This window comes from Sorghum bicolor, chromosome 4 (genome assembly GCF_000003195.3).
Source record: "Sorghum bicolor cultivar BTx623 chromosome 4, Sorghum_bicolor_NCBIv3, whole genome shotgun sequence".
Classification (NCBI taxonomy): Eukaryota; Viridiplantae; Streptophyta; class Magnoliopsida; order Poales; family Poaceae; genus Sorghum; species Sorghum bicolor.
In genome coordinates this window covers 2,662,104-2,730,520 of record NC_012873.2, presented here as the reverse complement: position 1 = coordinate 2,730,520, position 68,417 = coordinate 2,662,104, and the positions used below count along the sequence as shown (strand labels likewise).

Here is a 68,417-nt window from a genome sequence, read left to right as displayed (position 1 = left end):
GTCACACGCGGTCCCTCGCTTCAAAGCCTCTGACTTGCCCTTCACTCTTGCAACCGGTCCATCAAGCCAAGCCTCATCTTGATCTTCTCCACCTTGGTCACATGACTCCATGTCATGTCTCATATGCAATGAGCTCCTCCATCATCACATCATCACCTGTGGACTAATCTCCTGTGTATCTCACATAAACACTATTAGTCCACCTAAATTGTCACTCAATTACCAAAACCAAACAAGGACCTTTCATCCACCGACCTAAAGGATCAAGAATAATCGTTCAATCAATGTCAGTTTGATCCGACGGCCCAGGTTCACTTGAGGGGACTATATAACCAGACCCCCTAGCCCCTGGAGGAGGCACCCCTTGATCATTATTCATTATTCATAGACAGAGCAAAAGCTAGGGTTTAGAGATGAGAGCTCTCCTCTCTTCTCTAAACTAGAGTAGATCTAGATAGTAGCGAGATGGAGAGCGAAGGAGGATTAGAGGAGAGGCCGGCCTGTCGGTTCTTCCTCCGGTTGTACTTCGTCATGATCAAGCTCTAATCAAGCTTGCTCATGGGATGACTCTGGTAATCTACTTCTAATTCATTATGCAATTACTAATCATGTATGTTCTGGTTCACAACTCTTTTGAGTACTTCTAATCTATAGGACGCTATAGGTTAGAGTTGTAGTATAGGTGTAAGCGTGGTGCTTAGACCTAGATTACTTGTGGATATCCCCTGTCTAGCTGGATCGTGTGGTAGGCCGCGTAGGTGACAGTTACGTTGGTCCTCTGTAGTCCACCTCTCGTTAGCAGGACGGGTAGGGTTTATCGGCCTATGGATAAGCATCCTTTGTGGTGTAATCTTATCACGTGGTTCGTCCCAGACATAGACATACCCCTTTGAAGTAGAGAAACCATAGTTATCCTCTCTATTCTGCTACCATCGCCCATATACTAGAATTGCTCTACTCTCTATTCCCATATTATCACTCACTGTTATCTTACCTTTAATATTGTTCTTATTCAATTCTACCATCTTTCCTATTTACACTTATCTATTTATCTTCGTTAAGTTAGAGCGTAGTTGGTTCTCCCGTTTTCCTGTGGATACGATAAAACCTTTAACCGGGTAAAAGCTTCAACGGTATCCGTGCGCTTGCGGATTATCTGTGTGTGTATAAATACCATAGTACACTCTAGTGCCATGCTGGGGATGACAACCTAGTATTCAAGTGGTGTTAGCAAGTGTCAACAAGCATTTTTTGACGCCGTTGCCGGGGAAACGGTTGCTGAGTTGACTACGAACTAGCTTAATCATTTTCAAAAAAAAAATATTTTCCTTTTATCCTTTGCCTCATCTTTGCTAATCTTTCTTCTTATCTAATCCTTGATCTCTTGTCTATCATGAATTCAAACATGTCTATCTATGAATTTCATAGACCTACGGGCACACATCTCGAACCACCAAAATCTTCGAAGCCTATCATAGCATCTAGTTTTGAGATAGACCACGAATACATAGAATTTGTTCAAAAACAACCTTTCTCAGGAGAAGGTGAGGAAAACCCATACACACACCTAAGAGAGTTTTATCGAGTCTGTGACCTCCTTCGCATAGAAGGAATGTCCGATGAGACCCTTAAATGGAAGCTCTTTCCGTTCTCTTTAACGGGAAAAGCTAGACATTGGTACAAACTCAAAATAGGGAGTGTTCATGGAGATTGGAAGGAGTTATATAGTAGTTTTCTTTCTAAATATTTTCCAATCTCCAAAGTGGCGGAACTTCGGCGTGAGATTATTTCTTTTAGACAACTGGAAGAAGAATCTCTTGGCAAATCATGGGACCGCTTTATTAACCTTACTCTCACTGGCCCAAAGCTTTCTATTCCAGAAGAAGTTCTTCTAATTCACTTTTTTGAGGGCCTTAGTGGGGAAAATAAGCAAACCTTGAATACAGCCTCTAGAGGATCCTTCTATCACCTACCTGCTAGTGAAGCTTGGAATTTGATTGATCTATTAAGTGGAAAGTCTCCTAGCTTTTATATCCCTGAGAAAGAGACAGAACCAGTTCCTAGACAAGAAGAAGAAGTTTCGATAGCCAGATCACAACCACTTCAATTCCAAACTTTAGCTATCGATCCTAAACCATCAATACCCCAAAATTCTCCAAGGGAGGAAGGAATTCCGACCTTAAATCTTTCAGATGCTGATGGTTTAGACTTCTGGTTCCATAAGAGATCTTCAAGCAGGGATAATTCAAATCCTCGCAATAATGGTTCTCTTAGAGAATGTCCTGGTTCCTGTTATGAAGAAGTCGAGGATGACATATCAAGTGAAGGAGAGCTAAGCCATATTGAAAATTCTAACACCTCCCTTTTCCTGATCACAAGTTCTAAATGGCTAGAATGTGTAGAATGGATGGATAAGGAAGAAGCCTTAATGAATTCTGACTTTGGTTCAATTTCAAATGGTGAGTTCTTGACTCCCTTTGAAGATGGGATTCATCCAACTATAGAAGAGGACATAAGTGAGACCAATTCAAGAGAAACTCTGAACATTCAGATTGGAGACGAAGATAACATTAATGAGCATGGAATTTATTTCATAGCCACTTTGTTTACTCCATGCTCACATGCAACATCTTCCCAATCTATTGGTCTCTCCAACATCACCATATTTGAGATCTCCAACCCCCTCTTCCTTTCTATTAATAAAAACTTTAAAAGGACGGTTGTCGATACATATGTCTATAATAAATATTGCAGATCTCGTTGAGTTGATCTTAATATAGGTCAGCGTTGGAAGGGAAACCACTTCGCCGACATAAATTGATGGTTTCCCAAGGACAAGCTTGGTGTCCTAAAATAAGCACTGATCAGATCATAACATGAGCTTTTAATTATTTGCAACATTACCTTGTGTATTGAGCATATGAGGATAATTGTAAAAATATTCCTTCGGGTATTCTTGTCACTAACCTTTCCAGGATTGAAACAAGAAGATCAGATGAATGACAAGCAAGTACAAGGTATGTCCAACCAATCATCATGCAACACTGAATTAAATTCATCCAAACTTGAATTCTGCAAAATTCAAGCTTGGGGGAGTACTTTACATAAAAACATCCTTTGCCATGTTGCTATGTTGGTTGTCCCTACCTTTAAGACATGCTCAATTTGTTAAATACTAATCACACTACTTCATCTCCACTTGAGTAGATCTCTATAAATGCTGTCATGTTACCTTTGTCTATTTACTAGTAAGTGTTAGTTTGGAAGTACTGCACATACTTCTATTGGCTTTTAAATTAAGCATGGTGCTTAGGTTAAACAGCCTTCCTTAATGTGATTAGACATGGAGTCTAGTTCGGTTATTGAACTAAAAACTGCTTGTGTAGACATTGGTATATTTTTGTCGGACTAACCCCTGTAGAAAAACTTTCAATATCGATTTGGGAAGTCCTGAGATAAACTCACATCAGAGACGAAGAGAGTGACACATGAAGTTTAACAATTTGCACAAGAAGGACATAGCTCATTCATCATAGAGAGATGATCCATGGAGGGTGCCACAAACACGATGCACAACCGCTAAGAAAGGAAAGCTTCCACAAGGTGATACTGTACCATCACTCTTCAAGCAAGGTAACATCTTAAGATACTTGACTATCACTTTTATAAGCTTCTCCTTGGTTCTGGCGTTCATATAAATAAAAGAGACAAACATGTATGATTTACAACTCTAGATTAACCAACCCAACTGATTCAACATGTTTAGTCCTTTAATCCTTATTCTTAGTACTACATCCATGATCCCACACTCCTAATCATATGAGCTAAAATGTTACACATTCAATCATTGAGAGATATAAAGAAAAAGACATATACATAGATAGATTATCTTTCCATAAGGTTGAGCGATCTGATCTGACAAATGTTATAAGTGCTACACTCATGAACTTTTCATCCATCAACTTTGTCTTGCTCACTATGCTTAGGGTTAGAGAAGAACAAATACACTTTAGGTTCTGTTGGTGTTTTCCACCAACAGGACCCATGCACTTGATCTCTGCCTTGTCTCTATGAGCAGGTACACTTCGAGCAAAACACGGAGGAGTTTTATAACTCTCAGACTCTACCAAGTGAAGGACCTGGATCTACAAGCACAAACACACTGAGCAGGGCACTGCCAACGCCGCACTTCGAACTGCTGGGCAAACGAAGAGGTGCAGACGTCAAGGTCCGCACCTGAATCAAATGACGCACCTGAAGAATGAACACGGTGAGAAGTCTTGTTAAGAAGACTTAAAACATTGAACCCTCGCCGAAAGGTAAGATCGGTAGTTATCCATATTTATCCTTTCTGCATTCCCTTTTCCCTTTAATTATTTACTTTCCTTAAATAGATTATTAGTTAATCATGCTATCTTGAAAAAAATGTTAAAAAATACTAAGCCTCATGTGAGTATACGAGTGGCATAAAACCCATAAGTACCTTCACTGTGGTGGCATAAAAATAAAATAAATATTTCTTTTCTGCTTTATAAAATAAAAATATAAAAATAGGGAGTAATATTTATTGAGGAAGCTCAACATGATGAAGGCTAGATATTTATGCTAACACTTAATTAGTTCCACAAGCTTTGTTGTCTATTTGAGCTCCACAGAATTTAAGAATTAAGAAGACTAGCAGACGGAGAACATTCTAATCGCTGTCAGAATGCTGCTGACTTTCAAATACACCTCTGCCACCTGCTAGCTACATCAAGAGAAAATTACGTCAAAATTCAACTTGGGGGAGAGCACCCCCATTTATCCCGATAAGTATTTCTATCTATCTATCTTTATACTTATACTGTATTAAAATATAGATATACATAACTATGAAAAACCAAATAAAGATTTTGTGTTTATATATATATATATATATATATCTTTTGCTTAGTGTGTTTAATAAATAAATAAAGTGGCTATGCTAATCCGAATCTTAATAATAAAACTCTAGGATGGATATGATGAATAGTTGCTCTGCCTAATTTGCAAATTTGAAGTTCTCTCTCAAGTTTAGACATAACTGTTATAATTTAAAGCTTGCTCTAGATCTAAACTTGTGGGATGAAAACTTGATCTGAAATCTAAGTTGTTAACGGATATGATATGGGAAGGTTGAGCTGCTGTTTATCTGTTCCTAGAGATGCTAGAATTCTGAAGAATTTTATCTTTGAAAAATCTTTAAAATATCGCATGATGAGTTCCTGTATGATGAGAGTTTAAATTCCTACCACAGCCATATATACATGCTTGCTAGACTTTGAGCCACACATTTACTATTTACTGCTTATGAGCATTGAGTGTGGTCAAGCTGTGTAGACCCTTAGGAGCTTGTCATGTGGTTAAATCAAGATTCACTTGCACGTTCACTCATATATGCTACTTCTACTCCGGAAGTACCATCCACATATATCCATCCATGTCCATCTCCAGAACCACCCAAAAATATTCTACTCCTAATCCGGGAGAGAATAGCCAAAAATATTTCTGTTTTCCCTTGTGAAATAAATGCTCAAGTTATCTTGCTACTACCACTTGCTATATTATCTCAAGAGATGAGTGCTCTGAAAAAAAAGAGAAAAGAGAAGAAAAAAATAAACGAGGAAATAAAAAGGGGCAAGTGCCCGGAACCTCGAAAGAAAGAAAAAGTGAGACGAGAGGTAAAAATGGACAAGTGTCCGACAGTAGAATTAGGGGTACAAGATACCTACCTGAGAGGAAAGAAAAAGAAGAGCATCTCATTTTCCTCATAAAGTTTCAAAAAGCAAGGAAGGTATGTATCCCCTCAAAAGAGCAAAAGTAGAATTAGACTTTCACCATTGTTATCACCATCATCACCATACACAATTCATTCGCCACACATGCACATCTTGATTTGGCTTATTGATTTGTTTCTTTGGATCCATGGTTTGACTATACAATAAATGTCTTGTAAGTATGTATACTTTATCTCCCACCTATGAGCTCCAGATATTAAAGCCTTAGTAGAGTAGGGTGAGAGAGAAGGCAATGTCACTATGCCTTATACCACAAATACCACATATCCTGTGAGAAGACATATACCATCACTGCCTTGGTAAGGATCCAGAAATACCACAAAAGAGAGATATGAGAGAGTCATACAAGGAATCTCTGAGTTTTATTTGAAAATCTGCAAAAAACTCCAGAGTTATAGCTGATCAAGAATAAGAGACATGGCACTTGGCTAGACTGTTCTATCTTTTAACTACTCAAGACAGAAGTGACGGTTACAAGTCCCATGGTGAAAGGTAAAGTAAGTTTTAGTTCTTGACAGTTTACTCTAACTCAGAGATGAGATCTTATTTAAAAGCATGTGTACCGTCAAATTTTTAAGATATTGCAACAACTTCTGATCCATTGTTGAGTCTATCCTTGCTCAGGGACGAGCAAGAGGTAAGCTTGGGGGAGTTTGTTGACGGTCCTTAAGTATCAAATTTAATTATCAAATAAACAAAGAAAAGGATCTAAATGAAATCAACATCTAGACTTAGGGTTTTATCTGACAGAATTCCACGAGTTTTGGTGTTTGTCTATTTCTGCAGGGGGTTATCAGGAAATACGGAGGAAAGGCCCACACGTCGGGATTACATAGAGATATCAACGTGCCGCGCAATTATTTTACATCTAGAAGACTCCAGAAGCCACGGGAAGGAAGCGGAGGCCGAACGGAGCCAGGACCTGGGCGCCCGCCCAAGTCCTTAGAGCGCCCACCCTGCTACAGTGGCCAATCACGTTCAACCTCATGGATTATGCTCCACCGACCTAAAGGATCAAGAATAACCGTTCAATCAATGTCGATTTGATCCGACGGCCCAAGTTCACTTGAGGGGACTATATAACCAGACCCCCTGGCCCCTGGAGGAGGCACCCCTTGATCATTATTCATTATTCATAGACAGAGCAAAAGCTAGGGTTTAGAGATGAGAGCTCTCCTCTCTTCTCTAAACTAGAGTAGATCTAGATAGTAGCGAGATGGAGAGCGAAGGAGGATTAGAGGAGAGGCCGGCCTGTCGGTTCTTCCTCCGGTTGTACTTCGTCATGATCAAGCTCTAATCAAGCTTGCTCATGGGATGACTCTGGTAATCTACTTCTAATTCATTATGCAATTACTAATCATGTATGTTCTGGTTCACAACTCTTTTGAGTACTTCTAATCTATAGGACGCTATAGGTTAGAGTTGTAGTATAGGTGTAAGCGTGGTGCTTAGACCTAGATTACTTGTGGATATCCCCTGTCTAGCTGGATCGTGTGGTAGGCCGCGTAGGTGACAGTTACGTTGGTCCTCTGTAGTCCACCTCTCGTTAGCAGGACGGGCAGGGTTTATCGGCCTATGGATAAGCATCCTTTGTGGTGTAATCTTATCACGTGGTTCGTTCCAGACATAGACATACCCCTTTGAAGTAGAGAAACCATAGTTATCCTCTCTATTCTGCTACCATCGCCCATATACTAGAATTGCTCTACTCTCTATTCACATATTATCACTCACTGTTATCTTACCTTTAATATTGTTCTTATTCAATTCTACCATCTTTTCTATTTACACTTATCTATTTATCTTCGTTAAGTTAGAGCGTAGTTGGTTCTCCCGTTTCCCTGTGGATACGATAAAACCTTTAACCGGGTAAAAGCTTCAACGGTATCCGTGCGCTTGCGGATTATCTGTGTGCGTATAAATACCATAGTACACTCTAGTGCCATGCTGGGGATGACAACCTAGTATTCAAGTGGTGTTAACAAGTGTAGCTGCCGAAGTTGCTGAGAAGCCTCCATTCTCCATCGTTTGTACCACCTCCATACAATCTGATTGCACGATTAATCGATTACACCCAATATATTGTGCCAGCATCAAACCTTCTTTTAGAGCATATGCCTCTGCCATCGGTGCATCTATTAGATGAGGCACAAAACTGTGAGCAGCTGCTAGTGCCCCACCCGAGCAGTCTCTAATGATAGCACCTACACTGCCACAACCATTCTCTTCATTGAAGGCAGCATCGACGTTAACCATCACCTTTCCAGCCATGTCCCTTTATAAATCAGAGTTAGGACCATCTCAATCCATCTTTTCTCCTGACTAAACGCCTTGTTTAGTTACATCCGAAATCCAAAATTTTTTCAAAATTTCCCGTCACGTCAAATCTTGCGACACATGCATGGAGCATTAAACATAGATAAAATAATAACTAATTGCATAATTTACCTGTAATTTGCAACCAAATACAAACGAAAATACTACGATGTTCAAAAACTTTTCATTTAGGGTACTAAACAAGACCCTAACCTATCGAAAATAAGTCAATTTGGCTTCTACACCAGCAGTTGGCTGGCTGAATCACAGCGCTGATTGAAAAGTTCATTGAAAGGAGTCATGAAGCTTTACTATCTGTCTCGTAAGAATATCATCCTCACTTCCCATAAAGAAATATTAATATTTCTAATGCATAATTAGTTAGTTAAAAAATACTAAACTTTTAATAATAAAAAATATTTGGAGATACAAATACCAATATTTTTTACAAACCTAGTCACACTTAAGTATAAAAAAACCGATTATAAAATATCATGGAATTAGGTAGACAAACATCAACACTCCATTTTTTACATAATATGATAAAAGCATTCTGTTCACGAACATGCGACACGAAGTTAATACACAAAGCAGTATAATACACAAGGACACTAATAAGAGTCGTGCGACATTACTCATAAATTAGCAGCGGCACAACACACCTGAGAACAGTTATATGTCATGCGACATTACTCATAAATTAGCTACTGGTAGCACTAATAGACAAACAGTTATAATAATAATAATTCATTGTCTAGGTGCTTCACTCTCCAGGTCATGTCATCAAAATCATATATTACATAATACTTTATGCTTATGCTTTGGGTGCTTTAATGGCAAGGAATCCACCCTGTAATACAACAACCTAGCTGATTACATTACATCATCCATGATAGTAATCGCTATCAGCAACATGACCAGCCTCATATAATGCACCGTTCTTGGGGTGTTTCAATCCACGCCCACAAGCATAGCAATGCTTAGCATCGATAAAAAAACCGTTCTTATGATTATCATATTTACTCCCACAAAGTCCACCTGAAAAAAGAAAGAGAAACATTATAAATAACTTGAATTTACAGGGAAGGAAATGACATTTTGGACTTGTGGTTTTAAGAACAAACCAACTGATTTCTCCCCCTCCAGAGAAAGCACACAGGTTGCTATATAGGTATTGTGGTGGAATCGTAACTCAGCAAAGAAAAGCTCCTCTTTTGAATTTTCCTGATTTGCTTTTGCTGTAAAATTCACATGACCGTAGCCGCCATTCATATCTATCATTCCACCGCTTGTGATAGCATCAATTAACTCATATTTAACCTAAAAAAAAGATATAAAAAAATAAAACAGATATAAAATTGTTGTGTAATCAGTGACAGCAATTCAACAAAAAGAGAGAATATTGACAATAACTTGATATGTAATGGAGGGAAGTAACTCATATGTCGTAATTACTACCTCTGGTCACAAACTTGACATTTTAACCAATATTTGACCATCTTTTAAAACTTTAATTAGTATTAGTTTTCAAAATATTTAGTAAAAAACAAATGTAGAGATTTATCTAGAGAAGCACTTTCATAATTTCTTACATTTATCAGGTATTTTAAATTATATATGGAAGAGTAAAAAATCAAAAGAAAAAATATTTTTTGACTGACAAATGCATAGATGAGCAACTTTTGTTGATGATCAACTAAAGCTGAATTGTTTGTAAGATATATTTTCCATGTTCTAAAATCGACTCAAGTATAACAAAACAAAATTTACAGGTTTTACATAGTAATAATAATAGTTAGATACATTGTCTGAAAATAATCAATTAGTTTAATATGATCCCACTGAGTCCACCAATGCTTGACAAAAATGGGTCATTGGTTTGGTGAAAAACAGTTTGGACAAATATTGGAAAGAAATTTAACTAATGCCTATTGTTAGGCACCACAACAAATGTCACGCCATGTCAAAATTTGTGCAAAAGAGGACAACTTAGTTTGTTCCTTTGCATAACTTGAATTTTCTACTACTAAAAATGATCATCGTTTAGATTGCTACCAAATTCTACTGCAGTCAGGATGAGAACATACTACCACAATCACTTATACAAACACGCTAAGGACTCATTTGGTGCTTACTGAATATATGGTTTCTGGAAGCATGATTCAAATTCTTTTTGCAGATTAGATTGCATAAATGGCTAATTGCAATTACTAGCATTATAATGCAGTCTCTCCATCTTTTGTTCCATAACACTATCTCCTTTACTGATCAATCTCTTAGGGGCTGTTTGGATACTGGCCACAGCTGGCCACGCCCAAACTGTGGCAAGGTGTGGCGAGCCGCAGTTGCGGCAAGGTTTTTGGCCGCCACACTGCATGGCGGGATTTACTCTGGGATTGTGTGGCTGTCTTCGTCTCGGTCCGAACCAAACAACGGCTTACAATCTGTGGCATGGTGGATTGTGGCCGCAAACCAAACGGCCCCTTAATATATCTCCATCCTATCACCCGACCAACTCCCTCCCTTGGTCCCTCTTGGTAAGGACGTAAGGTAACCATTAGCACTTATTGGCAAAGAACTCAAATAGTATATTACTTTTCTTTTTTACATCTGTGCCTGCTATTTTTATATAGAGGCAGCTCGCCACCACCTGCCACTTTCACATCCCCATGGGCCACATTGGTTCCTACTAACCTACCCCACCCAAAGGTACGACAAAAGTAGCTTTCATTCCAAGCTTCAAAAAGCTAAACATCCATGTTCTACAGTTAGGAGAGTATATAATACAAAAAAAAAGAGCCCTTCCAATAGCTATTTTTTGACCGTTCAAGTTTTTCTCTTCTACTTGTATTATCTTTCTCTAACTGCTTGACCACAGCACCCACACAATAAAAGTGTTAAGACCTAATTTAACATCCATATACGATCTTAGCAGTTAAGCGCTACAAATATAAGACACTTGATTGTAAACCAACTGCAGGCTTCTAAATGTTTGTGTACATGAAAACAGAACAATGAAAACTTTACCTTGTTATCCTCGCTGTTGTTGTAATGTTTTAAGGCACTCATGGCATATCTATTAGACTGTAGCTGATTGTCTGCCTCCTTACATATAGTGTCCTCTGGTAACATAGATTTGTATACATCTCCAACTGCACTGACGAAGTTGTCCACCAAAGATTTGAAGTATAGATCCTCCTGGTCATCTGAGAAATGCCATTCCTCAGTATCAGAACCAAATGTTGGCAACCTGTATTCAATGAAATGGTGTGCACGGTAAGAGAACAAGTTGCTTACTGTGGTAAGGTCATACATAGCCATCTTATCTTTTTGAACAAATCAGTTGACAAGGTATGAAGCCATGACACGGTTAATTTATTTTGCCTTCAACTCCATGATCAATCTTCAGCTAGTTGATACAACCACACACAACAACAACAACAACAAAAACTGTAACACCAAAGAAGAGGTAAGCAAAGTATTCCTAGAGTATAGTAAAAGGCAGGAAAAGCTCTGCCAGCTTAAGATTGAACCCTTTGTAATATTTTTTTTTCAAATACACACAAGAGCTGCATATCACTGTATTAAGAGGAAGATACAAGAGTTTATTACACCGCGCATTGAACACTAAGTACTAACAGACTGGGTTCTATTGAAAATAGACACAACATAACCAAGAGCTAATGGTACCAAGACCCCACCGACCTACGAGTAACCCTCTGCAATATGAGTGACCTAAGAGCAAGGTCAATAATAGAGCCAAGTGCTTGGCTATAAGTCAAGTTATAAGAGCCAAGTCATATAATAGTTGTCTCCTATTTGTCTATAAAAAAGTTGTTTAGTATTATGTGGTACAATGTCTTACTTTCTCTTTCCTACTCCTCCTCACATACACTATTGTTTGGACCCACACATGTATATGCTTCCGTATCTAGCTTAATGCTAGAATAAGAGCCAAGCTCTCTTCTCCCCTCCACATCAGCAAAAAAAAGCTGACTAGCTTGGCTATAAGCCCATTACTGTACTTCTAATTAGTTATGTTGGTGCATGTTATGACATTTGGCTAGTCAGCCTTAGCTGATTTTGTTGGATAGAAGGGAACTAAGGCGTGGTGCTAAGACTAGGTAGGCAATAGAACCTTTGATCTTGGTGTGATGGAATACAACAACTGAGGTCAGAAGGGATATTCAACTTACACTGCAGGCCCTATGTCAATCGATGGTGGTGGTGTACTACCACAACGATCCATCTCATCCTCTGAAGAACCACCCGGAGATGTGGGAATGTCCAATTTATCATCTTCATCCTCTAGTGCGGTGAGACGAGGAGGACTGGTTGAATTGAAGAGATGAAAACGTTGAAATCAATTAATTAATAATAGGAAAAACAAAAAACAAAAAACAAAAAACACAGTTTAGTGGAAAGCAAGTTTGGAGAAATGCTGTTGCCTGCTCGTACCTGTCCAGTTCTAAATCGGATTCCGATCCTGATTCCTGCTGGGGTTGGGGTTTGGGCACGGTACGAAGGCCAAAGCGAACGACGGTGGCATAGGACGGCCCCCCTGTGGAAAATTGGAACAAGCTGTATAGTAGAGCAACTCAGATTAGGGATACACTAGGAGGGTTATATAACTAATTTACTGAACAGAGGGTTCTGCATAGTATAGCAACTCAGATTAGGGTTCCTCACAGTAGTATGAGGATTATAACTTACTCAACAGGGGTCGCCGTGGTAGAAATCGAAGCAGCCGTCGGGTCAACAGGGGTCGACGCGGTAGGCATCGAAGCAGCCGTCGGGCCTGGGAGGAGGTGGCGGGAGCGGACTGAGTGGGGCGACGGGGTAGGCATCGAAGCATCCGTCGGGCCTGAGAGGTGGCGGCGGGAGCGGATTTGGGTACGGAGGGACCGCAATCTGCCCATGCTCCGTTCGTCGACGTCGACGTCGACGTTGACGTCGCCAGAAGGCCGCGACGGCGACCGAGAAGACATAGCTCCCTCTCCAGAGGAGGAACCGATTCGAGGCAGCGGCCGCGTGTAACTGGCGGCGATCTGATCAGGCGGAAGAGGGACGCGACTAACGATGGCAGCAAGACTGTGTCGGATATCTGCGGGTTTGGGTTGGGTTCGGTTTTGAGATGATTTTTCATCCATGTTTTTCGGGTTCGGAGTCCGAAATTTATCGGATTTAGTTTTTTATCCGTGGATATTCAATAAATATCTAAAATAAATTATTAAAATTAAATTTATATTTTATAATATAATAATAATAATAACTTATTTACTTAAATTATTAAATTTATTCTAATATAACTCATGAAAATATATAATGTATATGTTTATAGAAAGTCCCTTGTTGCTATTATTATGTTGCTATAGAAAGCGGGTTTGGGTATTCATTCGGGTTTTGGATATCCGCGGGTTTGGTTTTGGAGATGAATTATCATCTGGATCGGTGTTTGGTGCGGTTTTTGGGTTTTAATTTTGGATTTGGAGTTCGGGTGCACAGAGACTTCACTCGATCCGAATTTGTCCCGTTGCCATCCTTAGACGTGGCACACTTGATTTATCTGATCTAGGCCCTGTTTGGTTACCTTGCTAAATTTTACCCAACTAAAACTTTAGTCACTTTAGTAGATAAACTTCCAAACACACCGACTAAAAGAGAGCTAAAATAGTTTTAGCAAGAGGAACCAACACAGGGTCTAATCTAATATCTCTATATAGTTCATACACACTTATCAATTAATAATTTATATTTGTTATAAAGATAAACACCCATTAACTATTTTTCTTGGCATGCGAAGTGTCCATGTTGACATCCTTCTAGTTCTTCTAAAGCTCAACCTTCATGCTGCCATGTCATCTCTGTTTGTAAACGGCTTAGCCCATTCGCTTGGCAGACAAGTCATGACGGAAAGTAATGTTTGCTGATTTATTATATAGAAAAATACTTTTTTTTATAACAAACAATTATATTGCTTAACAGCAAACCGCTGTGAGTATAGATACATCATTCAAGCCTCTTTGCTGTAGAGCTTGGAGAACAGAGCATTGCTAGAGACTGTTACAAGAAGGGTTTGAACAATGTGTCTCTAAATACATAAGTTGACTAGCAAGGGCCTGACGAGCTAAGATGTCAGCTGTCGTGTTGAGCGATCTGTTAATCTTGAAGATTGGATAATGCCTTGATCTTGAATAATTGTGGAAAACCTATGTGAAGGGCTTGATTCTCCAGTCCGGAGGATTGCTTGGATCCTCCAAATTGAGGAAATGAACAAGTTGTTCACAGTCCGAAAGTCCGAAAGGAATGTGCAGTTGGCAATATTCATGGACTGAACCACCAGAGTAACAAGAGCCAAGCTTGCTGCCTCTGCCATCAACACTGAATAGCAAGCAGAGATCCTTGCGTTGATGAAGATGGATTGAGTTGGAGAGGATTGCATGTTTAGAATAAAAACACCTAGACCAGCCGTATGTGGTCCTGAATGTATGTGGTCAGGACAATGGACGCATCCAAGTAGCATCTTGTTCCTTGCAATATTGCCAGAGAGGTGATGGTAAACCTGTCCATCGATCGAACCTGCTTCAAGGAAATAGTTTTATACCTGCTATTGTTTGACGTAGATGTGTTGACTGCTGAGGTGGGCTGTTATCATTGGTGGTGGTAGCCAAGGTGTTGGCTTGATGATCTGCTGCGATACCTGCAATGGAGGTATGGAGGATGGAGCCCTTGTTGGTCTGTGACAGGATGCGACGGTTAGCTGATCTGCTCCCCTACGTGTGTCTGAGTGTCCAGTGCCATGTTGTGGATGCAGCTGACCATGGTTTCCATAGCCTGGTGTACTTACATCATTACATGGGTGTCCAAGCCTTACTATGGAAGCGCCTGTCGTTTGTTTGCTTTCTAGATGAACCACATAGAGATGAGTAGTTTTTATAATAATCATCAGGCAGGGCATTTGTTATGATATTTTGTAGGATCAATTGAAGTCCATCGTTATCTTGTGGAAGCAAGTCAGTTCTGGGGGGGGTGGAAGAGAACCAAACCGCCCTAGGGAGATGACAGCGGAAAAAAAAGGTGTGTCATCTTCTATTTAGCCATAGGTTGCACAATAGGGGTCAATGTGGGTTGCGTACCTGGATGCTCTTTCGGCGGTGGCCAAAGCTCGCCTAATCATCCTCCAAGTCAACGTTTTGATAATGGGAGGAAGAGTTTTCATCTTCTAAACCCTCTACAGGATATGATTGATTTGTCTGAGGCAAAATGCTTCTAGAACCCTGAGATGGAAGTTGAACCTGCTGCTAGGTTGACAGGTACCTGTAGATGCTTTTAGTGGTACATACGCCATTCTTGGTTGGGATCCATCTGAGGACATCGGGTGTGGTTTCAGGCACTATAGGGATTGCCTTGATCTGTTGCACAGCTTGGTCATCAAAAGTATCAGTTATCAATTGGACATCCCAAACTTGCGTGTCAGGCATCCATAAATCAGAAATTAAAGAAGAGGGATAGTAGTCACTGGTAAGAGCAGGTGGTCATGTATGGAGTCCCAGTTGGGGCACCAAGGAGTGGGAATTCTTCGGTCCGAACATTCGGACCCGAGCACTCGTCCGACGTTTTCCGCGCTCGGCAACGTGATGTTTCCCGCCCTCCGCCCGACGCGACGTTTCCGACGCGAGGCTTCGGCCTTCTAGGTTCTAGGTATGTAACGTAAACGTTAGTTTCTCTTCCCTTTTCTTTTTTTTGTTTTTATTTTATTTTTATGTTTCATTTATTTTTTCTTTTTATTTCCTTTTCGTGCTTAATTTATCATTTATTTTTTTGTTTTATGTGTTTTTATTATTCTTTTCATTTTTTAAATTGTTTATCTTAATTTTTTCTTTTTCTTTTTATTTTCTTTCCTTTCCTTTTCTTATTATTTTTCTTTCCTTGCTTCAATTTATTTTTTTTGTTTCATGTGATTTTTTTTATGTTTTAAACTTTTCATATTTTTTTTGCTTACTTCATTTAATTTTGTTTTTATGTTGATTATTTTCTCTCTCTTTTTTCTTTTCTCTTTTTACTTAATGTTTTCTATAGTTTTTTCTTTTCATTTATTTTATATTTTCATGCTTCACTATTTTTTTGTTTTATGTTTTTTATTACTCTTTTAACTTTTTATATTTTATGTTTCTTTTATTTTTTTATTTTCTTATTATTTTGACGCTCGCATGTTGTGCATGTAATGTTCTTTGTTTCTTTACTAATAATTATATTTTCTTTCGTCTATGTCTTTTATTTATTATTTTTATGATGTTGTTTTTTTGGTGTTTTATGTAGTTGACATGTGATTTTTATGTTTTTTATGTTCACATGTTATACATGTGATTTTTTTATATTCAAGTGGTATACATATAATATAATGTATTTTGCAATATTTAAATAATATATATGTCATGTTCTCATAGCATAAACGAGATGTTCTATGGTGTTCTTTTATGTTCACATAGTAAACATATAATACTCCGGTATGTATTTAGTAATGTTCACGTAGTATATATGTGATGTTCTATATTGTATTTAGTAATGTTCTACGATATATCTAGTAATGTTCACTTAAAATACATTTTATTTTCTATGATGTATTTAGTAATGTTCACATAATATATGTGATGTTCTATATTGTATTTAGTAATCTTCTATGATATACTTAGTGATGTTCACTTACTAGTTACTACACATATGTTGTTATGTGATGTATTTTATTGGGGTTCACATAATATATATGTGATGTTCTATAACGCATTAAATGATGTTCTATGGTATTTCTAACGATGTTCATTTAGTATACATGTGGTGTTCTACAGTGTATTTTTAGGATGTTTAAAAGCATCTATGTGATATTCTTTTAATTTTTTTTCTATAACATGTTTTATTTTTGTCTTATGTTTTTGCTCTATATTTTATTATTTTTATTTATGTTATTATATATTTATTTTTATGTATATTATAATACCAATTTTATGAACAAACACTCTTCTTACAAAGATAGAACATTATTTTTTAAAACATAGAACATCATCTCTGATAAATAAAAGAAAATGTTCTATCTTTATAAAATAAATGTTTGTTAAAAAAGTTATCTAAATATATTCATGTGAGATCTTGTTTCGAAGGATTTATTGCAAAGAACTTGATGGTCAAACCGAAATTTCATTTTAATATTTGGTTTAGTAGTTATGACTTTTTTTTATTTCGTTAAAAATCACATGTATGAGCTGAAAGCTGAATTGAATGTGGTGGGCCAACTAGACATGACAACTTTAGCCTATATACACGTTACCTCTGTCTACCCGTAGACTACCTCTGCCACCTGCCAATAAAATAGGCGGGAAGCTGTCGGACGATGACTCTGGTCCGAATGGGCGGACTGTAGCAGCCCCCCAAGGAGTGGACCATATCGAAGAGTTACATGCATGGATTTGGTAAGTGACATTGTTGATGAGTTCCTGTTTGACTGATTCTTGTTCCTGCATTGTTAGGTGTCCAAAAAGGAGAGTTTGGATAGTATTTGGCTTTGAGGATAGCCGTAAGAAAAGGGTTTTTAGAGTTAATAATATCATATATAGAAAAATATTGTTGAACGGTTAGCAGATATGCTCAAGCAAATAGACAACTGGCTGCCATCTCTGCAGCTCCCTCTCAACACTTAGGCCTGGATATCGAGCCAGCTCGGCTCGTTACAGCTCGGCTCGTTATAGCTCGACTCGTTAGTACTCTGGCTCGACTCGGCTCGTTACACTAACGAGCTAGAAGATCAGCTCGGCTCGACTCGCTAAATAGCTCGAGTAGCTCGTTTTGGCTCGCGAGCCAAAATGTAAAAACACATTACAGATAATTGCAAGTGAACAGCAAGCCAACAAGCACAAAATACATATAAATTTAACAAAAGAGAATTTAATCATTCCGTCGATTGATCCACAATACGTCAAAGTTTAAAGGCGACCCATCACAGATTCACAGTTTAGCCATCATCCAAGCATTCACGAAAGAAGCAAAATAAATAAGCTACGGCTTGACAAATGACAAGTAGACTGATCACTAATCAGGTTTGTCCCAGTTCTCTTCCCACTTTATATCTTGTTACCTGTATGTAAAATCCACATCAAGTGAGAACAAATATACAAATATGATCTCTACAATTCACCACACTGTTGTACATTCTAAAATAAACTTACTAGTTGCTTTCTACCACACTGTTGGGAAGCTCCACACTTTCAATGTCACCATCATCAGCATCTTCTCCCTGTAAAAATATTAACAGAATTAAGCATTATGCATTTATATTACACAAATTTTGGAAAAGTAGACTAAACATCACATACCAGAATAATAGGAGGACTTTTAGAACCTCGTATCCAACTAGATGCACAAACTAGTGCTTGAACTGTAGCTGGCTTTAAAGAACTCCTGTAGTCATCAAGAACTCTACCTCCACAACTGAAAGTGGACTCAGATGATACGCTGCTAGCTGGGACAGCTAAGAACTTCTTTGCCAAACTAGACACAATGGGAAATCTAAGAGCATTCACCTTCCAATAGTGAAGTAAGTTGAAATTCTTATCTTGTAATGGATGGTTTGCTTCATCTAGGTAGATAAGTAACTCAGATTTTGAAGTTTCTGAAGCACTAGACTCTAGAAATGACTCAAATTCACTTGAGACAAGACAAGCCACTGAGCTGGTTGTTTCCTTTGATGATGAGGCTGATTGAGTGGTTGATGAGCTGCTACTGCCACCCATTTTCCGATGTTGCTCTAACTCATGCTTCTTGTACAACTCTTCTAACTTTTTTTTTATATCAGCAACCTCTTGTTCACACCTTGAGGAGCCATAAAGCTTTCTAAAATAGAACTCAATATATCTCATTTTGAACCTAGGGTCAAGGATTGTAGCAATAACCATTACATTGTTCTTCTCTTCCCAATATTTATTAAATTTGTCTAACATTGCAGCACCCATGTTCTTCAAATATGGGTCCTCCTCATTTTTTGCCTTCAACAATGCAAGCTTGACTTTCAAAATGTAAGGGTAGAAGACATTAGCAGTAGGATAAACTGAACCTGAAAATGCAGTAGTTGCTCCAGCCATCTCTCCTAGAATTGGCCTAATCTTCTCATACATGTCCCATTCAGAATCTGTAGGTTTCCATGCATAGTTCTGGTCCACTTGAGCATAATAACCAAATGCAGACCTATACTCAATGCAAGTGTTAAGCATTTTATATGTTGAGTTCCACCTTGTTTTGACATCAAGAGACAAACATTTCCCAACTTTAATAGCATAATCATTGCACACCTCTACAAATTTGTACAGGCGACTTGGAGACCTCTTGAAATATTTCACAGTATTCCTTAGATCACTTATGAGACCTTCTATTGGTTCTAGACCATCATTAACAACCAAATTAACTATGTGAGCAGCACAACGAACATGAAAATATTTGGGATCAAACTGACCATTCTTTCTAGCAAGCAGCTTGGCTGACAAATTTGTAGTAGCAACATCATTATTTGAAGCATTATCATGGGTGATTGACATAACCTTATCTTCTATTTTCCATTCCACCAAGCACTCAAAAACAGCATGAGCTATCACCAAACCAGTGTGGGGAGGTTCTAACTCAACAAAGTTAAGAACACGACATTGCAAAACCCAATCACTATCTATGTAATGTGCCACCAAACACATGTACTGAATATTTTGATTTGATGTCCACAAATCAGTAGTCAAACTAATTGATTCAGCCTGCCTAAGACTTTTCTTTAGCAACTCTTTCTCAGATTCATAAACTTTCACGCATTCATTTTTTATAGTCTTCCTACCAATAGATTCATAGTTGCTATTCATCCACTTCATCAAGATATTAAACCATTTATGCTCAACCATCCTAAAAGAATACTCATGGACAATTATCATCTTTGCAATCAATTTTCTGGTGTGCTCATGGTCATACTCAGTAGGATTAATAACAAGACAACCATCATCTGCAACATAGTTGAGTGTACCTTGAGCAAGTATTCGTTTAGCTTTAGCAAGCTTGTTCTGAAACTGTGTGCAGTGCAGCGGCTAAGGTGACGATTCAGCTGTGAAGTTGCTCCACCTTGTTGGTATGCATAACTCTTATGGCAAAATCTGCACTTAGCCTTTGTCACCATAACACCAAACTCCTTATCAGATTGAACTTTTATCTCTTTGAAATACTTCCAACAACCAGCCCTCTTTCCTCTCTTTACCTTGACCTTAGAAGGGGATAAATGCACACCAGACCTCTTTCCTTTCCGCCCTCTAGTTGCTTTCGAAGGACTTGAAGGCACACTTACATCATCTCCAACCTCCTTCGTAACTGGATCGTCATCTACATCATCATCTGTTGGCACACTAACTGATATTTCAGCATTCATATCAAAGTCCTCGTTATGGTCTTCAACCTCCGTCAAAGGCTCCAAATGCTACACAGTCACATAAAATAGGTAGTCAAAAATCAACTAAGCGGCACAATTTACAGACCACTAACTCATATGCTCACTGACATAAATATAAATAAATATATTTACATGACCACTAACTCATATATTTACATGAATAAATATAAATAAATTAACACCTTGCGTATTCCTTTACATATTCACATAAATCACACAAATTGTAAGCTACATCCTACAGAGCAAAGCATCAACAAAATAAATACAATTTACAGACCACTAACTCATATATAGAAAAATATTGTTGAACGGTTAGCAGATATGCTCAAGCAAATAGACAACTGGCTGCCATCTCTGCAGCTCCCTCTCACAACACTGAACCACATTATTAATTGCTATATTGATTTCTCAACAATTACTGCACCTAAACTGGAAACGCATACTGGACCATCACCTCTTACTCCATGTTTATAATAGCTGTGAGTATGCCTTCCTCTTCTCATGCCGACAACAAATACCACCTGAAAGTTTCAGATTTGGGCATTCCTTCCATTAATCATTGATTTCGACCACCTCCCTCCGCCCACTAAGAAAGATTTGGGTATTGTTTCTTGAGTTTTTTTTCCTACGTGCCATTAAGAAAGATGGGTTCTTGTTCTTTCATGCCACTAAAAAATTAAAGCGGATCTCTATACTATTTTTTTTAAAAGGTCCGGTTACCCGGCCATATATTGATAAGAGGGGATAAGAGTTTTACAGCATAGGCGCGAGAGGCGCAGCCCACAGCAGCAAACTGCTACCGGGGAAAAAATACAATTAGCTATATTCTCCCAAAGTTGTGGCCAACAAAGAGGGATCTAAGAGCTTTTCCACCAGCATTAGCCCATAAGAAGGCTTCTTCGTTGATTTGGCCAAAGACCTGTTCCGCCGTGCAAGTCTTGTTGTTGAAGACAGCAGCATTTCGCCGATTCCAGATGCACCATAGCGTGAGGATGGCCAGTGTGTGGCCCTTTTTGCTCCCGCGATCAATCATCACTAGGAACCAATCTTCGACGTCTCTTGTTTCGCCCCACTGAACCGGTTGTAGATTGTTGCAGTTACTCCAGGTAGCTACCCGGTCCCATACTGTCCGGGAGAAGGGGCAGTCGATGAATAGGTGTGTGATAGTCTCCAAGTTCCGAACGTATAAGCCACAGAAATAATTGTTTTCCAAGCCGCGCACCTGCAGTCTTGCCGCTGTCCATAGGCGATCCTGTAATAGTAGCCAGAGAAAAAATTTGCATTTTGGAGGTGCCCATGCCTTCCATATCAGCCTAGGAAAATTGGAGAGTATGCAACCGCTGAATTGGATGTTATATGCAGATTTTGCAGTATACTTCCCGGAAGGGTCGAGCTTCCAACAAATTTGATCTTCCTCAGGGGTGTCCAGGTTAAGTTCCAAGGATTGCAACACATTCCAGAGCCCAAAGAATTCAGCAAGAAGGTCATTGTTCAGACTGTAGGCGATGTCTTTGATCCATTTGCCATTCTGTAGAGCATCATGCACTGTTCTGTTCTTCCTTCTGCTATGACCGTACAGCAGCGGGAAACGGAGCAGCAGGGGTCGACCATGTGCCCAGCGAGAGTGCCAGAACAAAGCTTTTTGTCCATTCCGTAGAGAGACTGTGGTTGCTGCCGCAAAAAGGGCAGCGTCGACATCGTTGATCGGAAGTGTCGTTCCCAGCCATGCTTTATGGGGCTCTGCCCAAGCATACCATAACCACCGGAGACGAAGTGCCCGGCTGAATTTCTCCAGGTCTAGGATGCCTAACCCTCCAAATTCAATAGGCTTCATGGCTAGACTCCAGGCCACCTTACATTTGCTGCCTGTTAATTCACTGTCACCAGCTGAAAGCCCTAGTTTGGTTTTGGATAATTGATGAAACCCTAGTACTAACCTCTATGCTAAGTGTGTGTAGACTTAATGAGGCTGGTACATGCCAAGTGATGGAGCAAGTGATGATCATGGTGATGATGGTGATGACCACAAGATGATCAAGTGCTCAACTTGGAAAAGAAGAAAGAGAAAAACAAACCCTATGGAGATCAAGGCAAAGGTATTGCTTAGGGTTTTGGTTTTAGTGATCAAGACACCATAGAGGGTGTGATCACATTTAGGATAGATAGCCGTACTATAAAGAGGGGAATTCTTTGGCTAAGCGGTTATCAAGTGCCACTAGGTGTCATTGTTCATGTGTATGCATTTAGAACCTAGTGAGCTAACTTAACTCCTTCGAAGAAAAATGATTGTGAAAATGCTAACACACGTGCACTTGTTGGTTTACACATTGTGGTGTTGGCACACTTTGAGATGGGAGTTGAAGTTTGAAGGGTTGAGGGAGGATGGGTTCCTCTCTCCCTCCCGCCGAGCTTGCGAGGCGGGATTCGGCGCTTTTCGAGAAAATGAACTGCATATTTTCTATTGCGCCGGAGGGAAATTTGGTGAAGTCGCGGGAGTGTTTCTCGCTGAGAAAACACTCACCGGACGCTGGCTTAGAGGCACCGGACGCTGTGTCTGAGCATCCGGTGTGCAGACAGTGCCTGGCCCAGCTAGGGTAAGGCACCGGACGATAGGCACCGGACGCTGGCTTGAGCGTCCGGTGGTGCGCGTCCGGTGTGAGGGGTTTTTGCAACCCTCTCTGCGCACGAGTCCGGTGAGCACCGGACCGTCCGGTGCCTAGCGTCCGGTGAGGTCGCGAGTTTGACAAACTCTCTGCGCACGAGTCCGGTGAGCACCGGACCGTCCGGTGACCCCGAGTTTTTGCCCAGTGAAAGAGCCAACGGCTCTATTTGTTTGAGGGGCTATAAATACGTGTTTGGCCGGCTTGGGGCTCAGACTCTTGGCATTCTAACATACTTGACATCCTTGTGAGCCTAAGCAAACACCTCGCACTCATCTCCTTCATAGATTAAACATCTTTGTGAGATTGGGAGTGATTCCAAGTGCATTTGCTTGAGTGATTGCATCTAGTGGCACTTGGGGATCGATTTGGCTGCGGTTTTCTTGTTACTCTTGGTGGTTGCCGCCGCCTAGACGGCTTGGAGCAGCGGAGGAGGATTGGCACGAGTTGGTGATTGTTCGTGGCTATCTCCCGGTGATTGTGAGAGGTTTGTGCCTACCTCGGCGGAGAGCCAAAGGCAACATTAGTGGATTGCTCGTGTCATTGAGCTACCTCACTTGTGGGTAGGTTCTTGTGGTGTCCTAGTGAGGACGAGGTTCGTGCTACACCTCTTAGCCACCGAACCACCAAGTGTTGGTCGACACAACGGGGACGTAGCGTGCCGGCAAGCACGTGAACCTCGGGAGAAAAATCGGTGTCTCAATTGTGTTTGATTGGCATTCTCCCGGTGCTTGATTGTTTATATTGGTGATTGGTTCATCCCCTACACGGCGGTATAAATATCTCATCTTATCTTTACTTACCGCAAACTAGTGTAATTAGTTTAGTTGCTTACTTTGACTTGTGTAGCTTAGTTCTCTAGTGTATCTTGTAAAGTCTTAGTTCTTGTGTGCATAGAGATCTTAGCAACTAGAATTGTTGGGTAGGTGGCTTGCAAACACCCCTTTAGAGCTAGAGCAAAAAGCTTCGCTTTGTTATTTACTAACCTTTTGCTCTAGTGAGTTTGTAGAATTTTTTAAATAGGCTATTCACCCCCCCTCTAGCCATATTAGGACCTTTCACCAGCCCACAGAAATCGGCGACGTGCTTTATCTATATCTTTTGGGAATTCTTTTGGAACCTTGAGTGCTGAAAGAAGATAGATTGGAATTGCACTCAGGACTGAACGCACCAGCTCACGCCGTCCAGCTATATTAAGGAGACGACCTTGCCATCCTGTCAGCTTCGTTTTTGCTCTGTCCAAGACATTCTGTAGGTGCACCAATTTGAGGCGGCCTAATGTAATTGGCAGTCCTAAGTACCTTATTGGGAAGGATACTTTTTGACCTGCAAATGGCTCAAGAATGTGGTCCACATCAATTCCCAGACATCTGATGGGCGCGACCATACATTTCGCGAGATTTAGCTTAAGGCCACTCGCATTTCCAAACTGCTCCAGGATGCTGAGAAGTGCACGTACTTCTTCTTGTACCGGATTGAGGAAAATGACAGCATCATCAGCATACAGTGACAATCTCAGCTTAGCGTACCTACCACGCAACGGACTTAGAATCCCATCCTCTGTGGCAATGTCAAGAATCCGCTGCAAAGCATCGATGGCGAGGATGAATAGATACGGGGATAGCGGATCACCCTGACGAAGTCCCCGCGCATGGTTTATTCTTTCCCCTGGAACTCCATTCAGCAAAACTGAGGAGTGTGCACTACTGAAAAGGAGGCTTAACCAATTCCTCCACCTGCAACTGAAACCTCTTTGCTCGAGTAGTTCAAGGACATACGCCCAGGAGACTGTGTCAAAGGCCTTAGAGATATCCAGTTTGAAAAGAAGGGCCGGCGTCTTCGTCCTATGGTATGCTCTGGCTAAATTCCGCACATACAGGAAGTTTTCTTGGATACAACGGCCTTGGATGAATGCACTTTGTGAGCTGGAAATAAGCTGGTCAATGTGTGCTGACAATCGTATAGATAATGTCTTCGTGATCAGCTTTGCAAAGGAGTTTATTAAACTAATTGGTCTTAAAATCTGTTGCATGTTCAGCGATGTCCTTCTTCGGGATGAGGACAATAAACGCCCCATTGAGGCGCTCCAAAGGCCCAGTACGGAGGTGGTAGAAGCAGTCTATCGCAACCATAAGGTCATTCTTGATGATGTGCCAGCAAGCCTTGTAAAAGGCTCCAGTGAGATCTCTATACTATGACACTTATCTTTTTTGTCCAGCGCATCATTCCGTTCATTTACCGTTTGACAGACCTAACATGTAGGCCCGATCCGAAAAAATATCTAAAATACCCTCTGTCCCTGCTCGGTCTTCTTTCAGGCTTCCAATATGGGCCTCGTGTCGCGGTCAGGCAGCGGCAGTAGATCCGGATGAGGATGGCCTTTAAATGGATACATACGGTTCTTTTCTAGTGCAATTTATAATGAATTAAATAGATATTTGATTTTTTTATTTGTATTATTTAGTTCATTTAATTACGGTAGATACGAGCACTGTCCCCGTCCTTAGTAGATCCGCCGCAAAGCACCCGAGCCCCCGAGGAGTTTGATTTGATGGAAGCGAAGAACCAAACCGGCGGTGGCGAGGAGTGCAGGTGCAGGCCGAGGGCGGCGCAGGCGGGGATGCGGCGCAAGAAGATGATGAAGCAGCTGACGGCGAAGCGGGACGACGACACGGCGATGCACGTAGCGGCGTGCGCCGGGCAGCTCGCGTCGATGCGGGAGATGATGTCCGGCAAGGTCGCCGAGGAGCTCGGGGCGCTGCTGTCGTGGCCGCCGGGTACGGGTACGTGCGTGGCCCTGGCGGCGGAGAGATGATCAGGTGCCAGGATGTCGCCACCGCCAGCATCCAGGCCAACAACAGCGGCTGCATGCAACGCGCTCCACATCGCAGCCAAGAAAGGGGATGTAGGTATTGATCGATTGGTTTTTCATTAATTTCTCTCATTCTCATGCATGCATGATCGCCATCGATGATGCGTGTCCCATCCATGCATCATGCACACAGACGTCATGAGGGAGCTGCTGCAGGCGTTGTTGATGACACACGGTTGACTCGTCGAACACGACGGCGACACAGGGGCACTTGGACGTGGTGAGGCTCCCCTGCTGCATGCATGTGGACTGGAGCCTGGCGCTGATCGCGGGCAGCAACACAGCAAGACGGCGCTGCAGGTACGGCCGGCCGGGGCCCAGCATCGCGGTGCGCACGGACCAGACCGCGCTGCACATGCATGGCCGCCAAGGGCACCAGGTTGGACCTCGTCGATGCGCTCCTCGCCGCCGAGCCGGCGCTAGCTGCTTAACCACCAGAAGGACAACACCGCACATCGCGGCGCACAAGGTGCATGCGGCACGCGAGATCATTAGGCGCGCGGCTGGTCACGATGCCGGCCCGACACGGCCGGACGGACCTCAAGGCGATCAACCGGTCCGGCCGGCCGGCGCGCGAGACCCTGCTGGTACGTGCTGGACACTGCGTAGAAGATGGGCAACGCCGACGCGGCTGAGCTGCTGGCGGAGCACGGCGTACGTGCAGTCGGCGCGCGCCATTAGCCCGGGCACCAGCGGCGGCAACAAGCAGCGCGCAGGTGAGCGAAGCGAGCGACATCAAGCACGAGCTGAGAGGTGCGCTCGCAGTCGCATGCATGCAGGAGCAAACGCGGTAGACGCGCGTGCACATCGCGAACGCGAAGCATATCAACAAGCTGCACGAGGTGTTTTCTGCAGGTTCCTACGTTTTGTATGCATACAGTATTCTTTCCTCAGGAATGGTAGGGAACGTTCCTTTGTTCCAAACGCCATGCATCCTTTCCTTTCCTCCGGAATAGACTTCCCGTGACTTTCCTTCAATCCGAACAGCTTTCTTTAGTTGTGGTATCAGGGAAAACGTTGCAGTCACCCTCCGATCCGAACTAAACTATAACTCATTTTGTTTTTTTCTAGATTCATAACTTTGCTATATATCTAAATATATATTATTTTTAAAAACATAGTATAAACTATGAATATAGAGATACCAAAATATCTTATATACTTAGAGACAGATAAAGTATCTATATTTCTTCCTTTTTCTACTATAAAGTCATATGTATTTAAAGCTTACTTACAGATTATACATATACGCCCACTACGATGAATTTACTCATCTGTCATACACAAATTAAATTGTTAACTTCGCATATCACTAGGAATATATCATTCACATCGTCTTTTCTCCATTCAACTCTAAATAGGCCATCTAATTATAACATGAAATGGCCAGCTAAATTATAAACTCAAATTCTCACAGCAACGTATTGGGAATCCAACTAGTTATTTTATTATCATGAGCCGTGTACCATTAAGATGCTTCAAATCTGCATGTCACTAAAGAGTTCAAACGCACTCTAGTGAGTGCCATGACACTTTTTTTTTTGTCTCCAAGCCATTTCATCCACTTCTGTTGAGTTTTCACCGTTTGACAGGCCTAACATGTGGGCCCGTCCAGTAAAAAAGTCCAAAATACCCCCTCTCTCTTCGTCTCCAACCTCATCTCCTTTGCCCGAACAGGAATGGAGAGCGGTTGCGGTGCACACGGTGAAGAGGGATGCAAGTTTGACCTTGGGTGATGGTAGGGGGCCACGGAGGAGACGGGTGCGGTTGCGGAGGGCGCAGGCATGGAACTCCGAGTTATGGTGCGCAGTTCACTGGCGGCTTGGGACGGGGTGGCGCGGCTCAACGATGTTTGGCGGTAACAGAGGCGGCGAGGTTGGAGGACGCGCAGTCCTGCTGCTTCGAAAGCTCCAATCAGGCCTCACTTTTGCCATCGTGGGCTGCCAAAGTGGAGGTAGTTGAGAGCACGGTGATGGGACGATGAGTGATAGGGACACGAGGGTATTTTGAACTTTTTTCACCTTAGTTTGACGGCGCAAAAGTGGACGGAATGACCTGGGAGGCAAAAAAATTACTATTGTGTCATGGCTTGGATGGAAGTGGCTTGAAAGATAGCTTTTACTTGGGTACGTTCGAACTTTTTAGTGGCATGTAGGTCCGAAGCGTCTTTCATAATGGCAGATAGGTAAAAAGATCATTTATTATTTCTCGAAAAAATCCACATTACCACCCTCAAATTTTGCAAAAGTCTGTTTTCTTCTCATTGATCTTTAAAACTGGGTAAACTATCTCCCTGGATTTTTAAAACTATTCGTTTTACATCAAAGGCGGTTTTCTCTTTTTCTGTTTTATTTATTTTGGCTAAAATTTTGGTAAATCATAATAAATTACAGAAAAAATATAAAAAAACACCTATCCGAAAACTCAGCTGCGTGAAATCTACCTTTTTATTCAGGTAACGTGATGGTCCTTTGATCTTTCTTTATGTGAATTTTAGGTCCATTAGAACTTCATCCGATGGTTCAGAGCCGTTTCTGAACAATTGTTTTTTTCAGTCATCTAAAGAATAGCAAATCCTAATAAAATAGATAAATTTTGTTAGACTCCACATGAGTAGATAATATGGTATGCTTTAGTATAGTTTTTTTTTTTGTTATAACTTTAGATCTTTGATTTTCTATAATTAATTCATATCTATCGTTTTTATGGTTCATTATGGTAAAATTTTTATAGTGGATTAATATTGTATAATTGAATTGTAGTAAAAAATTTATACTCACTAGATCATGTATAATTTAGTTATATATATTTATTTATTTATTAGGCGTATGCTTGATGATCTAATTTTATATTACAGCCCAGCCGCTCTGCTCCAGCCTAGAACAGCCTGCTGCACAGCGTGGGCCGTGGGCCATCGGTCTTGCGTTTGCAGCACTTGTGTCCTCTTTGGCAGCAGAGTATTCTTTTCTCGCTTTTTCTATATGTTTTTCTATATATTTCATGTGACTGACTCTTAAGATGATTTTAGAAAACGCTATTATACAACAAATTGTTACTGTTGTGATTTGTCATTTCTCTCTGTATCATAATTTTTTTTGCTTGGTCTGATAATAGAAACAACCGGGAACTGTTAATTATGTTTTTATGGTTTTGCCTAATAGTTTTTTTATTCTCGAAATCGAAAATTACAGGTTATATACAATAAAATATAAAATAGATGCAATAATCGTCGTCTAAAAGAAAACTAAAATTTAGACACCTGAAGTTTAGTAAGAGCAACTCCAGCAGTAGCCCCCAAAACAGGGCCTCTACTTTTCATTTGGGTGCTCTCCCTACTTTTGGGTGCCCAAAATTTTTGCTTCCACTCCAACAGTACCACCTAAATGAAGGCCCCCAAATCCAAACTGGCAGACAATGACATGTGGGACCCACTCGTCATTGGGTCAAACATTTTTGCTACCGCATGGCCACAAGAAGGGGAGGCTCGACGCTCGCGATAACCATGGCTGGGGCTGCTCCCGCTCATCGAGGAGAGGCCACTCTTACGGTGGCGAGGCCCAACGGTGGAGGTTAGAGGTGGAGGGAGGGAGCGCGGTAGTGAAAATTAGCGCTAGAGGGAGATGGGCGAAGCTGCGTTTGTTTGGTGTGACGAGTTAATTGCCACACCACGCAGGATGGGGGCTGGGCTGTTGGGCCAACAGAAATGGGGTCTGCAGGGAAGATTTGGGTGCCCACCCCAAATTGGGGGCTCTAGTAGGGGCCCTGCTGGAGTGCTGTTTTTTTCCTGGGCACCCATATTTAGCTATAGGGGCTCAAGTAGGGGCCCTGCTGGAGTTGCTCTTGTCCCATTCTTTTTCAGGCATAAGCCATTTCCAACCTGTAATTTCTTGTGCACATGTACGCGTTTGGCTCGGTCTACCTGACATGCAAGTTTACAATGTTTAGGCCTTGTTTAGTTCAAAAAAAAATGAATGTCACATCGGATATGCCAATACATATGTAAAGTATTAAACATAGACTAATAAAAATAAATTACATAGTTCATGTAAAAACTGCGAGATGAATTTATTAAGCCTAATTAATTCATCATTAGCACATGTTGGTTAATGTAATAATTATGGCTAATCATGAACTAATTAAGTTTAAAAGATTTGTCTCACAATTTATAACCAAACTGTGCAATTAGTTTTTTTTGTCTACATTTAATGGTCCATGCATGTGTTGAAAGATTTGATGAGATTGGTGAAAAATTTTAGATAGAAACTAAATAAGGCATTATTACATGCCGTTGGTTGTTGTTTGGTTGGGCTAGACAGCAATCATTCATGGCACCATCAATTACAGTATAGTAGAAACTCGTTAGAGCAACTCCAGCAGAGGCATCCAAATCAGGGCCCCTACATTTGATTTGGGTGCTTTCCTATTTTTGTTGGCTTAATATTTTGTTTCTACTCAAGCAGAACACCCTAAACAAAAGTCCCAAAATCCATATGAGCAGACAATAACGTGATTGATGATGATTGGTTGATAAATAGAAATTATTTAATATAAAATTGGTTTTTGTCCTTATCTTATATCTTATACTCTTATAAAGTTAAACCCCACTAAAGATTTCTCTCAACATGCAAGCTATCCACATCAACAATCCACTAAAACTTGCAATTATAGGCAACTAGTACATGTAATTATGATAATCATCTCTTCATCTACTAATATGCATTTAGTTGTTTATATTGATGTGTCAAATCATTCAACAAAATTAATTCAAGATAATTTTATTCATATAACTATAAACATAAATAGTCTAATTTTATTTAAATTATCTGAAATTTCCGCAGCAACGCGTGGGGTGTTCTTCTAGTTATATTTGAGAACAAAATTTGAATGCTGAGGACAGAGGGAATAAGTGTCAGTACATCGCATTGCTAGTTGCTTGTCTTCAAGTAGGCATCCTACACCAAGTTACGGTGAATCATGAGATACTGAACGTTTTTGGGATGTAGAGAATGAAAGCTAGTGTTAGAACTGTTGATCCATTTTTTTTTTGCTACTGTTGTAGTACGAGTCTATTTGACATTTTGACCTAGTAAAGGTTAGAAATTTGTTCTTAGCGGATGATAGGTTACTGAATCAGGATGAGTTCAAGACATGTTCTCCCCTGTAGTTATCATTACTCTTTCTGCATAGAATTGTATTCAGAACTATAAATTTGTTGACGTGACAGTTTGTATATTGTTGAGAACCCATATTTAGCTACGGCACAAACTTCCCATCATTTGTTAACACTAGCCAAAGATACGCCATTTACAATATTATGAGCAAATATGTCAACAAATTAATATTGCCATTTGAAATCCTGATGATCAAAACCGGATGGATGCAGGTGATGCAGCTGCTGGTTGGCTGTACTGGCCACCATCCCAACGTTCACAGACCAAAAAAATTTTCTACCTTTTTTTTTAAAAAATAAATATGTTGTGGTTTACAATAGGAGAAAAACATTAAAAACGTTGTTTCATATTCTGTACTGATAATAAACCTACAATACAGATGATACATCAAGAAATCTAGAAATTAATTGTAGAAAGCGTCTGGACACATCAGGTAACAACTCTGAGCAGAGCACGCCTGGGATATTAGTTTGACCAGCAGGCAGCAGTTCAGCACGGTAAATCACTATTGGCAGATGGTATGGTACAGAGCAGGTGTTCCCTTTTTTCCCCCACCACGGGATAAGAGCACTGCACGTGCTCGATGCTCTCCACTCTTCCGTCCATTCTTCCCTGACAAATTCTTGGTACCCTTTCCCGATTCCGGGGATGTTGGCTGCGGCCTGCGGCTCCAGCTTCCAGGATCAGCAGCGTGACTGCATGAGGCTCGTGCGGTTGTTTTTTTCTTTTTGGTTGTTGTTTGACAGTTTTTTTTTCTTCTTATTTTCACATTTGTGTTCGATTATTTGTTCCAGGAGTATGGTGACTGTAGCAGCTTGAAAACATCGCCCAAAAATAATCACGTCGATCACTTGTATGAACTTAAAAACATCACCCAAATGATCACTTTTGTGAACTTGAAAATATCATCAATTGTAGGAACTTAAAAACATCGCCCAAAAGATGATCACTTGTGTGAACTTGAAAATATCATCACTTGTACGGAACTTAAAAGCATCGCCCAAAAGAACCCAAGTACCATACACAAGGTTTATTTGTGGCGCTGCTTGTCACACTGAATGACACTAACATGCTGTTTGGTCCCATCTGACATGATCCGCTACACAAGTTCACATCTAGCTACTGGACATGTTCATCTTAATACTGTAAAGCTCTACCACAGATGTGATGTCAACTACTAAGAAGCCTCCCCTACCAAACTCCGGACCACGCGAATCTTGACACTCTAGACATGGGACCTTAGCCTCTACTGCAAAAGAAACTACGCTGACTGCATGGGTCTCTATAACTCCAGAGTTTTTCTTCACAGGGTTATTAGGATCATACCGGTAGATGAAACCTGAATCTTTGCATTCACGATAGTTCTCACTGATATTAATAACAGCAACAAGCGGGCCTCCCTTGCGTAGTTGATACATGGCATGTCTGATATGCTCAAGTTCGTTCAAACTGTACGCATACCATTTGGCAATTTTATACCTCCGAGCATCTGCCTCTCTAAGAGTACCCTAGAATCATGCAACAAACAGCCTATATCAATTAAAATGAATAAGTTCAATTAAAGAAAACTAAGACTAACAACTAGCACGCTTTGCAAATCAAAACGAACAAGAAAGGGAGGGTTCAACAAGTTAAGATTTTATACCTTCTGAATAGCAGTATATTGCCCCTTCTCAAATATGCCATGATCTTTTATCATTTGCAAAAGTGTCACCATTTTGGTTTCTTCAGGCAGGCTGAGACTGATTTTTGCTTCATCATACTGGTTCATCAGCTGACGAATGGAAAGAGTAGCACTCCTTTGCAATTGAACCCTTAAATTAGATTCCAATGTTGTCACCAGAGCAAAGTAAGCGCAGGCAGCTGCAATTTAATTTGGTATGTCAAACGAAATGGTTATTATATTTTTTCTGAAGAGAAAAGTTCCTAAGGTAGCTTTGTGATGTAATCTAAACTAAAGAGATACTTCATATCTATTTTTATTAGGACATTTTGCATCTAACAGAACAAGTTATAAATTGTGCACACTAGTAATAACTCTCTAGGTTGTGTTGATCATCCTTAGAGAGCACCATGGGGAGAGATGAAGAAGAGCAGAAGGCAAGGTCACAGGACACGAAAGACTCGTGATACCATGAAACATGGAAGGAAGAATAGGATGCACATGCAATGAATTTCCATTGATCAATCATGGTGTGCAAATACAGTGTGCGATCTAAGAAAGGATACAAACAAAATTGACTGCATACAAGTTAGTTGAACCCGTAGATTTGACAAAATCCTGGTTGTCCCATCATTCATAACCTGATTCCTCCACGTCCACCTCTCACGAGCTTCACTATACTCCGAAATGGCTGACATACTTGAAAACTGGAACATAAATGTAGCAGTAGTATCTTTGATCAATAAGATTGAGAGATGATAATATTTAGAACTCTGTTTTTGCAGTAGAACAACAACAGTCAATGATGGCATGCTATGTCTCTTAAACATCACCCAATATTGAATATAAGGAAGTGGACCGCTATAAAGCTGGAATTGGCACGAAGTCAATGGCTTGCCAGCCAGGCAGAGCAGTATCTCAAAAGAAAAGGGCACAACAAGCTCCACATGATGCACTATGCCATGGTCACAAGAAAAGGGGACGCACTTGGCTAATGCAACGAGTTACTATTATTCATCGCCACCACCCCACCCACAGCGACCAGTTGCCTGTTGTTTGTATTTCAACGACGCACCTCGCACTGGCGGATCCAGGATTGGCTCGAAGGGGAGCGGAGGGAGGCCGCGGAGGTGCGGAGCGAGGCCTCCTGGAGCCGCGGAGGGAGGCCGGCGGGCGGCGCCACGGGCGGGCGGCGCAGTGTCCTCGTGCGGGAGGGGCTTCTCTCGTGCGGCGGCGGCCGTGATGAGTGACACAAAGGAGAAGGAAGACCGAAAGGGTTCTGGTGTTGGGCCTTGACTTATACATGGGTACTGTACGAGGGATTCGTGGGCCAACGACTAGGGCCTGGGTCCTGGATCTGCCCGGTCCACGGCCTTGATGTGCAGGTGGTGGCCGGTGTGGCAGCCCCCATGCCTTCCTCGTTCGTACAGTGGTAGACGAATCTGACTGATGAAGATTATTTACAGCGTTTGCATGGCCGGAGGCTGAATCCGTGGCGTTCGTGGAGGTGGACGACGGATCCTCCATGGAGTCATGGAGACGGCCGGATGTTGTTCTATTGAGGGAAGAAGAAGCGATGGCCGCCATGTTTTATTTATTTAGAGAAGAAGCGATATATATATAGCGCGCGGGTGGGGGAACATTCATGGATGTTCTTGCCGTCGCCTGCCACCGGTACGGTGACCGGTGAGGCCTCTGTCTGGGCTAAAGGAAGGTACAAGGCCTAGCTGGTGTCGGTGGTCTTTACGGCCAGGACGCACAACAAGGAGGAGCGCCCAATTCGCTGCCCACAAGAAGCAACAGATCGATCGTCACCACCATCGTTGGCCATGCCCAGAACACCGTTGATCCAAGGTCCGGCTTAACTCCCGTTCAGCACCAACCTGCATCCTTCCTCTGGTGAGCACACTCACGTTTAATTTCCTTTGCCTTTTTAGGATCAATGAATGTTAAAGAAGAAAAAAAAAAGCTTTATTCAATATTGTTCATTGTACAATTGCTTTTGCTTTGCTTCTAGAGAGTACATGCTGTGAACAGAGACTTGATTTGAGGATGACTATATATGCATTGTTTCGATTTTTTTTTTTTACTAAAGTTTCTCTCCACTATCTGACATAAGAAAATAGAGGTTGTTCATTATCAGTAAAAGGATAGATGTTAAGCGCGGATAGATCTAACACAATTGAGTTAATTACATATTGCATAGGATGATTTGGAGACGCAAATCTGATTTGTTTTCCTTTTGCCTGTTTTTTTTCCAAAATTAGAGGTAAACTTTCTCTCTGCTTGAGAGAAATATTATATGTTCTCTTTTCCTCGCACGCGCTGTAGTTGTGCAACTCAATGGAATTTGTTCATAATTTGTGAGTGGCTGTGTTCTCTTTTCCTATGTAAGCATGTTTATTATGCTTTGTTCGTGTGACTATCATCCTGTTAGAATAGTCTAAGGCCTTGTTTGGATGTAGTCGGATTCACACCGATCCACATGGGTTGAGGTGGATTGGAGTGGAACTTGAACTAAATTCCATCCCAATCCACACCAACACACATGGATTGAAGCGAATACGACAACATCCAAACAAGGCCTAAGTGTATATGTGCTTGCGCTGACATTACAGTTGCATGAAGAAACAGAAGATGGAACTGTTCTAGAAACAATTGCTGTCTATCAACGAGCAAACAAAGAGGCACTATCTTACTACTTTGGGGGAAAATATTGAAGAATTGAAGGTTAGGTTTCTATTTCAAGTTATCAGCTCAACCTTATGCCATTGCCTTTTGATTTCTTGAACACTCTGTCACAATTGCTATTGATACAAATTTGAATGTGTTTATTACCCAGCTTTCTAAATTGCAGACATCAATGGCTCAAGAAAAAAATATTAAGAATATTTTGTGTTCTTGACCTCTCAGAAAATCAAGGGTGTTTTTCCTGCTCTGTTTTGTGGTGCCGCGCGGATGAAAGACTCTGGGCAATCCGGCAGGCGTCACTTGCTGCAACCGAGGAAGTTGACCCCTGAAGGATGCCATAAACCTGTGCAAAACCTGCAGTTGCCCACGGAATAACCTGTGTACGGATACACATCATTCAGTCACATACATCATTTACTATATTAGCATATTACCCTTATTATTTTTATGGACATGTACACCAAAGTACTCCTGGCCGTACCTGAGGACTTGGAGAGCCTCACACATCTTGTGACAAGCTGGGGGCCCTTGATCCCAGTAAGTTCGGCGAAGAAGTATCTGATGTCTTTCTCACCGTCGAAGCAGGCGCTGAAATTTGAGTGAAAACACAGCCACCTGTCGTTATCCGGAGACAACCACTTCTGCTCGAACACATGACTGTCGATGCCTCTCACTTCCGAGAGCCGCACACCCTGCATCACGGTACACGCATACATGTATTATGCGTGTCTTGGTTAAGCTTCTAAACATGAAACAAAAAGGTCGTTGCATATTATGCAAGAAGGTACGCACCTGATTTTGCATCTCAAAATACAGTGCGCCCAGTCTTGCGCAGGTTCCTGTCTGGCTTGTCCCAAGCCTGGCATCATACTCCTGTTTGGTCTGCGGTATATGGTCCTCTTCTCTCCAAGTGCCGTACTTGGACAAAAAACGCTCTGTCAGCTGCCCAAAGTAGGACCTACAAGCGGATGAATAACGCACCAAAATTTCTTTCGTAAATCCTTTTAAGAAAAACTACTATATCAACATTTCATATAAGATGCATGGTGCACTCTAGTATGTGTTACCTGTCCTCGGTCTCATTGTTCTGACCACTCCCAGACCCACCAACTTGTGCCATTTTTAGCTGCTCTGGAGTTAAAATGTTGCAGAAGTAAATTTCTAGTTAATTAGCTAGGTACTAGCAGGCAATTGAACACACAATAAACTCTCACAGCCCTATCTAGTCCGAATTGTGAAATCGGTGCAAATCAAAAACTGGATTCATTTCGCAACAGAACTAAGCATTTCGCGGCTGCACCACGCACGCAAAACCCACGCGCGCTGGGGTGACAGATTATCCAATGTGATCTAAAATTTCTCTCCCAAATCTGCTGCAACCCCCGAAAAACACATTGCATTTATTAACAATATGCGGCCAATTGGCCCGTCGTTTTGCCTTAAAAAACAACAAGTACCTCTCGACGGCGACGGACGCAGAGAAGCCGATCGCAACGGAGAGACAGCCGGGAAAGGTTGGGCGGCGGAACGCGTCGCTGCTGGAGGATGCCGCGCCGCACGTAGGAGGTACACTGGACGGAGAGAGGCGGGCGGAGCAGAACCGCGAGTCCGCGACGGAGGGAGTTACCGCGACCGCGACGACGGAGAGGGAGGCGGGCGGAGAGCAACCGTGCGGCGACGGAGGGTGGTGCGCTCGACGGAGAGCTAGGGAGGCGGGCGGAGAGCAACCGCGCGACGACGGAGGGTGGGTGCGCTCGCCGGCGGAGGGAGGCGAGCGGAGAGCAACCGCGCGACGACGGAGGGTGGGTGCCGCTCGATGGAGGGAGGCGGGGCGGAAAAACAACAGGGCGGGAGGAGCGCGACGGTGGAGGTACGGCGGTGACCCGCGCTCGGGGTTTATATAGAAAGGGTTCCCGTTTGCGGGTGGTGGCCGGTGGCCCTGTGCGAGAGTATTTGAATTTCGTTACGGGAGAGAGACTGGAAGCATGCGGCTCAGGCTCAGGCTCAGGCCGCTCTATACGGCCTTGGGCATATGCAGAAACACAAGCACTTAAGTTGTCCGTCTACGATCACTTGAAGCTCGGATCGGAGGTCGTCATGTGTTGAACTCGATCCGCCAAGAGGACCTGCGCAACGGGGAACTTGGATGAGGTCCCAGCTGAACTCCGCTACGCTCTCCAACGCCGTGGCCATGGAGGCAGTGGGCGAGAGCGATGCGCGCGGCTGTCTAGGGCCACGGCGGCAGGGAGCGAGGGACCGTTCCAACCAAGCGTACGTGGGTTGGGCGAGCTAATGCCGCAGCAAGGAGCTCATAGCAAGAATTGAGAAAAGTAGAGGGTTCCAGGTGAAAAAATTCAAAGGAATATGAACATTGAATGAATAGTAAAAGTTGATGTCAAGATTTCTATAGATTTCAGGGTTTCCAATACAAAGTGTTTTGTTAGCTCCTTCCTTTCCCCAAACAATGCACAAGTTAACTCAAACTTACAAAATCTACAACAAAAAAAAAAAAACCGAAATTAAATCTAAAAATTATAATTCAAACTTTGTAACCGTGTGTCACTGCATGTGAAATATAAATAAATCTTAAAAAGCCCAAGGACATGTAAAACTCAAATATAGGCACCCCTGCTCCAAAGTTATTAGTCTGAAAAGCCTAAAAATTGTCAGCTCCAAACTCAGAAATATAAATCAGCATGTGCTGATAGTAAGAGACTCAATGTCCGTACTCGATCTGGAACAAAAGAATTGGCATACGCATGAATTATTTGAAGATTCCTCGTACAAAAGAGTTTATTAGTTTTAACTTTTTTTCTAAGAATAATCAAATCCTTTACAGTAAATGTGGACAAAAGAAAATTACGACCCCCGTACAAGGCACGAGTACATATCTATAGTAAATAAAAAAAAGTCCAAAAAGACACCAATTCCTGTTTATTAAAACAAGAATAGTTGCATTAAACACTTCGTGTCCTTTTAAGACCAAACTATTTTGCAAAGCCACGGGACTACTCTATTCCATGCTGGATGCATTCGCACTTGAAATGTCTAATGTCTTTATATAATAAGAATATTAATAATTTTTGCTTTAAATTAATGCTACCTCCGTCCACAAAACAATATAGCTATGGTATTCGTGCTCGTGAAAATAGTTCAAATTTAACTAAATTTACAATAAATAGTATTGATACTTATGTCTACAAATTTTTTAATTATAAACGTATGTTTTATAAATAATCTATGATACTTATTCTGTATTATATATGTTACTATTTTCTCGTAAAAAATAGGTTAAAGCCTTATTTAATTCACCCCAAAATCCAAAAACTTTTTAAAATTCTCCATCACTTCAAATATTGTGGCACATGCATAAAGTATTAAATATAAATAAAAAGTAACTAATTACATAATTTGCCTATAATTTACGAGATAAATCTTTTAAGCCTAAATAGTTTATGACTGAACAATAATTATTAAATTGAAATGAAAGTGCTATAGTATCAAAATACTAAGGTTTTTGAATCTAAACAAAGCCTAAACTCAAAAGCACTTGTCACCTCAATATGCGAGAATTGCTATCTATTGCTATCTCAAACGGAGAAAGTATATTGTAAAAATATGTTTAATGACATTAACGTCTGTAAAAATATGTTTCACGGCAAATACAATGATAGTTATAGTATGATAAATATTAGTATTTTTTATACAAAACTGATCAAAGTTGAAATAATTTAATATAGCACTGTTCTATAATTGCATCCATTTGAGACAGTTTTTCTCAACACCACCAAAATATTTTGTATCCAACAAGAGCCCACGCAACTTGTACATGCATGCTTCCTGGCGGCTAATAGTCTAGCACAAGTACACAGTAATTTGATTGAGCCTACTCTCACGTAGCTAAAAAATTACAAGCAGAACTAATTCTTATAAAACTCTAAGGAGCCACGGTTTGGCCTCGCAGAATCATTTTTTGAAGGTGGCAAACGCAGTTCCTAGTTTGGCCTCGCAGAGGGAATAAGCTTCAGGACTCAACGCGTTCTGGAACTGTTCTTTGAGATCAAGCTTCAACACCGTTTGCAGGATTCCAGTGCAAAAATTCTGTACTTCCTTGCGGCGCGACTTGTTTTCAGGAACAGCTGAAAGAGCTTCTTGTATCAACCCGCACAACTGAGCCAAATGGTTCAAAAACACCTCTGATGCATCACCGGCCCATGATTTCAGTATGTAGTCCACTAACTCCAGCATTTGATTTCTCCGATATTGAGCTTTCGTGTTCTCGGTCCTCTGCAGAACAAAACCAAAAAGCTCCTGCCCTATCCAAGGATTCCTCTTAGCAACCTCCTTCGAAAAACCAAGCTTCAGCCGTGATTTCTTCCTGTCGTAATCATTCAAGATAGAATGGAACTTATCAATCACACTTGCAAGTTCCTGTTCAGAACAATTCATTGAGTTGATGATCTTCAGAATCCAAAATGTAGCATTCTGTGCTACAGAAGCAACTGTGTTATATCTTGAGCGTGATGCCAACCTCAGAGCTTTCTCCAACAAGCTTTCAAGTTTACCAAATTCAACGACACCGCCTTCTGGATACTCATTCCCTTTGAATACCCTCCTCTGCAGTATGCCAGCAATACGTTGCCTGAACTGTTCAGTACCATCAGCACCATGTGATTTTACAAAAGCTTGCATTAAGAAAGAATACACCTCCAGCACCATTGCTTTCCCTGTAGAGGTGGAACATAAAGGTTGTAAGAAACAATAGAGCAGAAGTTGCATAATGTAATTCGATGACAACTGCAAGTACTATTTTTAATATGACCACTGCAAGTACTATTTTTAATATCTCTAGGCTATAATTCTATATAAATTACATAATCAATCGCAGTCCTTCAAACAGTTCTCTAACCTGGTAAAAAGAATATCGACACAACTCTTTGAAACAACATTAGAAGATAGTATTGCTTTAAAAAATATCACAAGAATTGCAAAAAGATCATTACGGACTTATAAGTAAATCTTTCATTTATCATCTAGACAGAAAACTGTAGGTAGTAAGGGCTAAATGGAATATACCTGGATTCCTCTGAAGATATATATCAAGTAATGTAAGCACACGAAGCTTAATCGCATAAGTTGAGATTGCTTAGTCTCACTACCAGGAAGATTGCGCTCCTTGAATATCCTTGCAATGTAAGGATCAATACGGAACATAGCATCATCATCCATGCCATCTGAATCATCTGAATCATCCACATCTTTAGTAGATTCTGCTATATCTCCACCTTTTGTCTCATTCGGGACTGCTTTGTTGAAATCATCTTGATCCACATCACCTTCATCACTAGAATCATCTTCATCATCTGTAACATCATCAATTTCCCCAACCTCTTCATCTTCCATTACAGTTTCATCATCATCTTCAATATCAACACGACCATCATCTTCGTCATCACTATCTGTTTGGCGACGGCCTTTCAAATCTATCTTCACGACCCTCAACATATCAAGGAGACCAGTTTCTGTAATATCATCACAGAACACACGAAAAACCTGTTGTTTCAAAGAAAAGATATAACACATCAGTTATATTTTACATAAGGGCATTACACAAAATAATAAAGATAAGACTCCATGTGAATATCCCAGGTATTATTAGCATAGATTCCTCAACACTATCAGTCCATAAGATTACAGCTGAGTATGCTTGCCTGTTCAATTGTGAAACACACAGGTCCAGATGCATGAAGCAAAACAGAGAGGAAAGTCTGGACAAGAACATCCATAAACTCTAGTGACACTTCCTCATTGGGATCCTCTGAAACATCCTCGTCAGATTCCTTAGACCCATCCTCATCAGACTCCTGTGAACCGTGTTCAGCGGATTCTTGTGCACTGGAATTATCACCTTGTGCAATGGTAGGAAAGGATTTCTTGCAACATATAGTCACATCAACTGCGGCCTCCCAATACTCATCTGGATGCAGAAGAACTTGTAGTAGTAACTGGATAAGGAGATAACGCATTGCATGCATCTTAGCAGACTCCAATCCAGGACCAATTTTTCTCTCCTACTCACACAAGAAACCATAGAAATTAGATGGCAACCAGAGAGGAAATATTGGTAAAAGCATGCACCATTAGTTCTAAATAAATAAGCATCAGCTCTTCTTCTATTTTTCACCCCATTTAAGTAAGAAACACAAAAGAACACATTCAATCACACACTCCATAGTTCAACTGCCGGATAATTAAAGAAAAAAATACTGCTCCAACTTGCTGAAGCTGCACAATTAAGTCTTACTGTGTTGAAAAAGATCATTTCGTGCTTAGTGATTAGATTGTTTCAGAAAGCAAGATGCATATCAACTGTAATGATACAGCTTCAATGCATGTGCTTTTGTTTTAGTATGTTCATGCGAAGTGCTATGATTTTTTTCACGAGGTATGCTGAACCAAAAAAAAACACATAAATCCATATCCAATTCGGCAAAAACCCTAACTTCGCAAATCTATACGCACCTTACACCAAGCTTGTTGCCGTAATGAGTTGGATGAAGAGACGAGAAAGAGGAGCCGGGAGAGCAGAACCGACCGGGGGAGATAAAGCCAGTGTCAAAGAGAGTTTCATTTGCATTTTAAGGAGTTGTTTTGCCGTTTAAGGATGAGAGTTTAAGGATGAATATGCCTATTTTGCCGTTTTGTTGTGCAGGATGCTTTCGGTTTTGTTGTGTAGGATACTTCATATGGCCAAGTAGGTTTTCTTATTATAATAGAAGAGCAATAACCATGAACATGGATACACGCAAATTTGATGCATACTTCAAGAATAACTTACAAAAATTAACTGAATCAAATATAGCACTACAGAAATCTCTGCAACTTAGTTGTTTATAGCATTACAGATGTGTCGATATTTCACTAAGACACAGCTCATGGCAACACATACGAACTCAATTAGTACTTCATTACATAGCCATTTAGCTGTTTATATTATAGTAATAATTGTATATGTTTATGACACGGCTACGACACTAGACTCGAGATACCCTCCAAGGGTGCCCTCATGATAAGCTGACCAAACTAGTACTGTCCAAGTGCTTAGACCATTCCCGAATCCCAATAATGTTTGCTCATGGCAACGTGACCGATACCATATAGCTCACCATTCCTTGGGTGCTTAAGCCGTCGATCGCAAGCATAACAATGTTGCGTATCAATAGGCAAACCCTCCAAATAGAATGTATCATATTTGCTGTCACGAAGCCCACCTAAAAAGTAAATAAATTGTAATCACTTGCAATTCCAATAAAACACAAACTTGTGAATTTTATGGTTCAGAATCAGAACTAACCAATTTTCTTATTCTCCTTGAAACAAATCACACAGGTTGGTACAGGGGTGCCATGGTCCCAACGTAGCTCCGCAAAGAAAAGCTCCTTTGCATTCCCTTGATTGCCTTTTGCTGTGAAGTTCACATGACTAAAACAGCCCTCACTAATCAACATATCATTACACATGGTGGTAGATATTAACTCATATTGACCTGAAGTGTTCAAGGGAAAGAAGAAATTAGTGAAGTGCAACAATTAGCTTACAACAAACAAAACATTTAACGAAGGGTAAAAGAATATTATATTAGAAATCAAAGTAACTTAATTAAAACTAAAATACTATTACATTGCAACATTTTATGAATGTAACAACAAAATTTTGATGATACATTAAGTTATGACTTATGAGTTGAGTGTAAGCAGCTTGTGAACAAATATGTGCTATGTATTTGTGATTCCATATTTACCAAGATTGCTAGGCACATACAAATGTTATCTTGTCTGACTAAGCTTTGAGCTAGAATACTACAAAAGGCACATAATAAGTTCTCTAGAAATACGTGGTGCAGAACTCTGGTAAGACCGCATCAATTTTTTAAGTAGTGAGATAATTGTCCATGCTCATGTTTAGTATGTTTCTGCGACCAAATGATAATCGATTACTTATTTAATTGAATGGAAATTTCAAAACTAAGGAATGTTTTTAACTTTGTGCCAGCTTGCCATCTTAGCTGCCACAAAAAAAAGTTTCACATCCCAAGTGTCCCTTATTATCCAATACCACCCATCATTTCTACCGAAGTTGTAACCACAACCCAAGGTCAAGTTATTTCTTTAATTAAAAAAAAGTCCCAAGGTCTAGTTCAAAAATCCTATAATGACATAAGAGAAATAAGAGTCACTTATAAGAGTCACTTATAAATCTGGCCTTTTTAGCTTTCTTGTAACTCTTCTCTAATTGCTGACCACAGAACCCAGGCAGCACGCTCCCAGCAGGTGCTTTCCCTCACCACAAGCACGCGCGTGCACACATAACTGGATAGAGAAAGAGAGAGTACAAACACTCGATGCTACTGATGTTGAACAAGAAGTGAGCTGGCCTTTTGCTCCCCATACAAATACATACATGTCAGACTACAAATACATGTTAGGGCCTGTTTGAATCCATTAGCACTAAAAAAATTAGCAGTTAAAAACAGACCTACTAAACCTGCTCATTATTAGCTAGGGAGCAGTAAATTATTAGTTCCATTAGCAGGTTTGGAGTTGCTAACAAGTGCTAATAGTTTATATGTACCTTCAACCCGATATCCAACCACTTATTAGCATGTGGAACCTGATATCCAACCACTTATTAGCATGTGGATCCAAATGACCCCCTAATAAAAATTGGCTAACAAAAAATAACAACTACATTATTAGCTAGCTAATTTTTAGTGCAAATGGATCCAAACAGACCCTTACTCTAACCAACTAAGGGCCATACCACCCATGCTACCAATTCTCAACTACTAGGCAATATGGGCCGCAACAACATCAGGCTATATCCTATTGACAAGGAAGGCATGGTCAAAAGGATGAGTGTGTTAGAGTATATGAGTATTAGGCCCATGAGGCTAGGCCCATTATTCCTAACCCTCTAGAGTTAGCCCAGTTATGGAAAATCAGAACTTTAGCATGGTATCAATACATGCTAATGATAAGCAATCAAAAGACAGAGCTAGCCTAATTTACAACACAACCTGCAGAACCAAACTTTCTATCCCTATTCACTTTTGATAATATCATACATTAAATTTAAATGATGCAAACACCTTGTTGTTGTCATCATTGTTGTAATACTCTAGGGTTCTTTTTGCACACAGAGCATATTGTTCTTCCTTGTAGTCCGGTTCATCATCTGACGATGTAGAACTGCAAACATTTGCAGCTACAGAGACGGATTTGTCAACTAGATAATTGAAGTATTCATCCTCATCATCATTTGGAGAGTCTTTGGGTGACCTATATTTGATCAAAAGGTTAAGATTGTTGTGAAAACAAATTGTTGTGATAACTTTTTTCATAGAATATATTCTAATTCATCATGTTACAATTGAGTTGTGTTGGGGCCTATGTGTGCAGTCACCTTGCGAATAGCAATGCTCATAAATCATAAACTATTTTCTAAAAGACAACACCGCAAGAAAAAAAAATCATCCATTGACTTAGGATAACTATCCACAAAACAACTGCTACTAAGTACTAACAACTACTACTGAAATCTTCAAATGTATTTAGTTAGCTAATAAAATCTTAGGCCAAACATAACATAAATATTATAATATGGGGGGCACCTTATTAAATATTAAAAACACTCTAAAAAAAATTGCATGAGTAGTATCACGTGGGCATAGGAGATTGGAGAGATTTTACTCTGAAGCATTCACTCTGACAGAAGTTGCACGTGGTGAACCAGGTGAGGTAGGACCAGTTAGATAAGTAGGAGAGTCAGGTTCCTCCTCTGGAACAGGGAGGATGGTGATGCGAGGAGGGCTAGTACGTTGAGAATATCAAAGATAAGTAATCAAAACCATATAAGCAATAGCAATGACAGTTATGTGAAGTGTTGAGGTACCTAATATCCAATTCGGATTCTGATTCTCCTGACTCTTGGTGTTGGGGTTGGACACCCACATCAATGGCATGGAGCGGTTGCGACGACAACAATGAATGAACATCTCCAGAAGACATACTGCAACAATTCAGATTAAAATTCGTGTGGTGATGAAGACCTAAAAGGAAACATAATGAAAACAGGATGATCAAGATATTATAAACTTACGAAATAGGAGATGGCGTGTGCGTCATGGAAGCAGCTCTGCGCTCTGAATCTCCAGACATGCTGCAACAATGGACGGCCGCCGGGTGGCGGGGGCGGGGGGCGGACTGCGGACTGCAGAACGAAGAGACGGAGACTTGCGGAGGCGGCACGGAGTATGGACGGCCGCCGGTGGTCTTCCTCCGTCGGCGTCGGTCGTCAGGTGTCTGGGGCCGGCCGGCCGGCCGACCTGGGGAGAGTCGGATTCCGCCTCGCGCCTGGTCGCGCCGCGCGGAGAGGAGTCGGGAGCACCGGGCGTCGGGCCGGCTGGCGTTTCTGGCTGCGGGGTTTTTCCTTTGTCTATTGATGAGGCAGGCTATAAATACATGGCCAAATAGGCCGGGCACGACTAGGGCGACACGAAAAAGGGGACTGCTGCTGAAATTTCCGAGCATCTGGTGCTGGGCGGAGCTTGAACTGGAAAAAGGCCTGACCCACCTTTTTTTTTTCGGGCTGCAGTGAGGTGCCGCGGTTGCTCGGCAGTGTAGCATGGCCCAGGCAAGTGGGCGCGTGGCGTGTGGGCCAGCTGCTGCTTTGAGCACGGGCCCATGAGTGGAAGCGCCACCTGGGCTGTCTTCCTGGGCCAGAGAGAGAGAGAGGGGGTGCTTCTAGGGTCGGACCGGTGGCACCAAGTCAAGCACCGACCACCATAATCTATATCTATATACCTACTGTGAAAATTTCAGTCGGTCTCTGGATCCGTTTAAAGCTTGGAGGAGAAAAAAAAATAGAATATTTTCTAAGGTTTCCAATGCAAAATCTTCTTTTACAGCACGGATCGCTGGCTTCTACCGTCCGCTCGTAGAAAAGTAAAAAGAAATAAATTTTTTTCAGGGTTCCCAATACAAAATTTCCTATATTCTATTAATTTTCTTTTCTTTTATTCTTTAATTTAGCTGAAAATTAATAAATGCGTAGTAATTCATAGAAAATCTAAAAATTACAAAACAAATTTTATTCAGCTCTACATATGTTGATCCATACATTAAACAAAAAATAGGTGCAAAGTGTTTGTCCTATTAATTTACTTTTCTTTTATTCTTTATATCGGCTGAAAATTAATAAATGCGTAGAAATTCATAGAAAAATCTAAAAATTACAAACCAAAATTTGTTCAGTTCCACATATGCAGATCCATGTAGTAAAGAAAAAATATCACAAATTTTAGTATATTTTTTTTACTGAAGATGCTTGCCTATGTTTTTTAGTGTAAAATTGAAATTGTAGTTATCTTGCTCCAATTATTATAAAAATTTTATGGTAGCCTATTTAATGTGACGCTTGATTTGTGGTAAAAGTTTTAGCACCATTCCTGCATATCTCACTGATTTACTAATTTACCTAAATTTATGCTTGCTAAATAGTTTAGCATCAATTTAAGTATGTAAAAATATAAAAAAGATGCTTCCACTACCTTTGCACGATGTGTTGTTATATCATATGACACTTCATAAGCCCATGTGTTTTTTTTTGAGATTACACAGTACAATAATCTACATATATCTAACTGATATATCATATTTTATAGGAATCCTAATCTAAATAAAAAAATAAAGCTAGCAACAAACTTCTCATGTTTTAATATAATACTATTTTATTATTAAATAAATATGTCTTCAAGCTACATAATATTGTAAATATTAACTATCTCATACCATAGATGTCATGGTTATCAATAAAATAAATTATGGACTTTAATTTTTATAAAAAAGATAAATATAAATAGATATGTAACATTATGTCATCACTTTTTATGATCATTTGATGTTTTTCTCCCGTTGCAACGCACGGGCATATTTGCTAGTTATTTGGAAACAGTCCACTTTTGTCCGCTTTTTCTCTAGGAGTAACTCTCAAACCAGATAAATCATTTCCTACAACTTTTGAGACCGTCCGTTTTACCTCCCCTGGACTAGTTATAAGCAATTTCAAAAGCAGTTTTTTCTTTTTTATTTATTTTAGCTAAATCTTTTAAGAAATGTAGTAAATCATAGAAAAATCATAAAATAAAAAATCTAATTCTGTTGGACTTCATGTAAGTATATATATAATATGCTTTAGTATAATATTATTGTTGTAGATTTTGATCTATTCTTTTCTGTCATTAATTAACATAATTTATAACTACAGTTTCCATAATTCATAACTACAATTTTAGAATTCCTAGCTCTAGACACAGACAATTTCCGCATTCACCTAGTTAGTTAGGGGAAGATAAACAAAAAAATAGAGCTCCTTAAGGAGCAAAAAGTTTATCCCCATTTGGATGGTCTGATCTCTTTCTAACTACTCGGATAATAGAGAGTTTCTTTTCGAAATTGCACACATATCCTCTGTGTCCCATATACATCCTAGAAATGTAATACATAGTCATAGAAGTTAGAACAATTAATATGTGTCTCATGATGATAAATATAGACTTCCGTTCGCTTGTCTTATAAGTCGTACTTTTTTCTGTCAGCAAACAGTGTTTTTCTCTCACAATAAATCAGCGAACAATATTTTCAGAAATGACTTTTTAGACCAGCGAATAGACTTAGTCCGAATACAATATGTATTGGGTCATGCCGTACTTATCTCATATGCTACTTGGACTCATGATCGAAGGCTCTGTGTTCAGACAAATTAGAACAACTCATGCATACCAGTGACGTGGAGTCGAAAAGGAAGGCGGACGCACAACCACGCCATCGGAGAGGAGGGAAGCCACAGGGGCAGAGGGTTGTGACCGGCGAACCGCCCACGTGGAGGCCCATAGGAGAGGAGGGAACTTCATGAAGCACGTGAAGAACTCCTCAAAACTCAGAATTTTTGTAAAACTACTTCAAGATGAAGTTGGTAGAGCAGAAATGGTGAAGCAGCCCTAAACATACCTAAACTAGAAACTAGTTCATGTGCTCTAAGAGTTCTTCAGCTAGCAGAAAGGCCGCGTGCGCCCCTCCTATGGTTGAAACATAGCCCCTACAATGGAAGCTTTCTACGGCCTTGCATACAGGGTGAAGTAGGCCATACAAACACGCCCTAAAAAAAACAATGCTACGTTTTTTAAAACAGGATTGTTGCATCAAACACTTGATGTCATCTCAAGACCGACGTATTTCATCATTTTTCTCAACACCATAAATAATTTGTTTCCAATAAGGGCCCAAGCACCTCGTGTATGCCTGGCGGCTAATAGTCTGGCACAAGTACACAGTAATCTGATTGATCCTACTCATAGAGTTCAAAAACTACAACCAAAACTAATTCTTATAAAACTTCTAAAGCCACGGCCTGTGCTGAAATGAATTTACTTGTCCCGCAGAATCATTTTTTGAAGGTGGCAAACGCAGTTCCTAGTTTGGCCTCGCAGAGGGAATACGCTTCAGGACTCAATGCGTTCTGGAACTGTTCTTTGAGATCAAGCTTCAACACCGTTTGCAAGATTCCAGTGCAAAAATTCCGTACTTCCTTGCGGCGCGACTTGTTTTCAGGAACAGCTGAAAGAGCTTCTTGTATCAACCCGCACAACTGAGCCAAATGGTTCAAAAACACCTCTGATGCATCACCGGCCCATGATTTCAGTATGTAGTCCACCAACTCCAGCATTTGATTTCTCCGATATTGAGCTTTCGTGTTCTCGGTCCTCTGCAGAACAAAACCAAAAAGCTCATGCCCTATCCAAGGATTCCTCTTAGCAACCTCCTTCACAAAACCAAGCTTCAGCCGTGATTTCTTCCTGTCGTAATCATTCAAGATAGAACGGAACTTATCAATCACACTTGCAAGTTCCTGTTCAGAACAATTCATCGAGTTGATGATCTTCAGAATCCAAAATGTAGCGTTCTGTGCTACAGAAGCAACTGTGTTATATCTTGAGCGTGATGCCAACCTCAGAGCTTTCTCCAACAAGCTTTCAAGTTTACCAAATTCAACAACATCGCCTTCTGGATACTCATTCCCTTTGAATACCCTCCTCTGCAGTATGCCAGCAATACGTTGCCTGAACTGTTCAGTACTATCAGCACCATGTGATTTTACAAAAGCTTGCATTAAGAAAGAATACACCTCCAGCACCATTGCTTTCCCTGTAGAGGTGGAACATAAAGGTTGTATAAGAAACAATAGAGCAGAATTTGCATAATGTAATTCGATGACAACTGCAAGTACTATTTTTAATATGACCACTGCAAGTACTATTTTTAATATCTCTAGGCTATAATTCTATATAAATTACATAATCAATCACAGTCCTTCAAACAGTTCTCTAACTCGGTAAAAAGAATGTCAACACAACTCTTTGAAACAACATTAGAAGATAGTATTGCTTTAGAAAATATCACAAGAATTGCAAAAAGATCATTACGGACTTATAAGTAAATCTTTCATTTATCATCTAGACAGAAAACTGTAGGTAGTAAGGGCTAAATGGAATATACCTGGATTCCTCTGAAGATATATATCAAGTAACGTAAGCACACGAAGCTTGAATCGCATAAGTTGAGATTGCTTAGTCTCACTACCAGGAAGATTGCGCTCCTTGAATATCCTTGCAATGTAAGGATCAATACGGAACATAGCATCATCATCCATGCCATCTGAATCATCTGAATCATCCCCATCTTTAGTAGATTCTGCTTTATCTCCACCTTTTGTCTCATTCGGGGCTGCTTTGTTGAAATCATCTTCATCCACATCACCTTCATCACTAGAATCATCTTCATCATCTGTAACATCATCAATTTCCCCAACCTCTTCATCTTCCATTACAGTTTCATCATCATCTTCAATATCAACACGACCATCATCTTCGTCATCACTATCTGTTTGACGACGGCCTTTCAAATCTATCTTCACGACCCTCAACATATCAAGGAGACCAGTTTCTGTAATATCATCACAGAACACACGAAAAACCTGTTGTTTCAAAGAAAAGATATAACACATCAGTTATATTTTACATAAGGGCATTACACATAATAATAAAGATAAGACTGCATGTGCATATCCCAGGTATTATTAGCATAGATTCCTCAACACTATCAGTCCATAAGATTACAGCTGAGTATGCTTGCCTGTTCAATTGTGAAACACACAGGTCCAGATGCATGAGGCAAAACAGAGAGGAAAGTCTGGACAAGAACATCCATAAACTCTAGTGACACTTCCTCATTGGGATCCTCTGAAACATCCTCGTCAGATTCCTTAGACCCATCCTCATCAGACTCCTGTGAACCGTGTTCAGCGGATTCTTGTGCACTGGAATTATCACCTTGAGCAATGGCAGGAAAGGATTTCTTGCAACATATAGTCACATCAACTGCGGCCTCCCAATACTCATCTGGATGCAGAAGAACTTGTAGCAGTAACTGGATAAGGAGATAACGCATTGCATGCATCTTAGCAGACTCCAATCCAGGACCAATTTTTCTCTCCTACTCACACGAGAAACCATAGAAATTAGATGGCAACCAGAGAGGAAATATTGGTAAAAGCATGCACCATTAGTTCTAAATAAATAAGCATCAGCTCTTCTTCTATTTTTCACCCCATTTAAGTAAGAAACACAAAAGAACACATTCAATCACACAATCCATAGTTCAACTGCCGGATAATTAAAGAAAAAAAATACTACTCCAACTTGGTGAAGCTGCACAATTAAGTCTTACTGTGTTGAAAAAGATCATTTCGTGCTTAGTGATTAGATTGTTTCAGAAAGCAAGATGCATATCAACTGTAACAATACAGCTTCAACATGTGCTTTTGTTTTAGTATGTTCAAGCGAAGTCCTACATACTCGCATAGTTAGACTATCCATCTTAACAGCAGTAAATCTGTACTCAGAGGGTATAATCATTGACAGCACTGAATGAATCTTAGAAACTACTTTACAATTCATTCTACCAGATAACAGAATAGACATTTTTAGTATGGACAAGCATGTACAAAATCAGGCAGATCATTTGTGATCCCTAAAGTAAAAATCTACTTAGCAAGGCCGTCTTGTAACCCAACAAGAAAAGGAAAACACAAAACATAGCTTGTTAATAAGCTAGAACACAAACAATTACAAACCTCATGGAAAAGCATTGATTCTACAGCCATCAATTTCTTGAACGCGTTATCATCGTTGCCACTCAAAGTCCTGAAGAGGGTGACTGAGGGGATGTTGCATACGGTGTTAATGAAACGCATAAGGTAGTAGCCTAAGTCGTTGGATTTGACCTCACTAGGAACATGTAAAGCTTCATCCTTTTGTGCATCTTCCAGCAAGAATTGAAGTTGTTCTATGCATTCCTTACGTAGTGATGTGGATATGGGATTCTTTGGCCATTTGAACTTCTCTTGCAACTCAAATGATGTAACCTCAGTTCCTAAAGATGCTGAGAACAGACCTTGAACTGCAAGGAATTTTAATATTTCTGTCTGAACTTGAAACTTTTCTTCAATGCACTTAGCCATTTCAGAATCTGAATTCCCTTTAGATGTAAGCTTTAAATTTTTTAGAACACAAGAAATTGTATTCACCACCCAGCTCTTCAGAAGATCAGTATTCCCTTGGCCAAGAAGTTCCTGCTCTTCACTTGGGCCAATTTCTGAATTCTCATCAGTTGTCTGACTTTGATCAGATGGCTCATCTGTAACAGATTCTTCATCCACGAATAGGGCCATCAAATTTTGCACAAGATACAAACAATCTTCAACATTATGGAATTTGCCAACCAGCTCTTTAACAATTTTTGTTTTTGTCATGGAGTCAAATCTTCCACCACTGTATTTCTGTAAGTTGATAATGACAGCAGCACACCGATCATTGTCATGACTTGCTACACTCACTAACTCTTTCAGAAAATGTTTTCCGGCATTATACAACCATGAAGATTCATTTGACAAAATATCCATCAAACCATGAACAACTTTGCTGGACAGAACTAGTTGGATAGCTGAAGGAGACAATTTTGGGAGGAGGCTAAGAAGTATACTAAATGCTAAATGCTTTCTGTCATGAGATGAGAGCAGCAAAGATCCTTCAATTACAACCTCACAGAAATTACGAAGATTCCTTAGGTCATCCTCACAGGAGCTGGCTTTCTTATTTTTTTTGTGCTTCTTGCCAGAACTGGTATTAATATCATGCTGAGATGCTGCTTCTCGAACAAGCATGTCTGTAATGACAAGCCATAAACTATGAATACGAGGAAGACAAAAGGCAGATTCCTGCACAAGTTCAATCAAACCAAAGGATCAGCAACCAAATGACACATGACATAGGACAATCTGATAAAAAAATGAGAAACAACAATTACAAAAACACCTGGATGAGTTTTGGTGGTAACACAATTTGAAATTCTTATGTTCATTTATACTATTACTGAGAATAATACCTTGAAACAAGCAGCAATGGATTTAAGATGTTCTTCTGCAAAAAAATTGTCAGAGCTGAATGGATGAGGCAGGAGCTTCCCAAATATCTCCTTCTGGACATAAGTTCTCTCTTGCAACTTCAAAGCTAGAAAGAGTGCATCTGGATCTCCAACATCAGCAGCTTTGTTGAACCAATCTTGAACACCAGGAGCTTCAAGAACCTCAGATAGTATGGCTTCATCAGGCAGCTGCAACAGAGAGGTTAGCGGATACCAAATAAACATAATGGTACTAGTACAAATGTACCACTGCAAATGCATGACATCTAGTTCATAATCCCCTTTTTGCATGATGTTGCAACTTCCACATAATTAATTAATACAATGCTAACGCCACAACTGCCATAACCTAGACTTATATAGAGCTATTTACTAATCTAGGAGGCATAACATCTGGTCACAATAATACCCACTAGAAAAAGGCAACTAAAAGGTAACTCGTGATAAGGATACAATGATCTTACCAACAAAAAATGTATTGTAAAGTAAGGTGCGACAAAGAAATATCTATTACAGCAAGATTTTTAAATATAATAAATCGTTAAAGTTAATGTTAGGATCAAGGGACTGTATATAACAGTCTTATATGAAAAAAAAAATATTAGCAGATTTTTCATGAAAAATACTTCAAAAGTTAACATTTTCAACAAGAAATGCTTGAGAAGAGGGTAATGGCCAAATCCTATCCTATCCTACACTCTTATAAAGCTAAACCCCACTAGAGATTTCTCCCAACATGCAAGCTATCCACATCAACGATCCACTAGAACTCACAACTATAGCCAACTAGCACATGTAATTATGATAGTGCTCTTCATTCACTAACATGCATTTAGCTGTCCACATCGATGTCAAACCATTCACCAAAATTAATTTAAGATAGTTTCATTCATATAACTATAATAAATATAAATAGTCTAAATTCTTTTTAAATTATCAGAATCCCCGCAGCAACGCGCAGGGTATTCTCCTAGTATAATTCAAGACCATGTCGATGTCAACACAAGTATAAAACAACAGAGGTAGTACGATAGTAGCATTTTATTTATCTCGATTGTTTTGCGCATGGGCCCTTACTTCACAGTCTCTTTAATTTTATTTTCCCGCATCATGATTCTTTTTGCTTTTGGAAATATTTGGACACCTCCAACAGTGGCACCAGGACATGAAATGTCATGTTCAAGTGAAAAATTAGCATTCTAATCAGATGGATAGGGTAAAACCACAACTCTTATTCGTAGAGAAATAAAGTTCAACAAAATTATTTGCTTCAAGTCTGCAATTATGTTGCTAATGCTACTCTATCCATTCTTTTTTATATAAGCTGGTTAGATCACAATTGCACTAATTAATGTAACGTCATATATAAAAGAATGGAGGGAACACACAATATGACATTGATAACAATGACAAATGTATAAAAACCGCTTGTCTCTATCATTGGCAGTGGCACAAATCCACGTTAGTGAAATCAATCGCCGAACCTATTTCATTCTTCAAACAACCATCAATGTTTTCTTGCTCATTAACCAAGCAAGATTCAGTAACCACTGTAAAATAATCAGAATTGTTTAAATCAAGGATCTAATGTGCGATTGAACCTGCCAGTGATTTAATGAACAGTATGAGACTTGTTGCACTAAGAGCAGCTAAAGTGTGCTAAAAAACAAACCGTGAGGAGAGAGGAAACAAGTATGGTTTGATTCCAACACTAGAGCAGCCGAATCAAGCAAATTGATTATTTAAATTGACTCTTCCCTACAGTTCGAACCGAGCAAGTAAAAAAGTCAGCTTATCTGCGCGGAAGTACCACTACCGTCCTTGCATGAGTGTTGAAGGGAAAGCAGCACATACTTTCCTTTTTTTTTCTATTCCGTTATGGTCCCCACCAGCTAATCCCCACACTACTACACATGAACCATAAGTCCATAATCAGCATGCGAACTTTGAAATCCACCTCAGCACCAAAATCAAATCGTACACTGGAGCTGCCCTAAGATAGCATGAATCAAAAGAAAGAGATAGAATACGTGGACTATTTCCAAATGTACTATTTTAATATACAGCAACAACCAACAGGAAGTGTACACTTTCAATGTTAAATGTCAAATTAGCACGGACTAACAACACAGCTGCAGTTTGTATTAACTTGCGTAATCCTAATATTATATGCATCACATTATAATAAAAGCATATCATGTGTCAGTGTGTGCTTGAGAGATGTACCTTCCTGACTAAATCCAGAATCACAGCAACTGCAGGCTCCATCAAATATCGTTTCTTGCCACCGAGTTCTACAACCAAACTCACAAATTCCTTAACAATGGGTGAGCTTTTGTCACGTGTCCACTGTCGTGAAACACGACCAGACCTCACAATTGCTCCAAATCCAAACAGGCGCCCCAAAAGATTGTCCTTAGCTTCCTAAAAAAGAAAAGTAAGTTGCCATCAAAATATGAATAAAGGTCTAGGTAGCAATAATGAGTAGTGACAGTAGTTTTTCAATTTACCGGTCCCTTCATAGAAGATGAATATTCCAATAAATTTGGGATCAACTTCATAATCGATTCAACCTTGATTGCCCGAATCGATTCGAGCACAGCAGCAAGACCCAATGCAAATCCTTGCCTTGCATACTGCAAACAAATTGCCAAAGTTAATGTAGTAAAGCAGATCGTGACATCATCCAGCTCAAACTAAGCTCGTCCTGAACTCATGGAAAGCATTTTCTACCTCTCTAGAAGAAGAGATACCGCGAATAAGCCGCCGGATGGCATACCGCGCTGATGGGGCGCAGTTATCCAGTCCGTCGTCCTTCTCAGCCTCCATCTGTGAGGCACTGTCCCCATCGCCAGCTTCACTCTCCCCCTTCCGCGCGCTCTTCTCGTACGCCTTCTGCACTTGCCGGAGCTCCACCACTAGCGCCTCCGCCGCAGCCTCTCTCACCGATGCCTCTGGTGATGCCAGGTCCCTGAACACGTTCATATGCAGCCCCGGCCCCACAGCGACCGGAGCAGGCGGGGGATTCGCTGGAGCCGCAGCCTCCGCGGCCGGCGGCTGGGCCTTGGCAGCGGTGGATTCGGCAGACTGGCGGTGGCGCTCCTTGTCCAGCTCCTTCCTCTCCTTCTTCCGCTCCATGGCCAGCTTCTTCTTCTTCGCCGGTGCCTCCGCGGCTGCGACCTCGTTCCGGGTATTGTCCGAGGCAGGCACAGCCTCCGGAACTGCGAGGTCAGTCTGGGTCCGCTTTTTTCCGGCCATCGGAGCTCCCTCGCCGGGATGCTTAACAGAATCGAGGCGGAGGGGCAGGGCGGAGCCGCGGAGAGACGGCTGGGGTTTATGGCCGGCACGAGACGGCGGGGAAGGCCCTTGCCTAGGGTTAGGGTTTTTCTTTCTCGTCTTTGTATTTTTTTTTCGCTTATTTTTTTTCTATTTATCTGCGATATGCGAAGACGGTGGTGGCTCCTACAATTTTGCAAATGGGCCTAGCCCATCTAGAGAGGCCCATGATCAGCCCATTTAGAATCTCGCCCGCGTGACACGTGGGCCCTGTCCCGACGCGTGGTGGCGAGGCCGACGTGTGGGCCCCGCGGAATAAAGCGCGGCGCCGTGGAAGGGGGCAAACAGAGGAAAGGAGACTCCGGCGAGCGAAGTGCAGGTGAGGCCATGGCGGACAAGCCGAGCCGCGCGCTGGTCCTCTACGCCGCCGGCCACGCCACGGTGCTCACTCCCCCGGCGGGCTCCGCAGCCGCGGGGAGCCACCTCGACGCGTTCGCCTCCCGCGCCTCCTGCGGCCTTCTCACCCTCCGCTCCCCGCCGGCTTCCCATCCCACGACCGGTACTAATCCATCGCACTTCACCTCCCGTCATCTTTGCCACTGCTAGACGCGCAGTTCTTAATAGTTCCGTTCTGTGATACGCCTAGGCGCGGAGGATAATAGCAGCACGATTCTGGAGCTGGCGCAGTTGCTCGACGTTTATGATCATCTCTACCCCGGAAAGGTGAGATCTTGCTTTCCATTTGTGTTGGGATGGAGTGATTGTTCGGGAAAGTAAGTGCTGCATGTAATACTTCTTGAACTTGTTGCATTTTAGAATGCGGATAGTGGTCAAGAAGTTGCCCAAGTGGATCCACAGGAGCTAGTGGTTCCCAAGCTGTCTGAGAGGTGGGTACTACCTGCATGTATGTGCCCTGTGCTTTCCTAAATGCTAATTAGTTTAGTAAGACTACTAATCAGTTGTAGCTGCTCTGAAATTTCAGGTTTATGGGCCTGAGAGCTGCCTTGGTCACCAGTTGTCCCCGCGTCAGCTCCTTTGCGGCGAATCTTGGTTTCCAAGTTTTTCAGACCAATGATTTCGCCCCTCAATCTGCCTCATCCGGCGTTACTAAAGAGGTTGGATTAATCAACCGAGCATTTGATCTGCTTGGATTCTCGGATGGGAATGTGCAGGAAACATCTGAGTTCGATCTAGTTTTCATGCATGTTGCCATGGAGAACACAAGCAGCAAGTTAGGAAAATTAGGAATGAAGACAGATCTCAATCGGCTGGAGAAATTAGTTGGTGCAGTCATGGAATCTGCGCCTGTTGGTTCAGCTATTGCTTCACGTATTCATGTATCTGTCATTTTGAGCTATGGGTCTGCTTCTGGAAATAAGGATGAGTTTTCCCTATTAACCTCTTCGACCGAAGCAGATTCAGACTTGAATCTACTGCGCCCACGCCAGAGCTACACAATGAAAGCAGGACATACATTAGATGATGTCAGGTAGATGTTTTCCTTTACCTAGCTCACTTGCAAATGAATTTTTGCCGAAGTTTTGAAGTATATAATCTAGTTCCAGTGAAGTTTTCCTAGTTGTGCTTGTAGTATGTGTAAGTGAAACATAATATGTTCTTTATAAAATCAATATTTTTTCATATCTTTTCTTTATAAATGAATATGAATATCCAACCACTTAAGCCACCTAGAGCAATCTCTCGAGTCTAATTGACGAAAGTTCACTTCATTCTTTTGATTTTCCTAGAGCCCAAATAAGATTATCTGATTTTACATCAATCAATCCTGGAAATTAATGCTGTTATTACTTATTAAGATTTAAGAGGAATAGAAGTACATATATAGATCTTCTCACTATAATCTTATGAGGCTCACACAAATTTTTGTGCTGCTTGCTGTGCAGACTTCATCATCCAATTCTACTGGCACAGTGGCAGGAAGGAGTTACACGTGTTGATTTGGCTAAAGGGTTTTCTTTTGAGGAGTTTATAAAGGTGCGCTAGATCTATGCTACTTATTATGTATAGCTGAAACTTGCACTCAATGCTGCACAAGATATGGTTTTTCTATTCTTGTGATCTTGGCTCTTTGCTGTCTTAGATGTTCACAGTTTAACTTAAACATCAAAGTTCTCCTTTCTTATTTAGGTGCTGGACCAGCATTAGAAAGAATGTAGTGCTTGCTTGTATAGACTAATGTTACTGAACTGAAATTAGACACGCCGTATTCACACTGATTCCTTGAAGGGTAGACAAGCCCCTGTCATGATATACTCAGTTGGTCACACCGTCGATTCTGAATCCTTGTTTTCCAATATGATCGACTTGGTTGTACCTTGTAAAAGGTTTAGGGTTGTGGGTAGATAACTATTGTAGGATGATTGATGAATTCTCCTTTCTGAAGTGGGTTGTCACATTGTCTGTGCTACATCACAAGCTGCTGCACGAGAATTATCAAAACTGGTGATTTTGTTTTTTTTTCTGTTTAAAGGGGGACAAAAGCTGTGCAGTTTTGCAGTGTGTATTGTCAAAGGTTTCTGGGACGATTCTCTACTTTTCTTTCCTTGGCTTTTTAATATCAGATCAAACTGCGGTACTATAAAACCAAAATTCTGCTAATGTATTGAAATTCTACATGTTGCTAATTGCTGCAACGTAAAGTGAAAATCTGGCAACATTATATTTTAGACCAGAATGAACACATTACACATGTTGTCATATCTTTTTAAGTTATCTCTACAGAAACACCTAAGGGCAGAATGCAACCATCAGAAACATTTTGAATCACAGCAACATAGCAACACGATTTGCAAATTTCAGACTGGTTATGGTAATGGTTAAAAATTGAAGACAACTGTAGATTTTGCTTGAATATGGCGTGTTCGCACGTGCATACTTCATACCTATTTCTGTTTTATATTTGATTTTGATTTTTTTGTCCCTGGCATGCTTTATCAGTTGTCAGTCTTGGCTGCACTTAATGATGCGCCAAATATACATAAAACTGTTGTCATGCATCCTATATTTCCCTGATCATCCTTTTTCTGCGAATAATCTATGCATACAGTACATATTATGGTGTGACTGAACTTTTTTGTTCTTTGATCTGGATTTCCAGGAGTATAACTAACTAATAACTTTATTTTTGTGGTGTGATCAACAGCATGGTGGAAACCTTGCTATGCTTGCTGAGCGCTTTCTACATGAGGTGGCATTTAAGCTCTGGAAAGCACCCAAATATGGGGCTTGAGGGTGTCCAGCATTGGCTAGGCGTCGGATAAATAAACATCCAGATGCGTTTCCATTTTGGAAATGAAAATGACGAATAATGCAAGACATGTGAGTTTTCATATGAAGTGTACCATGGACCGGCCCCTAATTCGATAAACTGTTGGAGATTGTTACTGATCCAACCAATGGAAATCTGTAGCGAAACAATATGAGGTTTTCTTATGAATAGAGTTTCCCAGGGTCTTTGTGCAGTGATCCCCTGCCTATATATATAATCTAAACATGTCTAACATGGCCTGTTTTGATCTGCTGCACGCTGAGTCTTCGACTAACAACATACCGAGCACTGTAATATTGATGTTCATGCAGATAATGTGGTTGCTGCAGCATCCACGCAGTGGGAAATGACAATGTATTTAAGCAGCCCTCATGCTGGTTGCATTGATGTGTCACCATGCAGTGGTTTGTTAGCATTTGGGACCGGTGACAGGTAAAAGGCTTGCAGAAATGCCGGCGGTGGTGCGGCAACGAGCGTTTAGAGGTGGGGTGTCCATGAGACGGCGGCAAGCGCGAGCAACAAGGACAGGAGCAGGCAGCGCGTGTGCGAGGCGGTGGCGACTGCCAAGAGGTCATCATCGGGGCGCACTGATAGTTTTCTTTTTCTTTTTTGAAAATCGATAGTTTTCTTTTCTTTTTTTTTCTTTTTTCTTTTTTTTGAAGCACGCGCTGATAGTTTTCTTACTATAGGCTAAATCCACCTAGCAAAAGGTGACTCATCCGGGCTGACAGGTGGACTTAGACGCCATGTCAACAAAGCTAGCCCCAACGGGTCAGATCAGTAAAACCACCTGCCAATAACACCCAAATGTTTTTTACTGTACCCGGTTTCACAAAGTTTAGTATGCTATTACATTTCGCACATCGGGAGTCTCAACAAACACACTTCATCAAAGCCTAAACTCCCTTAACTTTCCACTTTCACTTGCAGTGGGTCTGAAGCTGCCTTCTGATCATCTCCAGCTTCGTCTCTCTCTTCCACCGGTGCATCTTGGGTACCTTCTTTCTGGGAAAGCGTCTCCTTCAATCTAGCTAGCTCTAAATCCTTAGCTTCTAACTGCTCTTGCAGGATCGACACCTGGAAAAAAATTGCGAGCTCAAAATCTCGTGACCAGAAAAGGCAACCAACCCATAGGCCATAGTACACAGTAGTAACATTGGTGACGCTTACCATTTCGTTTGATCTCTCCACGTCATTTGTTACACCATCCATGTGTTTATACAAAACTGACAACAAATGAAAAAGTCAGACCTATATATGTACTCCAAGGTCAGCCATAGAACAAGTTATTCTATGACAGTTTGAATTACCATAACGATCGTACTAACTTACAAGATTACTTATAACTCCTAAGTGATTTACTGTAAATATCATGACGACTAAAGTTTAATGTTAATACTATTCACTAGTATAAACTTAGTCAAACTTTATACTAGTTTGATAGGCACAACTCCCATAGTTGCATTCTTTTTGGGACGGAGGCAGTACCTCACAAAAAAAAAATTATGAAATTGAGATACGTTGGGGTACCAGATGCAATAGTTGTAATTCAGGGAGGTGGATGCCAATTACCAGACAAAATAATAAAATACTGCTATTAACCGCATCAACAATGCATCCTTATTTTGCATGACAAACTAGTAGTCATGGCAAACTAGTCTATAATGAATCCAATTCCCAAGCCCAACTAAAAGTCTATTTCAGTCGAATAAAACTATCACTGAAACTTCTTTCCCAGCAATGAGTTCAATGTTATCATGTATCTCATAAGTACCTCCAACATCGATGAAGCATTCAATCTAACCGTGTGCATAGTGCAATAAATGTTGAATAAGCAAAAAAAATCAAACATTTTAGACTGGAAAGTGTAGTGGACGATCTTGGTCAGGCACTAATCCCTGAGAAGCATTAAAAAATATTAAAGAAAGCAGCCCATATAGAGAGTATCACTAACCATCAAATTGATTCCTGAGCTCATTGTTCTGAGACTTCAGAACTGCAATTTTCATTCCAAGCTCATGGATCTGTAACAAAGATACATTGTTAGAAGTTCATCTCCTTTTACAGGGCATATTAGGATTTTAGGAAGTCAAAATTTATGCATTTTGACTAGCAATTAGCCGAACTATATGCATATTTAGTGTAGTAAAGTTTTATTGATATATTTGTATTTCACAGATCTTTTAACATAACATTAATTTTGTAGTAATTCTACATATAATGTCTTTTAAAGACTTCCCCAAACTCTAATGCATCCTATAAAATGGAAGAGGGAGTAATTCAGCAAAATAATAATAGATCTAACTTTCGTTATGAAGTGTTGTTTCAAAAGAAAATGACCAAGGACACCTTTTATGTTTCGATGATCATAAAAACAATCGGAAAGCATATCCAAATTTTTATGGTTGCAAAGTTAAGCAGGAGTAAGGAAAAAAAAGGCTTACTTTTCCTTCCGATGCCATCGCCCCAATCTCTTCATTTTCCTCTTGCAATGTTCTACATTTAGCCATTAGCATTTTTCCCAGTTTGCTGGATGGAGTAAAATTGACGGCAGCAACATTGTCCTGTAGCTCCTTTATTTTTCTCTCTTTCTCCTCCACAAGATTCTGGCACAAAAGAAGACTTAAGATTTGGAATGCATGGATAAATAAATAGTGAGTCTCAAGATATGGCGGTTATAGCTTTCATAGGCAACTAAGGGGGTGTTTGGTTGCCTTCCCAACGCAGCCTGGCTCGTGCCCGGCATGAAGGCCCATGCTGGCCAGGTTTCCTAGATGCAGTGGCTTGTTGTTTAGCTGTTGTATCCATGGAGCCAGGCCCGAGAAAGAAGCTGTTTGGTTTGCTCCTGGTTCTGCACTGCTCCTCTCTAGCTGGTGCAGGCAGCATGCACGCCAGTGCATGCAGCGAGCCTGGCCCAGGACAAACGAAGAGAAATCTCGTTCCTTGAGAGCCTGGCTGAGCGGCTGATTTTGCATCTCTGGAACCTGGCTCAAGTGCTGGTACAGCTAAACAACCAAGTGAAGGTTGCATCCCACGAGCCTGGGCAACCAAACACCCCCTAAATAAAACATAAGTTTTAAATTCTGATTGATCATATGCGTATTATTTCTGAGACCAATATTTGGCAAACAGTAAGAAGGTAGTGCAAAGGAAATCAGAAACCTTTGCTACGTTTCTTATAGGAAACAAACATCAAAGTGCTTTTAACTGAAAGAAATGCTGATCGGGACCCATTCATCACAAGCATCACCAAGCCAACCGAGCACCTGCTGCCTAGCCCTGTCATCCACAAGAGGACAAAGGAGCCTTGGTACCTTGGCATAGCAGGTGTGTGGCTGATGTTCGCCAGGGCCTGTGTCCTCTGATGCGTCACAGCTATGCCCTGGATCCTCCATGGATACATATCCAGTCTGTATTCTAAACTTTCAATATGTAGTACTTGATTGGGTACCCGTACTAGACATGTATGGGCCAAAGTGGATAAGGCCCAAATAAGTAAAATGGCCAAACAAAGGATTGAAGGAAACAAATACAGAAAACTGTTTTGCACGTTCTAAACATACATGTGTAAGATGATACAATAAAATAAGAACCGTCTGATTCAGGGAATGTAATAACTTACCTTCAAACGTGTAAATTCCTCGTGAATTGCTGGATCAAGCAATAATCTCCTTGTCTGTTAACCATACAGAAGGATGAACTAAATTAAGCTAACCAGAATATTAACACCAGTTAAACAAAATTAAGGCAATTACTGAAGAAACCGTCTATAGTAGAATTCAAGTAATATTTTAGATGGGACAATGGCATTCTTACCACTAGTTCAACTCTTGTAACTTTACCCCACTTTTCATCTTTGTGCCCCTCTTTTCCCAAACTGAAGATTTTGTTTACCTCATCCCATTAAGAACAGTTAATGTAGCATTTGGTTCCAGGGGTGAGACGATGTGTGGCAATCCCACTTTCGTGGGTTTTTGGTTTGGGGGACGGCTGGGACAGACATCTCCACCTAGGGAATATTCCCATGATATGCCACTAGCCCCCTAATCCAAAAAAAAAAACAAATCATCCCACCTAGGACAAGCGTGGACTAAGAGTAGTGGTGAGTGTGGGTGGGTTTTGTAGCCACGGGCATTGTAGGCATATTCTGGCAGGGTTGAACAGGATAAGGCCAGCCGAGGGCAAGTCCAGCAACACAGCGTGTGGGAGAAGAAGAGAAGAGAACAATGCTGACAGGTGGGGCCAACATGTCTGATGCCTCATCCTACTCTCCCTATCCCTCCAACCAAACATAAAATAGGCAACGACAGCAGATGAAGGAGCTCACCAAGCCCAAGCACATGCATGCTGCCACCAGTCCGCCCCCATGGCGAGCATGGGTATATAACTATGGATTCATCTGTGCAAGAGAGATTTGTTCTCGAGGGAGAGAACAGCATGTATAAAGGGAACTTTCGTCCTTTCCCATGTGTTTATATCGTTTTTTTTTCCTATTTTCTCTAATATGTTTCATCCAGCCAAAGTTAACAGACATCCAAAGCAGGGGCAAACAGTTTATTCATTTTCAAAACGCAAGACAAAATCACAAAGTTAGAAAAGATGGGCAAGAACACCAAAATCCCAAACTTTCATTTGGGTGTGGGGTGCTGAATTAGTCATTAATGATTAACTCCCAAAATATAAAAAAAGGGTCCATTTTGATACATGAACATTTCACATAAATAATAACATAAGTAGCTTTCACATAAATAATAACATAAGTAGCATTGTATTTACCTGCATTGACGGTGGCCTCAATTGTGTTTTTAAATCTCTAACTGCAGACTGTAAATTACCACACAAAAAAAAATGAACAATCAACATGAGAATGAGAAACCACAAAATGAACAAAACAACAGCAAGAATTACAAATATTTCCACCAAATAAGGAAAACGTTGACAATAAGTTTCCAGCTGGTTGGCATCGTGAACTGTATACTAGAGATTAAGAAATTATATGACAAAATATTCAACAGATTTAGCCATATTTTCATGCCCATCTCATAGCAAAATGAGGTTTCCAGAGGGTACCTTCAGTTCTGCAATCTCCTGCTCTCGTTTTGCAAATGTTACTATATAAGCTGCCTCCCTTTTCTTTGCTTTCTCCAGCTGAGTATGTAACAATAAAAATAAAATTGAAGCAAAGGAAGAACCATTTAAGTTTTTAACAGTCCCTCATATATTAAGACCAAAAAAAAAACCTGCTCCCTCAATGACTCCTCTGATGACTTCAAGTTGCTGAGGTAAGACACCACCGAAACAGGATCTACATTTGAGATAATTTAGTATATTTGGTGATCTGGTTAGGAAATACAAAATATTAATATGGAGTTGTATTCAATTCATGAACCTGGACTGGTACCAGAAGGTACAGCTGCAATGCTCTGAAATGCTGAATGCCACTTCTCGATTTCTGATTTTGCAGTTTCCAGTTCCACCTGTTACAATAGTTCAAATAATTTCAAATGGCAAAAAAAAATTTATCTAGGTAGAGCAGATAAACTGTTACAGCCTCTGGAATGAAGTGAAAGCAACAGTTGACCAACTAACTGCACAGAACTATATTAATCCACCAAAAACTTATATTTCTTTTTTTTCCTGCCTAAATCTTCAAAAAGAGCTTATCACTTCAGTAATGCAATTCTATTTATAGGTCAAGTTCTTCACCCAGCTTTTTAGTTGATAAATTTTATAATGCCAACATATCGGCAGCAATGCAGATCCAATTATATGGTAACCATGGATTCGAGAGCGAATACAATGGCATAAACTGCCCTCATCACCAATCAGGTTCTGCTGGCAGCGCCGCTGGCCGCAGGGGGATTTGATCATGGCCAGTTCATGAATACTGTGCACATGAAAGACCTTCACAATACTAGCCATGTGTGAGGTGTGTATCACTCAAAGCAGTGTCCTGCTTGGATATGTTTTAGGCTTGTGCCACCCAAACAAAGAACTCCCTAAAAACAGTAGAACAGACTAACTTACTTTAAATTGGTTTTTTTATAAAATACTTAGAAAAACTCGTTTTGCCAGAAGTGGTTTTTTATTTAGGAGATCCAGACAACCACTAAGTGAATGTTGATTTATAGTGAACAAGTTAACCAAATTTATAGAATAGTAAACTAGAACAAATAACATATTATACAACCAGATAAAGTAACAGTATTTTAATGCTCTAGAAATGAGAACATAAGAAAAGGTGAATGACATCAAACCTGGCAGGATGCAAGGCTCTGTTTACAGTCCTGTAAACTACAAAGAAGAACAATGTTAGTCCTATGTCCATTTATAACAATATAAACAAAGTTGTCAGCTAATAAGAAATTCATTTGCTGGAAAGGTCAAACATAAAATGTGATGTACCTTTCACGAAGAGACAGAATCACTCCTGTCGCAGCTCCTGGTGCACTTTCCTCAACCTTTACCTTTGCCTGCACCACAAATTTCAGTATTAATGCAGGGTGGATATCAAGCTAGCAAGTTCTGTTCAAAATCTAAATATTCTAACTAAGTATCATATTAACTATAATCTAGAAGCAACTTACAAATTGAAAAGTTGAGCTAAACCTAACCAATGTGTGGTTGACATATATTCCACATTGACTAATTTTAGTATTAGGAGATAAACGAGCACAATCAGAGCAATATTTCAAGCGAGCTTTTCAGCTTACAAAATGCATTTTTTTCAGTAATTATGTAGCAAATCTAATAAAGGGCTAAAAAGATGTGCAATTTCTTGGCATCACTTGGATGCCAGCATAACAAGGTTGCATGAGTTCAGCTTCAAACTCAAACCATTCCACCAAATATGCTTATCTTCCTCTTCCCTAGGTTAAAGCCATTCCACCACCAACTTAAATTCTCATGGCCACATCTACTGACAAGATAATAAACTTCAGATCCTACCAAATAGGCTTATGCTTTGCAAAAACATGATAAATGGTTGTCAGTTCATGGCATGTTTGTCGGTTCACGGCATGTTCCTAGCTAGTGGAAAGGAACTGAAGATTATGGAGTAGAGCCAATCTTGCTTGCCTTCAAATATAGTTAAACCAGAAAAGGCTAGGTAAGAAGAGCGCCTTTAGACAACAAGTGAGCGTGAATAGTAGCAGTCATTCTATCATTATATGATGCATTATCTAGAATCATACAAATAAATTTTACTATCAACTTTCCATTACAAAAGCACATGTGCACTTCATCAGAAATACAAAACCATATCAAGTGGTGGATGCAATTTATTGAACCAAATGCTCCTCTTATGCAATTTCCATTTAGCATCAATATAATGAGCAGTAATGCAAATATAATTTTACTTTTGACATCTAACTGCCAATTATCTGAGGTGAAACTAACTCTGCTAGGACTATTAGTGATAGCTTCAATGACTTCTTTTCTTTTGTTTTCAAACACATAGCCATGATATCCCTTTTTATAGTGTATAAGGACCAGACCCATCATCATTTTTCTCAGATCACAAGGAATAGTTGCTCACTTCAGCTCTAGTAGACAGTAGTTGGAAATTATTTTTTAACATGCCTCGACGTAGATGACGTTCCACTCTCACTATCAGCAACAAACTTTTTTCTTGCAAGGTAAACACTGAGGAACCCTCTAGTGAACTTGAAATCTTTCCATACCTCAGGTTTACGAGAATTTGACGGATTAGTAGATGAATTGGCCGCTGATCTTGCGCGTTTCTTTCCGGTTTGTTGCGCCCTTGCTTCAGCTGTCGACTCCGGCCGCTGCCCATCACCCTGCTGCGGCTGCTCACCACCCTGCTGCTCCTCGGCGTCAAGCTCTTGGATCTCTTCGTCTTCCTCCATACTCATAGGGCTCCACGGACTGGACATGGTGCCAGCAAAACACTGATCTGAATCTGCCATAGTGACAAAACAAAGGGGAAAAAAAGTTCAGACCAGATTAATGCGCAGGGAGATGTTGAGAGGGGCAGTGAGGACTGAGGAGCGACTGATGAGTCCCGTTGTTACCTTGGAGGACCGGGACTGGGTGTCCGGGAGGGCGCGACGGCTACGGGTGAGCGGCTGGGCGGCACGGGCGAGCGTGTGCAGGTTGGCGGCGCGGGCGAGCGTGTGCAGCTGGGCGGCGCGGGTGAGCGTGTGCTGGTGCGCACCTGCGCCCTGCGGTGACGAGATGGGAGGCCGGGACCAGGAGAGGGCGATGGCGACGGCGACGGCGACGGCGACGGGTGAGGAGCGAGCGGCGGCCGGCAGGGAACGAGTTCACCCCTAGCGGATCGTACGTCCGCGCGTCAGCTTGCAGTTCCCACCACCACCAGGCTCCACGAGCCACAGCCCACCATACGCTGATGGGCCTCGGCCCAACAAGAACGATTCCTGTTTCATCGTATCAGCACAAAAAGAAATGCTCAATAAAAAGGTCAATATAAAAACCGGCGTTGGTTTTTTTTTCTGCCCCCCTGCTGCTCTATTGGCGCGAGACATCATAATATGTACTTAGATTGAAGGAGACATCATGATGTTTTTTGCATCAAAAAACAGAATGTGCATATCCATGATAGAATAAAATAGGTGTGAGTG

General features: G+C 40.8%; 7 protein-coding genes, 1 long non-coding RNA gene and 2 pseudogenes across 10 annotated transcripts; 3 read left to right on the top strand and 7 right to left on the bottom strand.

Moving 5' to 3' along the window:
• On the bottom strand, positions 8,745–13,242 carry LOC8057532. Its single transcript, XM_002451455.2, has 6 exons — positions 12,846–13,242; positions 12,591–12,713; positions 12,329–12,463; positions 11,160–11,382; positions 9,257–9,452; positions 8,745–9,170 (listed from the first exon to the last, which is right to left on the bottom strand). The coding sequence occupies exons 1-6, from the start codon at positions 13,118–13,120 to the stop codon at positions 9,016–9,018; spliced, it is 1,107 nt and encodes a 368-aa protein (XP_002451500.1). The 5' UTR covers positions 13,121–13,242; the 3' UTR covers positions 8,745–9,015.
• Positions 25,807–32,117, top strand: LOC110434599 (annotated as a pseudogene).
• LOC8057530 lies at positions 32,305–34,548 on the bottom strand. The gene is made up of 5 exons (XM_002451453.2): positions 34,426–34,548; positions 34,037–34,252; positions 33,548–33,668; positions 32,944–33,161; positions 32,305–32,806 (listed from the first exon to the last, which is right to left on the bottom strand). The coding sequence occupies exons 1-5, from the start codon at positions 34,546–34,548 to the stop codon at positions 32,414–32,416; spliced, it is 1,071 nt and encodes a 356-aa protein (XP_002451498.2). The 3' UTR covers positions 32,305–32,413.
• On the bottom strand, positions 35,678–36,774 carry LOC110434461. Its single transcript, XM_021458547.1, has 4 exons — positions 36,720–36,774; positions 36,445–36,610; positions 36,134–36,344; positions 35,678–36,028 (listed from the first exon to the last, which is right to left on the bottom strand). The coding sequence occupies exons 1-4, from the start codon at positions 36,770–36,772 to the stop codon at positions 35,949–35,951; spliced, it is 510 nt and encodes a 169-aa protein (XP_021314222.1). The 5' UTR covers positions 36,773–36,774; the 3' UTR covers positions 35,678–35,948.
• On the top strand, positions 35,941–36,412 carry LOC110434462. The gene is made up of 2 exons (XR_002451971.1): positions 35,941–36,032; positions 36,119–36,412. It is a non-coding gene; the product is annotated as an uncharacterized LOC110434462 (long non-coding RNA).
• Positions 39,370–41,702, bottom strand: LOC8057529 (annotated as a pseudogene).
• On the bottom strand, positions 43,373–46,241 carry LOC110434596. Its single transcript, XM_021458939.1, has 4 exons — positions 45,811–46,241; positions 45,604–45,720; positions 45,402–45,521; positions 43,373–44,990 (listed from the first exon to the last, which is right to left on the bottom strand). The coding sequence occupies exons 1-4, from the start codon at positions 46,239–46,241 to the stop codon at positions 44,771–44,773; spliced, it is 888 nt and encodes a 295-aa protein (XP_021314614.1). The 3' UTR covers positions 43,373–44,770.
• On the bottom strand, positions 48,919–56,665 carry LOC8069941 (myb-binding protein 1A-like protein). The gene is made up of 8 exons (XM_021459653.1): positions 55,983–56,665; positions 55,760–55,885; positions 55,476–55,673; positions 53,211–53,438; positions 51,901–53,043; positions 50,901–51,260; positions 50,265–50,742; positions 48,919–49,913 (listed from the first exon to the last, which is right to left on the bottom strand). Exons 1-8 carry the CDS (start codon positions 56,505–56,507, stop codon positions 49,153–49,155), a joined length of 3,819 nt encoding a protein of 1,272 aa, XP_021315328.1. The 5' UTR covers positions 56,508–56,665; the 3' UTR covers positions 48,919–49,152.
• Positions 56,850–60,046, top strand: LOC8057528. Its single transcript, XM_002453226.2, has 6 exons — positions 56,850–57,084; positions 57,172–57,248; positions 57,342–57,412; positions 57,508–58,014; positions 58,430–58,520; positions 59,689–60,046. Exons 1-6 carry the CDS (start codon positions 56,913–56,915, stop codon positions 59,773–59,775), a joined length of 1,005 nt encoding a protein of 334 aa, XP_002453271.1. The 5' UTR covers positions 56,850–56,912; the 3' UTR covers positions 59,776–60,046.
• Positions 60,569–68,122, bottom strand: LOC8057527 (FKBP12-interacting protein of 37 kDa). 3 transcript variants are annotated; one of them, XM_021459655.1, is made up of 13 exons: positions 67,848–68,122; positions 67,497–67,735; positions 66,220–66,287; positions 66,072–66,108; positions 65,216–65,291; positions 65,055–65,119; positions 64,885–64,962; positions 64,591–64,638; positions 63,437–63,490; positions 62,259–62,420; positions 61,769–61,838; positions 60,985–61,040; positions 60,569–60,891 (listed from the first exon to the last, which is right to left on the bottom strand). In XM_021459655.1, the coding sequence occupies exons 2-13, from the start codon at positions 67,707–67,709 to the stop codon at positions 60,721–60,723; spliced, it is 1,098 nt and encodes a 365-aa protein (XP_021315330.1). In that variant the 5' UTR covers positions 67,710–67,735; positions 67,848–68,122; the 3' UTR covers positions 60,569–60,720. The 3 variants fall into 3 exon arrangements, with proteins under 3 accessions (XP_021315330.1, XP_002451495.1, XP_021315329.1); XM_002451450.2 differs by having other exon boundaries at positions 65,204–65,291; positions 67,848–68,121; XM_021459654.1 differs by lacking the exon at positions 67,848–68,122 and having other exon boundaries at positions 65,204–65,291; positions 67,497–67,742.

Excerpts from the sequence above, each read along its gene's own strand:
- LOC110434461 (XM_021458547.1), bottom strand. The coding sequence starts at position 36,772 with ATGGCACAAGTTGGTGGGTCTGGGAGTGGTCAGAACAATGAGACCGAG. Across the intron at positions 36,611-36,719 it reads AACAATGAGACCGAGGACAG|GTCCTACTTTGGGCAGCTGA; the intron begins GTAACACATACT and ends ATCCGCTTGTAG. Across the intron at positions 36,029-36,133 it reads GAGGCTCTCCAAGTCCTCAG|GTTATTCCGTGGGCAACTGC; the intron begins GTACGGCCAGGA and ends ATCCGTACACAG.
- LOC8057528 (XM_002453226.2), top strand. The coding sequence starts at position 56,913 with ATGGCGGACAAGCCGAGCCGCGCGCTGGTCCTCTACGCCGCCGGCCAC. Across the intron at positions 58,015-58,429 it reads CATACATTAGATGATGTCAG|ACTTCATCATCCAATTCTAC; the intron begins GTAGATGTTTTC and ends CTTGCTGTGCAG. Across the intron at positions 58,521-59,688 it reads CTTTTGAGGAGTTTATAAAG|CATGGTGGAAACCTTGCTAT; the intron begins GTGCGCTAGATC and ends TGTGATCAACAG.
- LOC110434596 (XM_021458939.1), bottom strand. The coding sequence starts at position 46,241 with ATGCTCGGAAATTTCAGCAGCAGTCCCCTTTTTCGTGTCGCCCTAGTC. Across the intron at positions 45,721-45,810 it reads CACACGCCATCTCCTATTTC|TATGTCTTCTGGAGATGTTC; the intron begins GTAAGTTTATAA and ends GAATTGTTGCAG. Across the intron at positions 44,991-45,401 it reads GTCAGAGTGAATGCTTCAGA|GTCACCCAAAGACTCTCCAA; the intron begins GTAAAATCTCTC and ends GATCAAATATAG.
- LOC8057532 (XM_002451455.2), bottom strand. The coding sequence starts at position 13,120 with ATGTCTTCTCGGTCGCCGTCGCGGCCTTCTGGCGACGTCAACGTCGAC. Across the intron at positions 12,714-12,845 it reads ACCACGGCGACCCCTGTTGA|CTTGTTCCAATTTTCCACAG; the intron begins GTAAGTTATAAT and ends TCTACTATACAG. Across the intron at positions 11,383-12,328 it reads ATTGACATAGGGCCTGCAGT|GTTGCCAACATTTGGTTCTG; the intron begins GTAAGTTGAATA and ends CATTGAATACAG.
- LOC8057530 (XM_002451453.2), bottom strand. The coding sequence starts at position 34,548 with ATGGCGGCCATCGCTTCTTCTTCCCTCAATAGAACAACATCCGGCCGT. Across the intron at positions 34,253-34,425 it reads CCTCCGGCCATGCAAACGCT|GCCCAACACCAGAACCCTTT; the intron begins GTAAATAATCTT and ends GTATAAGTCAAG. Across the intron at positions 33,669-34,036 it reads CCTGGATCCGCCAGTGCGAG|TTTTCAAGTATGTCAGCCAT; the intron begins GTGCGTCGTTGA and ends TTTATGTTCCAG.
- LOC8069941 (XM_021459653.1), bottom strand. The coding sequence starts at position 56,507 with ATGGCCGGAAAAAAGCGGACCCAGACTGACCTCGCAGTTCCGGAGGCT. Across the intron at positions 55,674-55,759 it reads CATCTTCTATGAAGGGACCG|GAAGCTAAGGACAATCTTTT; the intron begins GTAAATTGAAAA and ends TTTCTTTTTTAG. Across the intron at positions 50,743-50,900 it reads TGTGTTTCACAATTGAACAG|GTTTTTCGTGTGTTCTGTGA; the intron begins GCAAGCATACTC and ends TTGAAACAACAG.
- LOC8057527 (XM_021459654.1), bottom strand. The coding sequence starts at position 67,742 with ATGGCAGATTCAGATCAGTGTTTTGCTGGCACCATGTCCAGTCCGTGG. Across the intron at positions 64,963-65,054 it reads AGGAGTCATTGAGGGAGCAG|CTGGAGAAAGCAAAGAAAAG; the intron begins GTTTTTTTTTTG and ends TTACATACTCAG. Across the intron at positions 63,491-64,590 it reads TGAGGCCACCGTCAATGCAG|ACAAGGAGATTATTGCTTGA; the intron begins GTAAATACAATG and ends TATGGTTAACAG.